Genomic DNA, 68,935 nt, shown 5'->3' on the forward strand with positions numbered 1-68,935 from the left:
GGAATAGGAGAAAGAAGGGAGGGGCTCACCCGGGCCTCCTGATCGACAGTCTGTTCTCTGCACCGCGTGCGCGGGAGCGCGGGACCAAGACGGGGGTCCCGGCGGCCCACGGGGTGGGTGGGGGCTGCGCTCACCTTGGCCTCCTGCACCGCCTCGTCCAGCGGCAGCACGGCGTGCTCTCGGTGCTCGCGGCCGCGGTCGCACACCACGCAGATGGCGCGTCCGTCGTCCTGGCAGTAGAGCTTGAATGGTTCGCCATGCTGCCCGCACCAGGCAGCTGCCGCCCGGGCCTTCGCCGCCTGGGACCCGTGCTCTCCCGGGGCGGCCGCGGGCAGGCTGAAGCGCCGCAGGAGCGTGGCCACTGCCGCCAGCTGCCGGTTGGGCCGCAGCTGACTAGGGCGCGCGGGCTCGCGGCACTGCGGACAGGGCAGTGGGAAGGGGGGCGCGCGGGTCGCGGCCCCAACAGACCCCGCGCCCGGGCGCTCCCAGCAGCGCCCTATGCAGGCGCGGCAGAAGCTGTGGCCGCACTCGACCGACACCGGCTCACGAAAGAGCTCTAGGCAGATAGAGCACGTCGCCTCGCCCTGCAGCTCTGCCGCCAGCGCTAGAGCCTCGGCCCCGGTTCCGGGGCCGGTCCGCGGTCCCACAGCCGCCATGCGCGCTCTCCGCGCACCCAGATCTGGTCGCGCCTGGGCGGCCACTGAACCTCACAGGACGCGGGTCGGAGCCGGACGTCCGAGCTGGCCGCCGAGGGCCCACTGGGGGAGGAAGGGCGGGGCTGCCGCTGGGCAGGCAGAGACTCGAGCCCAGGGCGCGCCCGGCTGGGAGCCGGGAGGGGAGGCGCACGTTGACTGCGGGCCGGGAGGCACTGGGCGGTTCAAGTGCGGGACAGCGCCCTGCGCCCCGATGTGCGCTCCACCAGCCCCCGCCCTGGCCAGCGGCCTCTCCCCCTCGCCCCCGTCCCTCGGCCTCTCTAGGCCGCCCCAGCCTGACCCAGTCAGCCGCGGGAAACGGGCCGCGACAGGTGGGCGCACAAATGCTGCCAGCGCCACTCCCGGTTTCCGACCGAGGCCGACCCAGCATCGTCGGGGCAAGGGCCTGGCGCTCGGGCCGCGGTGTCAGGTTCCGCCAGCGCAGGTTCGCCCCGGCCCTGTGCAGAGTTAAATTTAGAGACTGGAACCTGGTCCTGTCCCCTCACACTCAAGCGTGGCCTTGTATCCATTCCATTACCTTTTCTGCGACTGTCCTCCCGCTTCTTTACTCTTTACTTAATATTTGAACAGAAAATATATTTATAATTTCCCATTTTATTCAGCATTATTCCGCCCCCCCACCACACACACACACACACACACACACACACACACAAACTTCAGCGCTCTCTTGTCCCCCAGCTGTCACCACAGCCCCGCAACAGAGCTGCCTGTGTTATCCGCTTCCACACCCTCTCTCCTCGTTCACTCTGGAGGCCACTTGGACCAAGCTTTCGCCCGCACCCTCCTCAGAAACCGCCCTTGCCAATGTCAGCGGGAACTTCAGCAATTCTCACCCAAAGGCGAAGACCTCGCCTCACCTCATCTGCCCCCGGATGCTCCCTCCTTCCCGACTTCCCTTCTCAGGGCCTTCCAGGACCCTGTGTCCCCGACCTTCCTGCTGTTCCTGAACCCCGTGGCCTCTGCGCTGGCTGCTCCCCTTGCGTGGACCTCTTTTCTCCCACGGCCTGCATGCTCCCTCCCACTTCATTCAGGTCTTGTTTCAAACGTCTCTGCCCACGAAGCCCGCCCCGAACGCGCACACTGTGTAAAGTCGTCTCTTAGCGCGCTCCCTTCTCAGGGCTGGCTCTGTGCCCGCACTCTATCTCCTCTGGAATGTCAGCTTTCAGATGGACTGTACTAGGTTTGTTCACGGCTGAATCCTGTTTTTAGAGCAGTTCTTGGCAAGCTCAGTAAGGTTTTCTTGGATTAAACGTGGTTCAAAATTCAAAAGATGAGCTGCAGTTCACGGTGGAAAGTAGGCCCATCGCCTGCGTCCCAGTTCTTTCTTCATCCCGAGCAATCAACTTTACGATTCTGGATTACGTTAATCAAATATTCCGTATTTTATTGCCTCGACCCCCACTTTTAAAAAACAAAACGTAGCGTCCTGCACAATATTCCTGTCTTCTCTTTTTCAGGTCATAGTTCATTTTTGGCATCGTGCCTGATGATTTTCTCTCCTTTTTCCACCGCTGCTCCCAGGTGCTTAGCCGGGCCTAATCCTCTCTCTTGGAATCCCTTGGTCAAGACCCGCTGGTTTGGAGTCAGCGGAGGACCCTGGAACAACTCTTGGCACTGCGATCCCGGGTTTTTGCGGCAGCTGAGATCCAGCGCGCACCGGTTGCCTTCCACTCCCGGTGTCCTGAGTTAAGCCACGAATAGGGACTATCTGGGAGCGACGGCAAATGCAGGTGGGGATGTAGCTCAGTGGTAGAGCGCATGCTTTGCATGTATGAGGCCCCGGGTTCGATCCCCGGCATCTCCAGTGTCCTTTTGCACATTCAATTATTGTTTTCGATTTTCCTTTCGAATTTTGAAATCCAGCATGTTTGCAGAGCACCAGGAAAAAACCCAGAGGGTGCAGTCTGCAGAGCAGAGAAAGACCGCGGCGGCCCCTGCCCTCCTCTGAGCCCCATTGTCTTTCCCTCCTGTTTAAAAATCCACAAGGTACTTGACCAGGTGCGGTGGCTCACGCCTGTAATCACAGCACTTTGGGAGGCCGAGGCGGGTGGATCACGAGGTCAGGAGTTTGAGGGACCCCAGCCTGACTAACATGGAGAAACCCCGTCTCTACTAAAAATACAAAAATTAGCCGGGAGTGGTGGCACGCGCCTGTAATCCCAGCTACTCAGGAGGCTGAGGCAGGAGAAGTGCTTGAATCCAGGAGGCGGAGGTTGCAGTGAGCCGAGATTGCGCCACGGCACTCCAGCCTGGGCAACAGAGCCGCAGTTCGTGGTGAAAAGTAGGCCCGTTTTTTGACAGTCTTCTCTGTCAAAAAAAAAAAAAAAAAAAAAAAAAAAATCCACACGGTGAGAGCTCCAGTGGCGTCAGGATGCACGTTTCTCCATCTCCGTTCCGTGAGCTTCATCGCGGGTAGAAAATGGCTTGGTCGCTGGTAGGGTAGAAGGGGCAGGAAACGGACGTAAGTGGGAGGGACGGTCAGGCACTGACGGCAGAGTTTGAATTTCCTAGGAGCCGAGGCCCTTTAGTAGTTTTATCACACTCCGAATAAATCCAAGTTCAAACCCGCAGTTGAATACACTCCCAATCGGATCTAGAATGAAAAATTGTTTAGCTATGGTTACCGGCCGCCCGGCTAGCTCAGTCGGTAGAGCATGAGACTCTTAATCTCAGGGTCGTGGGTTCGAGCCCCACGTTGGGCGACAACTGGTCGTTTTACTCCTAAACCTGCAATTACTAGCCATACCTAAAGATATACTATAAGCAGACCAGCTCTTAGGAGAATAATGTGCTCTGAAGTCTTGCACTTCTGTGTAATACTTGTTTGTGTGTAATACTCTTGCGGGCGCTCCACTGTTTATTATCTACCCATTATCTTGCGATACAATTAGGGTTTAAAATTGTCTTATTTCACTTAGTCTTCAAGATTCTTCCCTTATTGTAGCATGTGTCAAAATTTCCTTCCTTTTATTTATTTATTTATTATTTTTTTGAGACAGAGTCTCGCTCTGTCGCCCAGGCTGGAGTGCAGTGACGCGATCTCGGCTCACTGCAAGCTCCACCTCCCGGGTTCACGCCATTCTCCTGCCTCAGGCTCTCCGAGTAGCTGGGACTACAGGCGCCAGCCACCACGCCCGGCTAATTTTTTGTATTTTTAGTAGATTAGGGGTTTCACCGTGGTCTCGATCTCCTGACCTCGTGATCCGCCCGCCTCGGCCTCCCAAAGTGCTGGGATTACAAGCGTGAGCCACCGCGCCTGGCCAATTTCCTTCCTTTTAAAGCTGATTAGCATTCCATTGCACGTATATACCACATTATCCATTCATCTGCCAATGGACACTTGGTTCCTTCCTCCTTTTGGCTACTGTGGATAATGCAGCTATGAACATGAGTGTACAAATATCTGTTTGAGTTCAGGCTATTTTTTTAGAGTATACATCACGAAGTGAAATTACTGGATCATATGGCATTTCCATGTTTTTGAGGAAGTGTCATACCATTTTCCACAGAGGCTACACCACAAATGAGCTTTAAAAAACATCTTTCTGCCGGGTGTAGTGGCTCACGCCTGTAATCCCATCACTTTGGGAGGCCAAGGCGGGCCCATCAGGAGGTCAGGAGATCGAGACCATCCTGGCGAACACGGTGAAGCACCGTCTCTACTAAGAAAATACAATACAGTTACGCATGTAGCAATTGTCATTTTGCACTTTTGTGCTTTTATCTGTGGAGGTAATTGCCAGAAGTGAGATTTGTTGCATCCAGGTTTATATGCAAGTAATTTTGTAAAAATAGATAAATCACCCTACTGTAGAACCTACAGTCTGATATTACCTCCCACTAGCCATGAATGAGATTGCCTATTTCTCCAAGGTCTTGGGGGAAATGGGCTGCCTGGACAACAAATTTAAACGTGTGGCTCCCCCACTTAAAACTGCTGGAGTCCCTCACTGCCTGCCTACAGGATAATACCCACTGGAGGGCCTGCAGTGTACCACCTGGCAGGGAGAAGGACCCTCCCCCGCCCCTTTATATCACACAGGAATGTACTCAGATAAAAGATTTTGAAGAGTCACTTTCGTTTGTGGTTCTTTTTTTTTTTTTTTTTTTTTTTGAGACGGGGTCTCGCTCTTTCGCCCAGCCCGGAGTGCAGTGGCACAGTCTCGGCTCACTGCAAGCTCCGCCTCCCGGGTTCACGCCATTCTCCTGCCTCAGCCCCCCGAGTAGCTGGGACTACAGGCGCCCATCACTGTGCCCGGCTAATTTTTTGTATTTTTAGTGGAGACGGGGTTTCACCGTGTTAACCAGGATGTCGTTTGTGGTTCTTAATCCAATTCTATATGACAGCGTTGTTTTTTCTCTTTTCAGGCCTGTTTCTGAAGAGGCTATCATGTTCTCTTCACTTGCAGAGCCAGGACACCATCAGAAAGGCCTGCTCTGTTGTTTCTTACTCTGCACATCTTCTTCCTTGGACAGGAAGAATCCAACCAGACATAAGAAATAAAATTTATATGTCATATTCCATTTGGCCTTGGTGCCCTATGGGACATGTATAAATTATTAGAGCACAGATGTGTTTGGTGAAGTGGTCTACAAGAATGGTTACATATAATTTATATGTTAATTATTAATCAACCATTTCTGAATGTTTTCACTTAAAAGCCTCATTTGAAGCAGAAAATTATCTTCAGGTTTAATATATTCATGGCTGTTATCTAATCTAACTAGTCTAAAAATATTCCAGTATCTCTTTCTTTACCAATCACTGGTTTCTCTTTACTGAACTTGAGGAAGTCATTCTTCTAGGATCTCTGTGGTAGCATCAGGGGAGATGGCTCAGCTGCCATCAAATGCTCACTTCACTGTTTCATTGCTGTTTATATCATATCACATTGGATTAAAGGTGTAAGTCCCTCAGGTAAAAGGCAGGCCTCAGTCACATGCTGGTGTTCTGGAGAACGTGAGTTTTGGGCAAGAAGGAAGCTGAAGTGTCAACTAGGGCAACCTAACTCTGGAGGACTGCCTGCAATAGGAAGAGTGGCCAAAAAGATGACCCAGCATGGCTTGCTCTTCCATTCTGCGTTGGGACCAACTGGAGTAGAGCCATAGGATATTCTGGGAAACGTCCCTGCTTATCACTGTCATTTGAGATGTTTAATATCTAAGGGGAGGGGGGGCGCTTCTGAATATAGAAAAGAATACATGCTTGCTTTGTGATTAATATTCAATTTATTAGAGCTGCAAATGTTAAGGCCTAGTTTTTCTGAAGTCTTTAAATTCAGCTTACAAATATTGCTGTTTTTCTATAAAGTTATCATTTTTTGAAACAGCAAGAACAATCCCTTTCGTTAGTTCCCTCATTAACTAACTTTCGTTAGTTAATGGTTCCCTCATTAACTAAGACTATCAAACGGAGGCATTCTGAATGGCTAAGCAGTTGGTAATCTTGTCTTGTATACTTCAAATTACAATTATGAATTTTATGCTTATGAACCCTCATTGTCTGGACAAGCAGGCAGGAGACTGAGACATTAGGTCACAGCTGGCAGTGGAGAGCTGGTATCCGAATTTCATCTGCTCTTACAGACTCCCTGCTTTAACTCCTAACTCATAGCACTTTCAGAAATCCTGGGAGTATTGTTTATTTGAAATCTTCTGAATAAAGCTATGTACTAATTTGTCTGTCTTTCACAGTCCTACACTGAGGCTTTACTGTGTGCCTCATTAGCCTGGGGGTCCGGTAAGATAGCAGATCCAATGTCTTCCACTCATTTTTCAATCTGTTTGCAAAACAAAAACAGCAACTGGTGTGGATGCAGTCATGAGAATGTATATCCAAGGAAGTAGAGCTGTGGCTCCTTACCTCCCCACACCCAAGGTCTTCCCTCTTGAACACATCAGGCTCACTCCTACTTCAGAGTATGTGACCTTCCTCTGCTTCCTCTCTCCCAAGAGTCTCTTCTCCAAGATCTTTGGAAGGCTGCCTCTCTCTTTTCCTGGCTCAGCTCAGTGTCACCTGTTCTGCCGCCTCATTCCTGGCCCCTCTCTGTAATGCCGTCTTCTGTTTACCTGCCACTCTACCACGTTGCCCTCTTTAATTTTGTCACAGTCCTTATCACTCTCTGAGGTGGTTTCTGTATCTGCCTGCTGTTTGTTATTTAAATCACCTGTCAGAAAGTGAACTCCAGGAGGGCAGGGACCTGATCTATCCCTTTTTACTGCAATATAAATGAATAAATAAATGAGGTGTCATTTTAACAGTGCACACCACAGGTTGGTTTCGAGGATGCGATGAATCAATGCGAGTCTAGCACATAGGACGATGCCTAGAATGGTGGTGTGTGCCTTTAATCCCAGGAGGGCTGAGGCAGGAGGATTGGATTTCTTAAGCCCAAGAGTTCAAGGTCAGTCCTAGCAACATAGGGAGCCTCTAGACTCATAAAAGAAAATGTAGGCCGGGCGCGGTGGCTCACGCTTGTAATCCCAGCACTTTGGGAGGCCGAGACGGGCGGATCACGAGGTCAGGAGATCGAGACCACGGTGAAACCCCGTCTCTACTAAAAATACAAAAAATTAGCCGGGCGTGGTGGCGGGCGCCTGTAGTCCCAGCTACTCGGGAGGCTGAGGCAGGAGAATGGCGTGAACCCGAGAGGCAGAGCTTGCAGTGAGCCGAGATCGCGCCACTGCACTCCAGCCTGGGTGACAGAGCAAGACTCCGTCTCAAAAATAAAAATAAAAATAAAAAATAAAAGAAAATGTAAAAAAATAAATAAATAAAAGGACAGTGCCTAATCCCTAGTAAGGGTTTAATTAATGAGATTTGTAGCTGTTAGTATGATTCCCTAAACCTCAAAAGGTTATAGAGTATCAGAACAGCCACAGTGGAAGGGAGACGGTCAGTGATGAGACTACAGAGGAGCAGTCCATGAAATCTATGAGAATTAGAAAGAAAAGAGCCAGTGGGTTGGAGATGGATGGAGACAGGGACAAAACAGGAATAGTGGGAGAATGAGAGTTGTTGAAGCTGGGAGATGCGTATTTGGACGTTCATTACACCTTTCTCTCTAAATTTTGAGACAAGGTCATGCTCTGCTGCTCAGGCTGGAGTGCAGTGGTGCTATCTTGGCTCACTGCAACCTCCTCCTCCCAAGCTGAAGCCATCCTCCTACGTCAGCCTCCTGAATAGCTGAAACTACAGGCGCCGGGGTAATTTTTGTAGAAAATGTTCTGTATTTTCTACGTTAAAATAGAAAAAAAAGAGAGAAAATAATTTTGTATTTTTTGTTTTGTCATGTTGCCCAGGCTGGTCTCAAACTCCTGGGCTCAAGCAATCCACTCACCTTGGCCTCCCAAAATGCTGGGATTATAGGTGACAGCCACCATAACTGGCCTACAATTGCTTTTGAGTGAGAGGTTAAAAATCTAAGTAGATAATTTGGTAGGGAAATGATGTTGGAGTTTATTTGAAAAAAAAAGGCCGGGCGCGGTGACTCACGCCTGTAATCCCAGCACTTTGGGCGGCCAGGTGGGTGGATCACCAGGTCAGGAGTCGGAGACCAGCCTGGCCAATATGGTGAAACTCCGTCCCTACTAAACAAAAATTAGCTGGGTGTGGTGGCGCGTGCCTGTAGTCCCAGATGCGCGGGAGGCTGAGGCAGGAGACATATAATATATTCATTATTTATATAATAAACATATAATGTATGTTATTTATGTAACAGATTTATTATTTGTGCAATAAATATATAATATATAAATACATAATAAATATATAATATATTTTATAAATATATATAATATCTATTTAGAGATGTGGAGGGGGCGGTGGTCTCAAAGGGTCCTCCCGGAGGATCCTCCCGAAACTTCGTCTCCAACAAACAAATATATATACAGAGCGGAGTTTCGCTCTTGTCGCCCAGGCTGGAGTGCAATGGCGCCATCTCGTTCAAGCGATTCTCGTGCCCCAGCCTCCCGAGTAGCTGGGATTACAGGCATGTGCCACCACACCCAGCTAATTTTGTATTTTTGGTAAGACGGGTTTCACCATGTTGGTCAGGCTGGTCTCGAACGCCTGACCTCAGGTGATCCACCCACCTCGGCCTCCCAAAGTGCTGGGATTACAGGCGTGAGCCACCGCGCCCGGCCGGTTCCTAAATATTTTTTAAAATGTAATTCAAAATATGACTCCAAAGAGACTGTTTCCGCTACATCTTGTTGCCCCGCCCAGCTAGCTGGCTGATGTTGACTGTGTTGCTTTGAATTTGCTTCACTGTCTCCACAAGGAAGACCAATGAGAACTGTCTTACGTTAGCTGAGGCACAGAGCAAAATATACTTAGAGAAGAGTGACAAAGGACCGAGTGATGGTCCTGGCCTCCCAGAGTCCCAGTGGCCAAGGAGGTCAGCTTAGAGAGATGCAGAAGGCACTCCGTCAGCAAAGTACAGACTCACTTCAAACCAGTCAGTTAAACTCGACAAGAGGAGTGCGAGGGGGTGGGTCGGCGGGATAGGGGTCAGGAGAAGAAGTTGGGCCGGGGAGAATTCTCTGGGAGAACTCTCCTGCATGGGGTCTGTGAGTTCCAGGCTGACTACCGGACTTTCTGATGCGTAAATTCTGGGAAGGTATACAATTACAATTAAGTGTGAAAGAGAGGTAATGAAGAAATAGGCATGACATTGATATTTTCTGTGAACGTTATGCTAACGCTGTCCCAACAAGTTTCCCACCACGGGACTCTGCTTTGATTACGCTTTGTCTGCATTTAAAATGTATGAAACGTTAAAGAGAATTTTGGTTTTTGCCACCTTTCCTTTTTTTTTTTAACGGGCTCGGCGCCCAGGCTGGAGTGCAGTGGCGCGATCATGGCTCGCTGCAGCCTCGACCTAGGGTAGTAACTGGAACTGCAGGTATGCACCACCACGCTCGGCTAATTAAAAAAAATATATGTATTTTTTTTTTTTCCTAGAGATGGGGCGGGGGGCGGGGGCGGAGGGGACAGTCTATGTTGCCTAGGCTGGTCTCGAACTCTTAAGCCCGGTTTCCGAGTAGCTGGGGCTACAGTAGCGCGCTGACACGCCCGACCCTTGCTTTGCCACTTAGGTGTTGCATTTATTCGCCTTTCACGTCGGGCAGAGGTGCTGGGAAAGAGGCGGCTGGTCCCCTGCCCAAGTGTGCGGGTGCGGGGTGAGAAAGCCGGAAGCCGGTTTTCCAGGCGGGGAAGCAGCCTGCGCTGCCGGGGCCGCAGGGCACGTGGGTTTCCCCGGGCTTCTCTCCCGCCAGGAGCGCTGTATTAGGGATCCCGACCACCGCTCCGGCTTCTTCTCTGAAGCCTTTGCAGCCTTTTCCCTGAGATTGCTGAAGAGGCCCCTGGGGAGCGGGCTCCCAGCTCCCCCGCCGCGTCCCACGGCCCGAAGCCGACGAGCTGCAAGTGAGGATGGGTGCAGGGGGAGGCCGACGGTCACGCCTTGGAGAGGCTGATGGTCCTCTTGACCGCCCTCCACCGCCACCGCGAACACAAAGGCCGTGTCGGGGCTGCAGGCCCTCCGGAAGTGGCGCAGTCCTCCGCCCGAACCAGCCTGTACTTCACTTGAATTTCTCTGTGCCCTGTTTCTTTTCCGTTCCCTGTCCTTCTGCTCCGTCTCACGTGTTCCGCCGCCTTATGTGACCTGTCCATGCCTCAGTGGCCTCATCTGTAAACAACCTCCCAGAATGGTTAGGTTCCTCTGCAGGAAGCGCAGGGCCACACCTGCAGACTACTTGATGTGTGGTGCACGTTGTAGTTATCGCCATCACTATTGGCCTTCCGGTGCACACCTTCCACGGCGCGAACTTCCACCAAGGATTTCCAACCCGAGCCTTCTTGCACTTTTTAATCGTTCATCTGTCATTCCGTGGCATTCCCCGGCGGCTGACTGTATTTGATCCGCCGGGACTTTGCAGTCAGACCCTAATAATGACCATACGTAAGTAAGACCACTTACTTCTCACCCTCATATTCCAGACGTAGACATGGAATACATAGGTTGAAATTAATTGGCAATGGATTGGAAAATCCGGCTGGTGTCTAAGTGTAGCAAAATTTGTGAACATTTATACATATAGACTCCACACTAAGAAACCTTTTTGAACTGGAAGGAAAACACAGTTTTGTTACTAACCGGTTTCAAACCGGGGATCTTTCGGGTATTAGGCGAACGTGGTAACCACTACACTACGGAAACAAATGCGCAAAGGCCCTCAATGATTTTTATAAGTGTTGTAGTCAACATCCAGGTGTCGGCTTCACCCATTGAATCATGACCTTTAGATCCATTCTTCCCCAGAACACCAGTCTTCCTGTGGCCCTGCGTAATGCTGTTTGTCAAACTGTAAAGCGTGACCTCTAAGGGTACCCCAGTCACTTCCAGCAATTAAAAGCAAAACAAAGCCGGGTGCGGTGGCTCACGCCTGTAATCCCAGCACTTTGGGAGGCTGAGGCGGACGGATCACCAGGTCAGGAGATCGAGGCCATCCTGGCTAAAATGGTGAAACTTCCGTCTCTACTAAAAGTACAAAAAAATTATCCGGGCGTGGTGGCGGCGCCTGTAGTCCACTCGGGAGGCTGAGGCAGGAGAATGGCGTGAACCCGGGATGCGGAGCTTGCAGTGAGCCGAGATCGCGCCACTGCACTCCAGCCTGGGCGACACAGCGAGACTCCGTCTCGAATAATAATAATAAATAAAAACAAAACAAAGGCCGGGCGCGGTGGCTCACGCTTGTAATCCCAGCACTTTGGGAGGCCGAGGCGGGCGGATCACGAGGTCAGGAGATCGAGACCACGGTGAAACCCCGTCTCTACTAAAAATACAAAAATTAGCCGGGCGTGGTGGGCGGCGCCTGTAGTCCCAGCTACTCGGGAGGCTGAGGCAGGAGAATGGCGTGAACCCGGGAGGCGAAGCTTGCAGTGAGCCGAGATCGCGCCACTGCACTCCAGCCTGGGCGACAGAGCGAGACTCCGTCTCAAAAACAACAACAACAACAACAACAACAAAAAGCTAGCGAGCATCGCGGGAGAAAAGGCAAATGTACCTTCCAAGGCTTAAGACTGGATAGGCTTCCCTAGTGGTTCCTTTTCTTCCAGGGAAGATAGCCAGAGGTTTTAATTTTCACATGATTTGCGCTCTACGGACAGTAATGACAGAGAGGATTTAAAAAATGCAAAATGCATTCAAAGCACACGATATTTGAATATATTTTGTTAAAATGTAAATTACAGTAAACATAAAAATCAAAAAGTGAAATTATTTTTATGTCTTTTCAAAAATTTATTTCTATGAATTATGTATAAGTATTAAAATAAACGGCAAAATATAAATTAATGAATATCAAAATTTTAAGTCAGTTTTTAAAGATAAATCTGAAATTTTTATTACATTTTAAAAGTTCAATGAAAAATTTTAAGTATTTTTATAAAAATAAAACTCGCCAATCCTAGCATCCAAGGTATGTACGTATGTAGAGTTGGAATGACGCTTAAAGCCTGTCACATGGAGATCTGCAGATATGTAAATTTAAAAGTAGTAGCGATTGCTTAATATTGTGAAATGTTTTTCCGCCGCCGACGCCTAATTTCCGAATACCTGGATTGCTTGGAAGCGAGGCGCAGTCCTGCTGATCAGGGATCCTTGCTGCCTCTGTGACCCCGAAGGCCCGCTCCATTCGGCCCAGGGCGGGAGCCCTTCTTGTGTGCGTCCGATTCTCTGGTCAAGGCCACCACGGGCCTACAGGTGGCCCAATCCATGGACGCCTTCTCTTACGAGACCATGTGCTGAACTGGACGCTGCCAATCTCCTTTGCACTGCGCGGCATCCTCGGCCTGGGTGGACCCTTCGCTGCAGGCTTTTCTCCCATCCCGTCTCCGCCTCCGAGCGCCCGAGGCTGACCCTGGAGCGTCACGTCGGTTTGCAGCAGGACCCACACCTTAGCTGCGTCTCTGGTTCCAGCAAGAACTGTTCTCCCAAGCTGCAGATCCACGCGTGTCTTGGGCAGTTTTTCCAGGTATCTCACAGCATCTAACGCCCAACCGTTCGAGACCTAAGTCATTGTTTTTTTTCTTCCCTCCCTTCCCGCATCCTCAGCCTGTGATCTAGGTTGTGGAACCACCCAAATCTATCGCCGCTGCAAACCGTGCATCCCGCTCCTTCACCTGCGTCTCCCTCTGGCTGCCGCCTCACCCGGCGCCGGCCGCCTCCTGTATGGACCAGGCCTGTGTCCTTCCAGCCCCTGTCTCCGACAGTCTTACTCCCCCTCATACTCCCTGTTTGCATCACTCCTGAAGGAACCCCCTGAAATATAAATCAGAGTGAGTCCCTCAGTCTCCCCAGGCCCCATCAGCACAGGGTTTGGGAGGAGGCCAAAGACCCCACCAGGTCCCGTGTGTGTCGTGCTTCTCCGACTGTTGAACGCTTGCGGCGTTTGTGCCCGGAGCAGCTTGGGTCACTTACCTGGAGGGGCATCCCAAACCTGACCTGGCCAGAGCAGCGACGGGTGGAAGGGGTGGAGAGGAGAGAAAGCAGGAATTGTAGCAAAAAGCTCCAGCGGGCCTTCCCTTGGCTTGCTGGAGGACAAAGAAAAGAGGCCTGTCCACTTCATCACCAGTTTAATGAAAAAGCCAGAATCCTTTAAGAATGTTTTCCAGTCCCAGTGAAAGTGGTAAAAAATAACCCTGAAACCACAGTCTGCAAAAGAATCCGAAATAATTTGTGCAAGATGAAATGTCAAACTTAAAACTCTTTGAGCACCAGCTTGTTTAGACTCTGCCTGATGTTCCAAGACCACAGCCCCAGTAACTCATGTGCTGGGATTGTACTAGCGACTCTGCCTATTTAACAAGCTCTGACCAACTTCTGCCCAGACCGCCCTCACAGACTATGTAGCCCTCCTAAGTCCCCGCTTTGATATACGCCTGAGACAGAAGACGATGCTGTCTTTTGCTCAGCGAGGTTAAGCCAGCTTTCTATGATCGACAGACTTCTCTCGTGGTGTGGTGTGAGTGCGGAGGAGACTTCCATAGCTGAAAAATACGAATCGGGGCCGGGCGCGGTGGCTCACGCCTGTCATCGCAGCACTTTGGGAGGCTGATCACGAGGTCAGGAGATCGAGACCGTCCTGGCCAACATGGTGAAACCCCGTTTCTACTAAAATACAAAAAATTAGCCGGGTGTGGTGGCGTTCCTGTAGTCCCAGCTATTCGGGAGGCTGAGGCAGGGGAATCGCTTGAACCCGGGAGGCGGAGGTCGTAGTGAGCCGAGGTGGTGCCACTGCACTTCAGCCTGGAAACAGAGCAAGACTCCATCTTAAAAAGAAAAGAAAAGAAAAAAGGCCTATATTTGCAGGACTAATTTCGAGACCATCCTGGGCTCAAGGGATCCTCACACCTTGGTTTACCCAAAGTACTGGGATTACAAGCATAAACCACCGCGGCGCATGGCCCGTTTTTATCTTTATTTATGTATGGGGGAAACGTGGAGGCTGGTATTCGTGGGGCAACATCTCACAAAAATAGACTCTTAAAATCAAGAGCATAAAAAAGAATATACGGAAGACAAGTTTCTCAGATAACACAAAGCATCTTTCTTGACAGGGAGTCGAAAGCAGGTCGCAGCAAACGCGGAATCCTTCCCTCCAGCACAGCAAGTCTCACAGCAAGAAGGGGGCAGGCCGTCTGGTAAACAGAAAGTTCCTAATATGTGCTGTCCGTGGGCGAGTGGACTACAGCAAAGGGTCATGCATGCACCACAGCCCGCGGTGCTGGCCTGCAGGAATTGGTCCACAGGCACCCACCTCTCATTCTTTCTTCGAGAGTTAGAGAGGGTGCAAAGGTTGTGAGAATTCTGCTCGGGGCCTTCCACACACCGATCGGAGACCACCCGGTTAGTCCATGTTCCAGCACCCACCGTTGGTGAATCCGCTACCCACTAGGTCTTGGTACAGAGAACACCATTTGTGCACTTAGGTAACACGGCTTGCCTTAACCTTTCCAAAAGGAAATCTCGCCCAACGTGGGGCTCGAACCCACGACCCTGAGATTAAGAGTCTCATGCTCTACCGACTGAGCTAGCCGGGCAGTTATAACATAGCTATCACTTTGTCTCTGAAGACGGAGGTTACCCGCAGAGGTGTAGCCACGTTTCCACTGTACAAATACTAAGAAGCGCCTGCGCCTGGCTCTGTTCTGGGCACTAGAGCCGAGGATCTGAAATCTACGGATTCCTGTACATGTGATGGCTGCATAGGCTTCAGAAGGGAAGAGAAAGAGATTAGGTGAGGTGCGAGACCTGAATTCACACTGCGAGTATTCATTAAGGGCCTGGTATGAGTACGGGTCTCCTTCAGTTTTGCCCCAGTCCGTGTTCCTCCGAAGCCCAGGGACACACATATGTCCTTCCTGCCAGGTAAGGCTGGCCTCGGGAGAGAAGTTCTCCTGAACACACCAAAACGTGTTTCCGCCCGGTTTCGAACCGGGGACCTTTCGCGTGTGAGGCGAACGTGATAACCACTACACTACGGAAACCACCTTGCTTAGCCTGGGGCCGACGTCGTCCTGAAGCCACACATGGCTGCGAAGGCCGGGATAGCTCTAGGCCAGCGCTTTTGTAGGACAGGCCCGGGGACCCCTGCCGCGGCCGGCTGAGCGGTGTCCAGGTTCTGGGGACGGACTTGTCCACCGCAGCCGAGTCCGCAGCTCCTGTAATGGCCTAGCATAGTTCACCCACGAGGGTTCGTGGTTTTTGGCGCGTTTGATCTGACATCCTCAGAGGCCTGACCACCCCCACCTAGGAAGCACGACGTCCATCTGGAGTTTTCCCGGGAGCCGCCTTGAGAGCAGGGTAAGTCCTGCAGGCCCAGCCCTGGCGTCACGCCGTGTCTGGCACTCACTGGAGTCTGTACATAAATCATGGCCCCGTCATTTTTCTCTCATCAAACAACATTTATTTATTTATTTAGTATGTATCGACATCAAATCTCTATAAAAATAAATTTTAAAGAGCTATTTAAGCTTATTTCAACCGCACAAAGCATCTATTTCTGCAGAGATGCTGTGAGAATGTAAATGTAATGATTCGTCACCACTTTACTGCTGGGCAGTTAGGGAAGTTCATCTAAACCATGAGACAGAGTCCGGTTGGCAGTTTCCACCTTGGATGCGGAACGCCTACTACAGTTGGGGGAGGGTGGGGCGTCTGCGGCCCTACCCGCGAAGCGCTTTCTCAGGCCCCGCCCCCGGTCCGACCCGGACGACTCTCTGAGTCCTCCACAACAAAGTCGTCTGCCTAGAAGGGCCGGAAGTACTTCACGGCGCGCCGCGGACCCACCCCCTCGCTTCCGGCAACGGCTGTGGGGAGTACCGGCTGCAGTCGGCTGTGCCGGGAGGGTAGGATGGCGCCTGGCCGATGCGGTGATAGCACCGAAAGCAGACGGCCGCCAAGCGCTCCCCCAACCCCCCGAAGTTTCTCCCCAGCGGCGGGGGATGGGGGTAGGCGGTTCCTCTGTTCTGCGTTCCCCGCGGCCCCGCACAACGGAGACGTGGGCCTCCACCGTCCTAGCCCTCCCGCCCTGTTCTCTAGTGCAGACTAGAGCGTCTCCTCGCCATTTCCTGTCGCCCTGGGGCCCAGCGGGCAAAAAGGGGGAGTAGCACGACAGCGGAGGGAAGTCGGGAGCTTAGGTGGTGTGTAGACGCCGGAAGTGTTGGGAAGGAGGCCGGAAGCTAGGGGCGGGGCCAGGAAGTGAGGAGGGGCGGGGGTTTATGAGGAGTCCAAGGGAGCATTGGGGCAGATTTGCACTCAGAGCCACCTGAGGGACTTGGCGGTGGCGCCTGGCAGAGACACGGTTGTCGTCTGGGAGTAGGGAACACTGTGGCGGGGTGGGTTGTCGGGACATCTCTCTGGCTGCTCTTGGGGCGAGGTGTGGAGGGGCAGGGCTGGGGGTGGTGCCGGGTCGCCAGGGCGTCGGTAGGGAAGACCCCCGTCCCTCGCCCCCCCACGGAACCTGTACACTGGCTGGCTGGACACTAAGATGGCTGCCGTTGCCATGACACCCAACCCTGTGCAGACCCTTCAGGAGGAGGCGGTGTGCGCCATCTGCCTCGATTACTTCACGGACCCCGTGTCCATCGGCTGCGGGCACAACTTCTGCCGAGTTTGTGTAACCCAGTTGTGGGGTGGGGAGGATGAGGAGGACAGGGATGAGTTAGATCGGGAGGAGGAGGAGGAGGACGGAGAGGAGGAGGAAGTGGAGGCTGTGGGGCCTGGCGCGGGGTGGGACACCCCCATGCGGGATGAAGACTACGAGGGTGACATGGAGGAGGAGGTCGAGGAGGAAGAAGAGGGTGTGTTCTGGACCAGTGGCATGAGCAGGTCCAGCTGGGACAACATGGACTATGTGTGGGAGGAGGAGGACGAGGAGGAAGACCTGGACTACTACTTGGGGGACATGGAGGAGGACCTGAGGGGGGAGGATGAGGAGGACGAGGAGGAAGTGCTGGAGGAGGATGAGGAAGAGGATCTAGACCCCGTCACCCCACTGCCTCCGCCTCCAGCCCCTCGGAGGTGCTTCACATGCCCTCAGTGCCGAAAGAGCTTTCCTCGGCGGAGCTTCCGCCCCAACCTGCAGCTGGCCAATATGGTCCAGGTGATTCGGCAGATGCACCCAACCCCTGGTCGAGGGAGCCGCGTGACCGATCAGGGCATCTGTCCCAAACACCAAGAAGCCCTGAAGCTCTTCTGCGAGGTAGACGAAGAGGCCATCTGTGTGGTGTGCAGAGAATCCAGGAGCCACAAACAGCACAGCGTGGTGCCATTGGAGGAGGTGGTGCAGGAGTACAAGGTGAGAGAAGTACAGAGAGAAGATGGGCGTTTAGTAGGGGGCGGAGAGGAAGTAAGAGGAGCTGGGAAAAGGAAACATCTCTTCGCCCACCAAAGAACCTCATGGTATTAGTGAGCTGAGTGCTTATCTAAGCACTTACTGCCACCAAGGTGGGTTGGAATGAGAAGGATTCTGTACACAGAGCAGATGCAGTGAAGAGGACCAGGGAAGGATGGCTTCCTCAAAGCAAATAGAGCAAAGCCGGTGATGCCAGATCAGGTCTCTAGGGCTTTACCAGAAGTCTCGTTTTCTTTCGGGTGAGTCTTAAGTCTGTCCTTGACGGAGACACCTAGAGATGGAAAGAACTGGGGGCTTCAAAGGACAAGAAAAGGCTCAGAAGCAGGAACACAGAGATAACTGCTAGTGTCAGTGTCAGACCCAAATGCCCTGCACTTGCCTCCCAGTGGGTTCACCACCCACCACGATATGGCTTCAAGGACTTTGTTTGGCGCTGTGTCACTCTTATGCACTGACTAGAAAGGAGGAGCTTTTCAGTCAGAAGACCTGGCTCTGCAACTTGCATTGTCAAATCTTGATTAAGTCTCTGAGTGTCTTTGAACTTTAATTTATCCAGGATTGACAGTTAATATTCGCTGGACATTTATATGTATACCAGGCGCTGTACTAGGCACTTTTCATGGACTCTCGTTAAAACCCAAACAACACTGAGTTTGATATGTTTTCCATTCCCATTTTATAGATTGGGAAACAAAGTCAGAGAGGCTTTAAGTACCATACAGAGGGCCACAGAGCTTCAGTAATAATCGACGTAGTTATTTACTGTCCCTTCCCCTGGTGTATACTAACAGTGCCACCACCATTTGGATGTCTGTTGTTTGACTTTTCCGATGTAACTTTGTTGGAGTCTGATTCTAGTTTGACAAATATGTTGCCCCTACTTCTCATTTTGACTCTTCTTTGGACATAGGTAAAGGAGATTTGTCTGCAAGGCAGCCAGCACAAATAGCACTGCTTAGTGAAGGCCTGGATGGGTTTGAAGCAGTGGGACCGGGAGGAGGAGAGGGTAGCCTCTGTGTGGTCTGCACAGAGCTTTTTTTGTTTTATAACTCATGTTTTCAGACCTTCTCCTGATTCTTGCTGTAACTTCATTTAGGTATTATTTTCGTTACCCCAATTTTAGAGTAATGTGTCTAGGGCTTCTCAGCTCTGAGTGGCACAGCTGGACAAACCTGCATTACCTCATCACAAGTAACAATTCCTTCTACGAGTGATTTTTTTTTTTTTAAATTTTTTGAGACGGAGTCCCACTCTGTTGCCCAGGCTGAAGTGCAGTAGCATGATCTTGGCTCACTGCAGCCTTCACCTCCCGGGTTCGAGTGATTCTCCTGCTTCAGCCTCCCGAGTATCTGGGATTACAGGCGCTCGCCACCACACCTGGCTGATTTTTGTATTTTTAGTAGAGACGGGGTTTCACCATGTTGGCCAGGCTGTTCTGAAATTCCTGACCTCAGGTGATCCGCCCGTGTTGGCCTCCCAAAGTGCTGAGATTACAGACATGAGCCACCATGCCTGGCTACACAAAGATTGTTAAACCTGCCTGATTGTTGGAATTACTAGGGGAGGTTTTCAAAAATACAGTGGATCCTACCACTAGAGTTTCTGAATCACTGAGTAGGAGAATATCTTTAAAAAGCCCAGTCTAGCATGGGGATCACTGCATTGGTAACATTGCCTAGCTGTTAGTCCCTAAGTTTTTAGCAGAGACTGTGAGCTCCTGTTGTCCTTTCCATCTCCTCAGTTCCTAATTAAGCATACCCATCATATCATGTGTGGTCACTTTGTGAACAGGAACCCAGGCCAAACTATCCATGGGCATTCCACCCCTTCTCTTTCACCTCCCCCAGTAGGACTGCTCCAAGGAGCTTCTGAAACTGGATTTTAATTTGCATTAGCCAAATCTGTTCAATGCCAGCTGCCTGAAAATCCCGTATTAGGTCCTGAAGTAGGTGAGGAATTAAAAAAAGTCATCATCTCTTTTCTTTTCCTTTTTTTTTTTTTTTTTTTTTTGAGACACAGTTTCACTGTTGTTGTCCAGGCTGGAGTGCAATGGCACGATCTTGGCTCACCGCAATCTTCGCCTCTTGGATTCAGGCGATTCTCCTGCCTCAGCCTCCCGAGTAGCTGGGATTACAGGCATGCGCCACCACACCTGGCAAATTTTTTGTATTTTTAGTAGAGACGGGGTTTCTCCATGTTGGTCAGACTGATCTCGAACTCCTGACCTCAGGTGATCCGCCCACCTTGGCCTCCCAAAGTGCTAGGATTGCAGGCGTGAACCACTGCACCTGGCCATACTCTCTTTTCTTGATCTGTTTACTGCGCTCTGCAATTTGGGAGGCCATATACACGTATTTCATCTGACATTAAATGATGAGTAAATGTAAATACATAGTTTTATTGTATAGAACTAATTTGAGTGATTCCCTTTCTGACTTAGTAGGCTATTTTACAAGTGGGTCATTCTTTTTTTTTTTTTTTTTTTTGAGACGGAGTCTCGCTCTGTCGCCCAGGCTGGAGTCCAGTGGCGTGTTCTCGGCTCACTGCAAGCTCCGCCTCCCAGGTTCACGCCATTCTCCTGCCTCAGCCTCCCAGGTAGCTGGGACTACAGGCGCTTGTCACCACGCCCGGCTAATTTTTTTGTATTTTTAGTAGAGACGGGATTTCACCATGTTAGCCAGGATGGTCTCGATCTCCTGACCTTGTGATTCGCCTGCCTCCGCCTCCCAAAGTGCTGGGATTACAGGCGTGAGCACCATGCCATGCCACAAGTGGGTTATTTATTCTCTTCAGATATGTACATGCAGTAACCAACAGTAGCTTGGCAAAATGTTTTGTAAAAATTTTTTTTGTTGAATAGGTAATAACACACAAATGATATGTAAATATAGTTCCTGAACAGTTACATGTTTGTTTTGTTTTTTTTTTGAGACAGGGTCTCGCTCTGGCCAGGCTAGAATGCGGTGGCATGATCATAGCTCACTGCAGCCTTGACCTTCTGGGCTCAGGTGATCCTGAGTAGTAGCTGGGACTGGAGGTGTGTGCCATCATGCCCAGCTAATTTTTTTTTTTTTTTTTTTGTAGAGACAGGGTCTTGCTGTGTTGCTCAGGCTGGTCTTGAACCACTGGCCTCAAGCAATCTTCTCATTTTGGCCCCTCAAAGTGCTGGTATTACTGTGTCTGCCCAACAGTTAAATGTTTTGAAAATTGGCCTGGCGTGGTGGTGGGCGCCTGTAGTCCCAGCTACTCGGGAGGCTGAGGCAGGAGAATGGCGTGAACCTGGGGGAGGTGGAGCTTGCAGTGAGCCGAGATCACACCACTGCGCTCCAGCCTGGACGACAGAGCGAGACTCTGTCTCAAAAAAAAAAAAAAAAATGTTTTGAGAATTTCTCTTACAACTGGCTGGCCGCGGTGGCTCACGCCTGTAATCCCAGCACTTTGGGAGGCTGAGGCAGGTTGATCGCTTGAAGTCAGGAGTTCAAGACCAGCCTGGCCAACATGGTGAAATTCCATCTCTACTAAAAATACAAAATTAGCTGGCACGGTGGCATGCGCCTGTAATCCCAGCTACTCGGGAGGCTAGGGCAAGAGAATCGCTTGAACCTGGGAGGCAGAGGTTGCAGTGAGCCAAGATTGTGCGACTGCATTCTAGCCTGGGCAACACAGCGAGACTCCATCTCAAAAAAAAAAAAAAAAAAGAAAAGAAAATATATCTTAAATAGTACTCTGTTTGAATTTGTGCTTATTAATTTTTGTTTTTGTCAGCAATTTAGGGGCCAGGCACGGTGGCTCACACCTGTAGTCCCAGTACTTTGGGAGGCAGAGGTGGGCAGATCACTTGAGGGCAGGAGTTAAGACCATCCTGGCCAACATGGTGAAACCCCGTCTCTACTAAAAATACAAAAATTAGCCAGATGTGGTGGTGGACACCTTTAATCTCGGCTACTCGGGAGGCTGAGGCAGGAGAATCGCTTGAACCCAGGAGGTGAATGTTGCAGTGAACCGAGATGGCACCGCTGCACTCCATTCTAGGTGACGGAGCAAGACTGTGTCTCAAAAAAAAAAAAAAAAAAGAAAAACACTAAATGGTAAATTTAAGCGTTATAAATTCTGAATTAATGGAGACATTATTGACTAGAAAAGTAGAAAGTTATATCAGAAGGCCACATTTTGTGTAGTTCATGCTATTTTCATGAGTTGACTATAATTCCATTATTACTGTAATTTTGTCCACAACCACTTATCCTGTGCAGCAACTGCCGTTTGCACTCTGGCTTGGTAAACTCTTTAGTTCAGGGGTCATTATCAGGATGTCACGGGCAGCTTAAGGTATAGGGAGCAAATATTCGGTAACATTTACTGATCTTCTGCCACATGCCAGGCACTGCACTAAGTGTGCTATCCATGAGGTCCATTCTCTCCTTATTTGAAGCTGAGGAAACTGAAAGCATGGCTTGCCTGAGGTCACTTCACTTCACTCTGGTCCTGATTGGAGTCTAGGCTCGAGCTCCCCTACTCTATATTATCTCTCAGAGAAAAGGAGACAAGCTAGTAGAAGACATAAAAAAGGAAAGAGCAAATAGGTAGGGCTTATTCCACTCATTCTGGGCTAACAGCCCTTTAAAGAAAAGTATTTGGCTACAAATTGTAGAAACACAGAGCCCATGTGCCTGTTGGCTGTAACAGTTACAACCTTTGGAAGAGGGGTTTTGGTGTTCTTTCCCATTTAGCAAGTAATTGAGCAGGAGAGAAAGCAGATGAGCAGAAAGAAGCAAAGAAGTTGAAATAAGTGAAGTGTGGGCAGGGACTCCGCAGTGTCCTGGAGGAGGCACACCTGTCATTGGTGCCCTGGGAAGTCATGTATTAGATATTTCTTGGGATCACAGAGGAAGTTGGGGGTGGGGAGGATCAGGGCCATTTTCAGGGAGCTGTTTTAAAGGAAGAATACCTTGGGCCAAGTGGAGAAAGGCACTCCCAGACAGAGGGGACAGCATGGAATTATACTCAGGAAATGACAAGTAATTTTATGTGGTCAAACCTCTTAAGAGTCTGTGTGGAAGGGGTTGAGTGTAGAGGTAAGGCTGAAAGTGTGGGGTCAATGTTTTGGAAGTGGTGGTGACCCATGGAAGGGTTTTAGCATAGGAATAAAATCATCAGAAAAGTATTTAGAGAGAAAAGTTCTGGGGAAGATCGCCTGTGAAAGGGAAAGGGACCAAAGGTGAGGGCACCCCTGGAAAGACTGGTGCGGGGCTCAAGCCACTTCCCCTCAGCTGTGAGCATGGGAGCTGTCTAGTCTTGAGAGAATACACACAGGGCTGGCCGGGCGCAGTGGCTCACGCCCGTAATCTCAGCACTTCGGGAGGCTGAGGTGGGCGGATCACGAGGTCAGGAGATCGAGACCATACTGGCTAACATGGTGAGGTGAAACTACGTCTCTGCTAAAAATAAAAAAATTAGCCAGGCGTGGTGGTGGGCACCTGTAGTACCAGCTACTGGGAAGGCTGAAGCAGGAGAATCGCTTGAATCTGGGAGGCGGAGGTTCCAATGAGCCAAGATCGTGCCACTGCACTGCAGCCTGAGCGACAGAGCAAGACTATGTCTCAAAAAAAAAAAAAAAAAAAGAGAATACACACGGCTTCTGCAGACGTGCACAGAGGGATTGGAGGCTTTTGTCATCATCTGAAAGAAGGAAGTGGAGGAAGGAGTATAATACTCACTCGACACCCGTTTTGGGGGGTAGGGATCAGGCTTTGACCCATCTTGCTATAGGGAGGATTGCAGAGGTAGGCTTTGAAGGGCAGGTGCCTCTCCCAGCCCCCACTTTCCTTTTTCTATTTCCTCAGGCCAAACTGCAGGGGCACGTGGAGCCACTGAGGAAGCACCTGGAGGCTGTGCAGAAGATGAAAGCCAAGGAGGAGAGGCGAGTGACAGAACTGAAGGTGGGTGAATGTCCTCGACAGGGGCTGATGGGCATTACAGTCGAGGCAAGGAAGGTAGGGCTTCCCACTGTCACAGGTAGTGACTCGGTCCCCTGAGGAGGGGACAGCTAAGGCCTGGGAGAGGGGTAGATTCTTTCCCTGGGTGCTGAGGAGAGCAGGGCCTTAGAGAATCAGGAGGCATGTTCATTCCTGGTGCTAAAATGGAGTGGAAACTGAGGCCTGGATTGGAGGGCCTAGGTGCCTGGCCCAAGGCTGCAGAACAGGCTTTCTACCCGACACCAGAGCCTGAAGCGGGCAAAGCAAAATCCACGTAGCAGCCGTCAGAGAAGCTGCCGGCCCCAGGATCCATGCAGGCACTGGGCAGAGCAGCCCTGAGCATGAGGCGGAGACTGTCCTGGGACCGTGCTCTGTCCTGAGAGGGGGCCAGTGTGTTTAAGCTGGGGCAGGATTTAGTGTATGTTAGCACTGCAGAGACCCAATATTTCCCAGTCCAATGTTTTCTCAGCACACACACACACACACACCCTTTTTTTTTTTTTTTTTTCATTATTGCTCACCCTTCTCCAAGGAGTCTTTTAAGATATTTTTTCCATTCCCCACCTCCGGCCTGTTTTCATAACCCCAGCAGGCCCTGCTGGAATGGGCTGGCACTGTGAGCTTCATAGACCAAGCCAGGACCTCCCCTTCTGTCCCTCTTCCTTCCTCCCTTCCCAGCCAGTGCCTGGGCCTTGCCACTACCCAGGGCCCATGCTCACCGCCACCTGAACATGAGGGACTCTGCTGCTGGCAACTGCTAGGCACTGAATGGTAGAATCTGTCTGGGAGTAGGAAGTCATCGTGCTTCTGGCCAGCTGCCCAAGTTGATACTTTTGGGCTCTCCTGGGTATAGAGGTAACAGGATCTGCGTGCCCCTGGCGTAGAGTGAAGCTGACCGTGGCGGCTGTTCCCCTCAAGCGTCTGGTCAGTTAGGACCCTCCTCTGGCCTGTTACAGCGTCTGCAGCCGATGGTAACTGTTTGAAAAGTGTGCCCACCACGCAGGAAGGGCCATCCCTGGCAAATAGGGTGGGACTGGGCAGGACTTTTTTCTGTTACGGGATATTAAGTCCCTACATAATATCCTTGATTTTTGCCTCTTAGCCCACAAAGCATAAAAATATTTACTATCTGGACCTTTACAGAAAAAGTTTTTCCAAGTTCTGATCTGGGGCTGTTGGGTGACTTTCTTAAGGTCACTGTGTTTAATGGCGTCGGGACCCTAACTTCATGTTTTGATTCCTGAATTCTTGTATTTATTCATTTCAAAAATTTTTACCAAGTGTCTACTCTGATTGGCACTATGTCAGGGTCCGAGGACACTGTGGCAAACAAAGACATTCCTAGTCCCTGCCGGTGGGAGCTCATGGTACAGTGGGGGAAAGGATATTAACAGTTATGTCATTTAAACACAACGTTTCAATATTATGTGTGCCACAGAGAGATACAGTGATATTTGTGGGGTTGGTCCTGATTTAGATCTGGAGAGGTGGGAAGGGTTGTCTTGGAATATTTAAGGTTGGACCTGAAGGATGAGTCAAGTTAGGTAGAAACAGGTGGAGAGGAGTGTTCCAGGCAGAGGTTAGTGAGTTTGAAACCACTGTGCCGGGAGCAAGGGGGTGGTGTCTGGTAAGGCTGAGAAGTAAGGCCGGTAGGAGATGAGCCTCTTTCCAGGACTGTCTTGGACCCGGGGAATGTAGGGCTCCTTTGCCTTGCATTGAGAAGTGGTAGTTGCAAAACTGGAGGTTATCTTCCTATGTGTTGAGATGGTATCTGCCATCCCCTTTGCACCATTCCAGAGCCAGATGAAGTCAGAGCTGGCAGCGGTGGCCTCAGAGTTTGGGCGACTGACACGATTTCTGGCCGAAGAGCAGGCAGGGCTGGAACGGCGTCTCCGAGAGATGCATGAAGCCCAGCTGGGGCGTGCGGGAGCCGCGGCTAGTCGCCTTGCAGAGCAGGCCGCCCAGCTCAGCCGCCTGCTGGCTGAGGCCCAGGAGCGGAGCCAGCAGGGGGGTCTCCGGCTGCTCCAGGTGAGCAGCGTCCCCTCCCTGTTCCCCCAGCGTTCTGTGTTGGCGTCAGGCAGTGCTTACCAAACACCTGTCCAGAGCTGCCTCTTTTCTCCCTGGGAGGAACCCACCATGATTGAACCTGAAGACCAAAAACATGTTTTAAAGCTGGAAACAGAGTTAATGTCGAATGTGGTATGTGTGGCGATTATACCCAGTGAAAAGCATGAAGGTTCGGTTGTAGAGAGGTTTAAATGACAGTTGAGGATCCTGAAAAAGGCGAGCAAGTCATATTGTGGGAACGACAGTGTCCCTGGGCTCACAGCAGGGTGAGGCGAGTTAGGGGTGGCGAGGCATGGGGTGGTTGAAATGGATGTGTGTTCACTGAGGGCCGTGAGGGTGCTGCTTCTCCCTTCCTGCTCAGGTTCAGTCTCTGACTGGAGATCGGGGAACGCTGTCCCTGTGCAGCTGACGCTCTCTTTGTCTCTTTCTCCCTCTCCCTCTTTTTGTTTCTCTTATTCCCAGGACATCAAGGAGACTTTCAATAGGTGTGTTCCCACTCTTTGCGACCCAGTGGCATCTGGTTCCCTGTCCCTGCTTCTCTTGGGTATCCCTCTCCTCTCCTTCCTTCCCCAGGACCTGAGTTTCCATCTCCTGGACCCTCCTCTCCTTCCCCTCAGCTTTTGCTCTTCCCTCTGGGAATATCATGGTCCCACCCCCTGCCCGGTCCCCTTCCTCCAGGTGTGAAGAGGTACAGCTGCAGCCCCCAGAGGTCTGGTCCCCTGACCCGTGCCAACCCCATAGCCATGACTTCCTGACAGATGCCATTGTGAGGAAAATGAGCCGGATGTTCTGTCAGGCTGCGAGAGGTAGGGAGGTCACCTCCATGACTTTCCTTTGCCTTTCCCTTCACAGACCTGAGACTGGGTCCTGAGGGAAGTTGGGCCCCAGGGAAATTGTGGGGGTTGAGATGGAGCAGGATCCAGGCAGCCACTCTGAGGTTGAGGTTTCAAGCCATGAGCAGGTAGTCCTAGTGCAGGCAGGCCTGGAGGGTGGGGTGGGGTGGAGTGGCAGGAAGAGCCAGGCTGGGGGAAGACCGGTCAGGTGTCCTAGCAACAAGAGTGAGGAGCAAGATGAGCCTGCAGGAATCTGAGGCTGGCCCCTGGGATGGTATGAGGAGCTGGATTCAGGGAGGAAGGGGGCAGGAAAGGCCCAATCTGTGAAGTTGGCTGCTGACAGGGGAACAGCCGTTCCAGCCCTGGCGTATTTGTCCTCCCTCCCTCCCAAGTGGACCTGACGCTGGACCCCGACACGGCTCACCCGGCCCTGATGCTGTCCCCTGACCGCCGGGGAGTCCGCCTGGCAGAGCGGCGGCAGGAGGTTGCTGACCATCCCAAGCGCTTCTCGGCCGACTGCTGCGTACTGGGGGCCCAGGGCTTCCGCTCTGGCCGGCACTACTGGGAGGTAGAGGTGGGCGGGCGGCGGGGCTGGGCGGTGGGCGCTGCCCGTGAATCAACCCATCATAAAGAAAAGGTGGGCCCTGGGGGTTCCTCCGTGGGCAGCGGGGATGCCAGCTCCTCACGCCATCACCATCGCCGCCGCCGGCTCCACCTGCCCCAGCAGCCCCTGCTCCAGCGGGAAGTGTGGTGCGTGGGCACCAACGGCAAACGCTACCAGGCCCAGAGCTCCACGGAACAGACGCTGCTGAGCCCCAGTGAGAAACCACGGCGCTTTGGCGTGTACCTGGACTATGAAGCTGGGCGCCTGGGCTTCTACAATGCAGAGACTCTAGCCCACGTGCACACCTTCTCGGCCGCCTTCCTGGGCGAGCGTGTCTTTCCTTTCTTCCGGGTGCTCTCCAAGGGCACCCGCATCAAGCTCTGCCCTTGATTATCCTGCCACCCGCAGGGGCCCCTCTGTCAGCACTTGGGGGGCGGGTGGTGGAGGGTGGCCCGTAAGTTTGAGGGTTCAAAGGCTCTTCCCACTGTTTGTTATTGTGTTGCTTCCCACTCCCCCTTGACCCCAGGCCCCTGCTTCTCCCTCTAGGAGCCTAAAGAACCCTCCTGGCCTCCAGCTCGGCCTTCTCTCACCTACTATGTCTGTCCAGCAGGTCTGCATGGGTCCCTGAGAACAGCTGCTTGGTCTTCTCTCCCAGTCTGCCTAGCCCAGCCCTGGGACTGGAATTTGAGTAGGGGATGAGGGGGAAATTGTAATTTCATTCCTTAACTTCCTTTTCCCCACCCCTGCTCTTCAACCTTTCTATCAGTTCTGAGGCTGGAGAGTTGGGCAGCATCCCCATTCCAATTCCATTTTCTGCTGCAGATTTTAGCTGAGGGATTTGGAAGCCATCTGGGGAGGCAGGCTGGGCCAAAGGGTAGAGCTGGGTAATAAATGTCTATTCTCCTGGGGAGGAGGGATTCTAAACTTTCCTTCCATCCTCAATTTCTACCTCCATAGACCGGCCAGAATTTAGCTTCACTTGAGAGAGATCTGGAATGGTCGCCATGATTGAAACCACGCACCATTACATCACCCAATAAATTATTTCTTCCCTCTTCCCTTATCCAGCACTCAACTGAGGAGCAAAGCTCATCCCATCCCACACCCCTCCCAGGTCTGCTCACTGCCAGGCTCCTCTCCCCTTTGTTCAGTGGAGCTGGCTTTTCTTCCAGCCCCTTTCCATGCCTTTCATTCCATTTGGCAAGCCCTGAAGGGGAGCCTGGGGACGGGTTTGGGTCCCCAAGAGGAGAGCCTTGGGTATAATCTATTTTTCTAGGAGCCCCTTGCCTTGTCACTTGCAGCTTTCGCCCTCTGCTTTGATGGCTGAGGTGAACTAATGTTCTTTGGGAAAAGGGAAGGTGTGCTGTGGAAATAAAATGTTTATTTGCTTCTCTTGTGAGGTCTGTTCCTTCAGGTGAGGGTGTAACTCAGGATTTCTTCCTTTCCCACCCCTGCAGTGAGAAGCCACACAACTGAACTGGTTAGTTGCAGTTAAAGGCATGCTTTGCACCTGTTACCAGGCAGGCTTCTATTTCAACAGGGATGTAGACCCTGCTCCCCATTTTAATATCTTACCTAATTTACTAACTGTTCAGTCTACTTAGAGATGTTTGCCACACCTAGTTAAAAGTGAAGCCAGAAATGCCTCATCACCATTATAAATTGAGGGGAATAGGAAGTGGAGGGTGCATATGGGCCTTCAATATGCTGTAGTTGCTTAGTCATCACAGAAAACTGCAAAGGCAGTGGGGTCTCAGCCGAATTTTGAACCATTCCATCCCTGTACTGAGATTTCTATTAGAAACTGTAACTGTAGTTTAATAGCTTACTTCTGGCCTTTCACAAGGCATCTATCCTCATGAATAAACTGTGTTTGTGTGTGGGGGGGTTGAGGGCCAGGTTATAGTAGCAGTTGAAATGTTTAGTGGGGCCAACTTTATGGTTCTATTTATGAATGCTTCCAGACCAACCACCCCAAAACTTTTAACCCCTGAGGAATAAATTAGTTGTGAATTATGTTCTTCTGGTGAGAACTGCCTTGCTTTAAGAATTAAAAACCCTTGACTTTCCTCAAAGACCATGTTGATAGACTGCTAACACGAAGCTTAAGTTTTCTGAATTATGTTCAAATTTTTAGAGGAATGAGGATTCATCTTCCACTCTTATGTGTCAGGGGTTGGACCTGTGGAGTCTGCTTTTTCTAAAAATTGACTGCAACCACTTTGAAATAATCAGTTCTTTTCTTCAAGAAGGTTCCCCAGGTTGAAGGTAGGCCCTGATGATCTGCACCTGGTATGTAGGACGCTGATGGGGTTTAAGTTCACTTAGTCCATACCTTGCATCCAGTTCGCTAGTGCAAACAATGTGTAAGCAATGCAGATAGGATGGAGCTTTTTTGCATATAAGAAAAAAAAAAAACTTCTAAAAGTCAGAAAAGCCATTTTTTTTTTTATTTGTAAAGCTCTGCCATAAACTTCTAGCGCGTGCCGATGGTCACCTGCCACACTCGCACCAGGTTGTCTGTGTAGCCAGCAAACAGAGTCTGCAGGGGAGAAATGACAGTGACAGGTCAGGCTGGCATAAACTCTGCAGTCTCACTAGATTCAGCACAAGTGGCTTTCTTTTGAGATGGTCTTGCTCCATTGTCTAGGCTGGAGTGCAGGGGTGCGATCCTGGCTCACTGCAGCCTTGAGCCCCTGCAGTTCAAGAGATCCTCCCACCTCAGCCTCCAGTAGGCATGTGCCATAACGCTGTGCAGACTATAAGAAACCGCTCTCATTTTAACAGCCAGATTGTAAGTGGTGGTTATGTATTCCTTGAGGAAGAAACAGCTGATGATAAGGATCTAGACATTTGAAAACTGGTCAGATTAATTAAGGTATTAATTGAAGGCTGACAGCCACTGCGTTCCACATCAGTCTTCCCCCTGATGCAGAAACACATTCACTGGCATGGCAAACTAGGGCATCCTCATCAACCTGGCTTGTCATTTCACTTTATGCCAAAGACACTGCTCTTGTGCCTGACTGACTAGATACACTAACACAATGAGAGGGAGAAAATTAACTGGAAGCAGAGTCACCTGAGAGGACAGACCCCACTTACCTGGCCATCAGCAGACCAGGCCAGGGAGGTGCACTGGGGTGGTTCTGCCTTGCTGCTGGTACTGATAACTTCTTGCTTCAGTTCATCTACAATGATCTTTCCCTCTAAATCCCAGATCTTGATGCTGGGGCCTGTGGCAGCACACAGCCAGTAGCGGTTAGGGCTGAAGCACAGGGCGTTGATGATGTCCCCACCATCTAGCGTGTAAAGGTGTTTGCCTTCGTTGAGATCCCATAACATGGCCTGGCCATCCTGGACACAGGTAAGGTAAATCAGGACACTGTGACCTCTTCCAGATGTTAATCCTGCCCATTTCAAGATTCTGTCAGAATCAATTCTTACCTTTCCTCCATTACCCCAGGCTTCTTTGAAAGCTAATGACTCAAGTACCAATATTTATCTCTGTATACCTTTCCTTTAACGTAAGACCTTACAAACCCCATCAAAAAACCCCTCCCAACTTACATAAATCAATCATTTCTGAAAACCAGGATCCCAATCTCATCAATTGCTTCAAGAAACCAACTTTAGGCCAGGTGCGATGGCTCATGCCTGTAATCCCAGCACTTTGGGAAGCCGAGGTGGGCGGATCACCTGAGGTCAGGAGTTCAACACCAGCCTGGCCAACATGGTAAAATCCTGTCTCTACTAAAATACAAAAATTACCCAGGAATGATGGTGGGTGCCTGTAATCCTAGCTACTCAGGAGGCTGAGATGGGAGAATTGCTTGAACCTGGGAGATGGTTGCGGTGAGCCGAGATCGTGCACTGCACCCTAGCCTTGGCCGAGTGAGACTCCGTCTCAAAAAAAAAAAAAAGGCCGGGCGCGGTGGCTCACGCTTGTAATCCCAGCACTTTGGGAGGCCGAGGCGGGCGGATCACGAGGTCAGGAGATCGAGACCACGGTGAAACCCCGTCTCTACTAAAAAATACAAAAAATTAGCCAGGCGTGGTGGCGGGCGCCTGTAGTCCCAGCTACTCGGAGAGGCTGAGGCAGGAGAATGGCGTGAACCCGGGAGGCGGAGCTTGCAGTGAGCCAAGATCGCGCCACCGCACTCCAGCCTGGGCGACAGAGTGAGACTCCGTCTCAAAAAAAAAAAAAGAAAAAAACAAACAAAAAAACCAGGCTTACAGAAAGTAATCTTTTTCTTCCAGATGGTAAGCCTTAACTGTCATTTGCTGAAAGTAATCTTTGGAAACATGTTCTCAGATTGCCATTATCTCATTATCCTCCTAAAACCATCTTTGCCATTTTATGTTAGAGACACTGTCTTCCACTGAGTAGTCCCCGAATACCTTGCCTCCGGAAGCACAGAGGGATCCATCTGGAGAGACGGTCACCGTGTTCAGATAGCCTGTGTGGCCAATGTGGTTGGTCTTCAGCTTGCAGTTGGCCAGGTTCCACACCTGCACAGACGTGCGGTTGACAGGTGAACATCCTAGCGCTTGATGAGCTGGGGTCAGGCCCAACAAAAAAGGGCTTGGCAATTCTGGATACGGTAGCCATTTCTCATTCAGTAACATGTCCTGGCCACTTCACGTTAGATTATAACACATATCCAATGCAGCGTGCTGACTTACAAGGGACATCAGACCATGTGACAAGGAAAGAGTCATCTGAGGGAATCTGTAAAGCTTTCCACAGCACTTGGGAGTGTATGACCACCTGGGAGCACACCCTGACTGGTAAAGCCCCTGCCTTGGCTTGAAGCTCACCTTGACCAGCTTGTCCCAGCCGCAGGAGACGATGATAGGGTTGCTGCTGTTGGGCGAGAAGCGGACACAAGACACCCACTCTGAGTGGCTCTCATCCTGCAGAAGATGAAAAGGAAATAAGGGCAAACAGTCCTATCCTATGAAATGCCAGATCCCCCAGCCCCACCCCTCAGTAGGATGATGGCTGGCAGCACCTTTCAAAAACCAAGAACCCAAACCTTTAAGCTCAATAGAATCCCTTTAGATTCCAGACAATAAATTTTTTTTAAATTTAGAGACAGCAGCTGGATGCAGTAGCTCACGCCTCTAATCCCAGCACTTGGGGAGGGCGAGGTGAGCGGATCACCTGAGGTCAGGAGTTTGAGACCAGCCTGGCCAAAATGGTGAAACCCTGTCTCTACCAAAAATACAAAAATTAACTGGGTGTGGTGGCGGGTGCCTGTAATCCCAGCTACTGGGGAGGCTCAGGCAGGAGCACTGCTTGAACCCAAGAAGCAAAGGTTGCAGTGAGCCAAGATTGTGCCATTGCACTCCAGCCTGGGCAACGAACAAGTGAAACTTCATCTCAAAAAAAAAAAAGAAAATAAATAAAATAATAGGGCCCGGTGCAGTGGCTCATGCCTGTAATCCCAGCACTTTAGGAGGCCAAGGTGGATGGATCATGAGGTCAGGAGATCAAGACCATCTTGGCTAAGAAGGTGAAACCCCGTCTCTACTAAAAATACAAAAAATTAGCCGGACGTGGTGGCAGCCAGTAGCTGTAGCCCCAGCTACTCGGGAGGCTGAGGCAGGAGAATGTTGTGAACCCGGGAGGCAGAGCTTGCAGTGAGCCGAGATTGCGCCACTGCACTCCAGCCTGGGTGACAGACTATCTCAAAACAAAACAAAACATAATAGTAGTGATAAGGCCGGGCATGGTGACTCACGCCTGTAATCCCAGCACTTTGGGAGGCTGAGGCGGGCGGATCACCTGAGGTCAGGAGTTTGAGACTAGCCTGGCCAACATGGAGAAACCCCGTCTCTACTAAAACTACAAAACCGGGCACGGTGGCGGATGCCTCTAATCCCAGCTACTTCGGAGGCTGAGGCAGGAGAACTGCTTGAACCCAAGAGGCGGAGGTTGTGGTCAGCCGAGATCACGCCATCGTACTTCAGCCTGGGCAACAAGCAAAACTGTCTCCGGAAAAAAAAAAAAAAAAAAAAAAAGGCAAAGGTTAAGAGGGTGGGAGAGATCCTTGGAGATATGCTCTTTGACCATAGCCTCACTTTACCTGGACAGTGTATTTGCACACACCCAGGGTATTCCATAGCTTGATGGTTTTATCCCGAGATCCAGAGACAATCTGCCGGTTATCAGAGGAGAAGGCCACACTCAGCACATCCTTGGTATGGCCCACAAATCGCCTCGTGGTGGTGCCCCTGAGAGAGAGGACTTTGTCATTCTCAGACTTAGCAGACATTCTCATTCAAGGGTCAGACTGATTTCCTGGGCTTTGTCTCTGTCTCATTGCGTCACTCACACAACCCTGGATTTGGCTCTGTGATCAGAACCAAGTGACTGAGTATACGAAAGAGAAGAGCCAAGTGACTGAGTATGTGACAGAGAATCCCTTCAGAATTGCAGGACATGTCCTCACTCCCACTTGGGGATTGGCTGACAATGTCGTCTGTCATCACCAGGACCCTCTAATTCCACCTGCCAATTACCTGAGCTTTCAAGGTAAAACATGTTCAAACTGCTGCCTACTCAGAACGGTTGCACCTGGCAAAAACGTTCCACCACACTCCTCAGCAATGCTGAGTAACTTCTTCAAAGAGAGGGAGGCCAAACATCTTCTGTAGGTGCACTCTGCTTTCCAGTTCCCAAATGGACTGGATCTCCCCTGGGAAACCCGCCAATTGCATCCACCTCATTTCTGCCCAGATGTTTCCCAAGGCCCCAGAGCTAAGCGAGCAGCTACTTGCGTTGTGAGATCCCAGAGGCGCAGGGTTCCATCCCAGGAGCCTGAGAGGGCAAACTGGCCATCTGAGGAGATAACCACATCACTAACAAAGTGGGAGTGACCCCGCAGAGCACGCTGTGGAATTCCATAGTTGGTCTCATCCCTGGTCAGTTTCCACATGATGATGGTCTTATCTAAAGAAGGTAAAACAGAAGAAAAACCAGTGAGGAACCCGCAGCCCGTCTGTTAACACACTGGATAATTCACTAAGCGTCAAGGTCATGAGTGGGTTAACAACAACTAAGGACGCTTAAGGAGGGCTGGAAACAAGACTACAAGAGCAGTTACAGGCCAGGACTGAGTGGGTCTATTACAGACTAAAAACGCACGTAGGGGTAAACTGTACCCTGATAACTTTTTTGAGATGGAGTCTCGCTCCGTCGCCCAGGCTGGAGTGCAGTGGCATGATCTCGACTCACTCCAACCTCCACCTCCCGTGTTCAAGCAATTCTCCCGCCTCAGCCTCCCAAGTAGCTGGGATTACAGGCACCTGCCAGCACGTCTGGCTAATTTTTTAACTAGAGATGCGTTTTCACCATTGGCCAGGCTAGTCTCTAACTCCTGATCTCAAGTGATCCACCCGCCTCTGCCTTCCAAAGTGCTGGGATTATAGGCGTGAGCCACCGCGCCCAGCCTGTATCCTCAGAACTTAATTTAGGTGCCAGAAATACAGACACCCTTTCCTGAAACTCAGACGAACTCAACAGCCACTTTGTGTCTTCTCTGCAACCGAATGCACAGCAGTTTGTGGCTGTAGAGTAGCTGGGGCCTCCTATGCCTACCTCTGAGGGCCGACAGAAATGTAGTAACGAATGCTGGAAAAGCCACTTCAGGCGCTACACGATTGGATGCTTTTACTGAAACCTGTCCCACTCAACAAATTTTACGATTAACAGCCAGACATGATTCAAAAGTCAGACAATTCTTAACAGTGTCGGAGCAAAGCGGAAGCACAAGAAGCGTCTAAACGCAGTCAGGAACACACGGATAGGGACCGGGAGAACCAGGGTCAGAAAAAGTAGGCGGAGACTTGAGCCACGCGGTCCTCTGGAGTCCACCCGCCTCCCCACGAGCCTTGGGCCGGGCGGCAGCTCAGAAACAGCCTCTGGATTTCAGCACCGACACTCAGATGGCATGTTGGGGTCATCACCGCCCCGCCTGGCCCGTAGGCCCCCGGCCACACTACGAAGGGGAAGGCAAAAGGCATTTTAAATTTCCAGCTCTCCACCCCTCCTAGCACCTACGAGCTGATCTACATCCAGGTCCTCAACTGCAATGTGGTTCGCCCGGGTTGAGGCCTAGGCTCGGGTCCGCACGCCCCAATTCACAATGGGGCAGAGAAGTCTGTCAGTCCCCGCCAACTCGCGCGCCACCGGCCTGCCACACGACACGCGGAACCCCCCACACGACACGCAGAATCCCCCAGCCCTGTAATCTCGGGTCCTGAAATCTACCTTACTCCGTACCTCGAGAGGCGGAGAGAATCATGTCCGGGAACTGCGGAGTAGTAGCGATCTGGGTTACCCAGCCGTTGTGGCCCTTGAGGGTGCCACGAAGGGTCATCTGCTCAGTCATGGCGGCGGCGAGCGCGTGTGTCGCTGCGGCGACGAGGATGGCACTGGATAGCTTAGAGAAACTAGCGCCACAACCGCTCCCGCCGCCGCCTTGCAGTGAAAGAGAGAGAAACCCCCCCGCCGGAACCGGAAATACCCGCTCGACCATGCAAAATGGCGAGCCCCATGATACACTTCTGCTCAAGATGGCGGCGCCATGTAATGCAAAAGGCAGAGGGAAATTGCACGGCATCACAGTCCCGTTTTCCGTACAACAAAATCTGATTGCACTTTACAAATACACTCTGAAACAAGCACATTCAAGTGTTTAAAAAGGCTTCTCAGGGATGATGTAGAGCGAGAAGCGAAAGAGGTGAAGTGTACGGCACATTCCCATGAGGCCCGCCTGGCTGCTTCCCCGCCCCTATGTGGCATAGCTCGAGCTCCGCCTGTTCCACTTGGTGCGGGGAGGGTTGACAGGGCAACCCCAAGGGAGCTTAATTTTCAGTTCACTATCGTGGGTAAAAATGGGCAATTTAAATGTATTAAAATGTTAAAAATAAGCTTTAAAACTGTGCTTCCGGAGGGTGCTCTCCCCTCAAGAGGTTTTTTTTTTTTTTTTGAGACGGAGTCTCGCTCTGTCGCCCAGGCTGGAGTGCAGTGGCGCAATCTCGGCTCACTGCAAGCTCCGCCTCCCGGGTTCACGCCATTCTCCTGCCTCAGCCTCTGCGAGTAGCTGGGACCACAGGCGCCCGCCACCACGCCCGGCTAATTTTTTTTGTATTTTTAGTAGAGACGGGGTTTCACCGTGGTCTCGATCTCCTGACCTCATGATCCGCCCGCCTCGGCCTCCCAAAGTGCTGAGATTACAAGCGTGAGCCACCGCGCCCGGCCTCAAGAGGTTTTTGTTCTGATGCACACCAACTCCGGAATGGCTGGACTAAGGCAGGAGAGGGTTACTCTGGATGAACTAAAAATTGGTCTCTTTTTCCCGGGCGCGGTGGCTCATGCCTGTAATCCTACCACTTTGGGAGGCCGAGGCTGGTGGATCACTTGAGGTCAGGAGTTCAAGACTAGCCTAGCCAACATGATGCAACGTCTTTCCAAAGAATAAATAAATAAATAAATAAATAAATAAAAAATTAGCCCGGCAAGGTGGCGGGTGCCTGTAATCCCAGCTACTCGGGAGGCTGAGGCAGGAGAATCCCTTGAACCTGGGAGGCGGAGGTTGCAGTGAACCGAGATCGCGCCACTGCACTCCAGCCTGGGCGGCAGAGCGAGACTCCGACTCAAATAAATAAATACATACATACAATAAAATAAAGTAAAAATTGCCCTGTGTGTTGCTAGACTGCCAATCTGTTCCCGCTTAGGCCAGAACACGGGAAGCTCTCGCAGAAACGGAAATGCCCAAAGGAGGACCTTAAGGTTCTGACTTCTGGGGACATCTAGTGGAAAGCTCTCTCTGGGCCCAGTCACCGTACACAAAAGCCCAGGGGTCTGGGGGTCCAGCTGTGCCCTGAAGGACGTGCCCAGACAGAAGCGGTGGAACACGGATACCTGATTGTCCTTCTGCCTTCCGCTCGACCGCAGGAATTTAAATAAGTAATGGCTCCCATTCTCACTCATCTCTGACTATAAGAGACAGTATTGGCACTATGTCTATTCAAGTAGTTTTAAACAGGGGCACAGATCAGGATGATAGCATCCACCAACATCTACGCAAAATAAAGGGGGCATTATACCTAAGTATATACTTTTCTATTTGTGACATCTATCAACTTTCGTTTCTCATCTGTGAAATGAGATTGGAAATAATATTAGTATCTACATTACATGGTGGTGTGGAAAGTAAAGAAGCAAATGTACAGCGCCCTGAACAACGTCTGGCAGAGTAAATGTTGTGAAACTTAGCACCTCTTGGGTGCCAGGCCTTATTTTAGGTCTTGGGAACACAGCTGTGAACAAGACAGAGGCGGGACCCTGGTTTGTTTTATTTGCAGTTTACTTCCTACGGTATGCGAAGAGGGGAGAACACTGGAGCAGAAACACGGAGAGAGCCCTGCGGGTATACGGGAGAATAATGTTCCTGTGGAGGGAAGTCAAACGGGGGAAAAACGTTTCAATCGGAGGGAAGAGTTAGTGCCAACGTACTGAGCTGGAGTGTGGAGGGGCTGAGGGCAGAGCAGTGAAATGGAGGGTGCAGTTAACCTAGGACCTTGAAGGCCTGGAGAAGAACCTTGGCAATGTCTGCTAGAAAGCCTGCGTAAAGGCAGAAGACAGGCGAGGGACGGTGGCAGAGCTGCCGCAGGCTGCTGTAGACGCCCAGGTGTGCAGAGAAGGCCAGGATCCCTCCCTGAAACAGCTTGCTCGCCTGGTCCTTTGCAGGTTCCCCTGCCTTCCGCCGCAGTCTCCCTTGGGCTCCCCGCGACGTTGTCCTGGCTGTGGTCCTCCGCAGCCTGTGGACCATCCTAAGGCTCCAGGTTTGTACACCACCTGCCTCCTTGGCACCCCCAGCTGACTGTTCTTTCGCTTTTCCAATACGGGACTCAATCCCTACCCAGGTGATTGTGGTGGTCGTGGAAGACCCCTGCCTTCACCCTCCCGCTAACCAGCTTGCTGCCCCCCACTCGGGTCACGCCAGCGCCTCCCCGAGCCCTCGAGCACAAATAGGTGAACGACCACACCCGCCTCCTGCTGTGGACTGAGATTCGCGTTGCGAGCGGTTCTCGGGTTGGGGACCTAAAACGCCGAGGAGTTCCAATTTGTCCTCGAGAACACGCGTTTCTCCATTCCCGGCCGCCAACAGCACTAGATCACAGTTACATTTTTTTTCCTTTCGCGAAACCTCATTCGGTTCTCTTTTTCTTAAACGTTCCACAGGGAGTCAAGGTTTAACACGAACCTCACTCCAGGTCCCCCACCCAAGCCCAAAGAAAAGACCTTGCCGCGCCGCGGGTCCCTGTCCCGGAAGCGGGAGGTTGTCACGTCCGACCCCCCCCCGCCCCCCCCCCCTTCCCCCCCCGCCCCGGCCCCGCCCCCTTTCCCGCTCGGTCCGGGCCCCGCCCCTTTCCCGCTCCGCCCAGGCCCCGCCCCTTTCCCGCTCCGCCCCGGGGCCGCTCTCTTTCCCGCTCCGCCCCGGGGCCGCTCTCTTTCCTTGCTTCGCCAGACCCAGACCGAGACCTCGGGAATGCTCTGGCCTCCTGCCGGCGTCTCCCGGCCCGGTTCTTTCACTAAAAATAGGCGATTCTGGCACCGCCCCTCCTATGGGGCCTTGGGGGCAACTGGGGTTTTGTCTTAGAGCCCGTGTGGACCCGGATGGCGATGGCGCCCGAGGCAGCTGACTGTCTGGTTGGCTTTCCGACGACCAGACCCTGCAGGATTTGGCCTTTCCCTGTGGAGTTTTCCTGCAACCCCCTCCGTCCCTCCCAGGGGATGCCGGCAGGCCACAGTGGTCACTGAAGGTCAACCCTGAGCCGAAGGAGAAGTGGCCTCGACCCTGGGGACCCCTTCAGGTGTAGCTTGAGGGGGAACGGCCGCCTTTCCCGCTGGGCACCCAGCTGTGGCTGTGCCCCGTCCTCGCCCAGCTCCCGGCATAGGCATGCGCTCTGGGCCGGGGCCCCCTGCCTCTCCAGGAGGAATCGCTGGGTTGACTCTGGGTCAGCAGAGGGAGCCCGGCCCCTTCTAGCGGGGGACGTCCTGCAGCCGCTGGAGGAGGCTGTCACCCTCTTCCCACCAGAAGTCTACCTGTGCCTGCGCCCGCCGGCCTCTTCCTTCTCATCCTGGGGGCCTCTTCTCCAGCCTCACGGAGGTGGGAAGCTTGCTGGAGGCCCCCACCTGCCTTTTGGGGAAGACCCCGAGGCTGGCCCACGCCCCGGTGGCAGGACCCTTCCTGACGGGGTCCACCGTTCCTCTGGGTCTCACCACTTCTCCAAGCCCCTGGGTTGCTTCCTCTCTCCTGTGTCTGGGACCCCAGAGGCATCACTTCCATTCCATACAAGGTAAGAGTCCCAAGGAGAGGCCGGGCACGGTGGCTCACGCCTGTAATCCCAGCACTTTGGGAGGCCGAGGCGGGCAGATCACGAGGTCAGGAGATCGAGACCATCCTGGCTAACACGGTGAAACCCCGTCTCTACTAAAAATACAAAAAATTAGCCGGGCGTGGTGGCGGGCGCCTGTAGTCCCAGCTACTCGGGAGGCTGAGGCAGGAGAATGGCGTGAACCCGGGAGGCGGAGCTTGCAGTGAGCTGAGATCGCGCCACTGCACTCCAGCCTGGGCGACAGAGCGAGACTCCGTCTCAAAAAAAGAGTCCCAAGGAGAAATTGGAGAGGCTCTCCTATGAAAGCCCATCTCACCATTCCTTTTCTGAGAGGAGTCCACAGGACCTGTACAGTTGGAACCAGCCCCTCAGGCTTCCCTGCCAGAGGCCCTTTTCTCCAGGAGCAGAGGCAGCCATCCCTTCCTGCAAGCATTCCAGACACTGGAGGGCTTGCGGGGTGGCAGGTTTTCCCTTGAATGCTGAGGTGAGGCTGAGGGAAAGGTGCGTGGCCAGGACCAGAAGGCCTGCTGACTGCCAGCTAAAACTCTGGGCAGGAGGCTTTCCCACGTATTTTAAGATGATGACCGAAATCTTTACTGTCTCCCTGCAAAATTAATGTGGCTTCCTCTGGCATGTCCCATACTCTTGTGTTTGTGGCCAGACGGGCCCTCCCCTCTTCCTCCAAACTCATTAGTTCTCTCCCACACAGAACACACATTGTTCTGCCTGGAAGGCCCATCACATCCCTTCCCAACCCTCTCCGTTCAATCTAAGCTTACTTGGGGTCTCAGCTTAGGTTGCCTGTTCAGGGAAGCCTCTGGGACCCTTAGGTCTAGGTCACATTTGTTTCATGCTTTCACAGCGGTGGTGTAGTGTATACTGGTTCTTCTTTTTTTTTTTTTGAGACGGAGTCTTGCTCTGTCGCCCAGGCTGGAGTGCAGTGGCGCGATCTCGGCTCACTGCAAGCTCCGCCTCCCGGGTTCACGCCATTCTCCTGCCTCAGCCTCTCCGAGTAGCTGGGACTACAGGCGCCCGCCACCACGCCCGGCTAATTTTTTTTTGTATTTTTAGTAGAGACGGGGTTTCACCGTGGTCTCGATCTCCTGACCTCATGATCCACCCGCCTCGGCCTCCCAAAGTGCTGGGATTACAAGAGTGAGCCACCGCGCCCGGCCTATACTGGTTCTTCTTATCCCTCAGGTGTCTCCTCACAAGGACTGCTCTGTTTCTGCTGAGTGTTGCATTCTCACCACCCAGTGGAGGGTTTGGCCTGTGGAAGATTCTAATTTTGGTGGCCAGCCTCATGGGTTGAAAAGTAAAGGTCAAGTAGTTAAAGGAAGGGTGTTCCAGGCAGAGGGATCAGCGTAGGTGCAGAGGTTAGGGAGGGATAGCTTTGAGGGCTCCTTAGGAGGGAGTGAAACCCCTGAGGGCCAAGGAGCCCTAGTTTGGAAGGCCTTGCTGCTGAGGGATCTGGATTTTGTCCTGAAGCCTAGAGTAGTTTCTTTAAGAATCTGATCTCGGCCGGGCGCAGTGGCTCACGCCTGTAATCCCAGCACTTCGGAAGGCCAAGGCAGCCGGATCATGAGGTCAGGAGATCCAGACCATCCTGGCTAACACGGTGAAACCCATCTCTACTAAAAATACAAAACATTAGCTGGGCGTGGTGGCGGGTGCCTGTAGTCTCAGCTACTTGGGAGGCTGAGGCAGGCGAATCGCTTGAACCGGGGAGGTGGAGGTTGTAGTGAGCAGAGATCATGCCACTGCACTCCAGCCTGGCTGATAAGAGACTGCCTCAAAAAAAAAAAAGAGTCTGATCTCAGCACTGTCCTGCCTAGACTGCTGCTTTTTTTAGGACAAGTTTTTATTGCTACCTGCTAAAAACGCATTTATTGTCAGGGTGCAGGCTAGGTTGGAGGAGTAAAACTAGAGACAAGAACAGTTAAGAAGCCACTGCAGTAATCAAGACAAATGAGTCAAGCTGAAGGCTGAGATGCTGTACAGGAATGTCTCTAGGGGGACCTTAAATTTAGCCGGGGGTGGTGGAGCAAGATTCCTACGAAGTGGCACTAAAGGAGGGACTGAGTACTTACTAAAGACCTTATGACTAAGAGGTCTCTCTCATCCCTACACTACTTCCTTCACTCCAGTGTCTAGAATTGGCCTCTGTATATGGGAGCTCTTTGGTTGAGCATGGCTCACACCTGTAATCTCAGCAGTTTGGGAGGCTGAGGTGGAAGGATCACTTGAACTCAGGTGTTCAAGACCAACACAGTGAGACCCCATCGCTATAAAATTTTATAAAACTTTAGCCAGGCTTGGTGGTGCACACTTGTAGTCCCAGCTACTTAGGAGGCTGATACAGGAGGATCGCTTGAGCCCAGAAGTTGGAGGCTGCAGTGAGCTATGATCACATCACTACACTCCAGCCTGGGTTACAGGATGAGATCCTGTCTCAAAAAGAAAAACAAAAAAAATTAAGCACAAAAAGTTTGGAGACCAGGAAACAGGAGTACAAGCATAGGCGCTGTCCCACTCTTCGTGAGGTGGGCTGTGAAATTAAGTCAGTTCCTGGAACAAATCTTACAAAGAGATCAGAGATCACCTGCGGTTTTTTTTTTTTTTTTTTTTTTTTTTGAGACAGGGTCTCACTCTGTCACCCAGGCTGGAGTGCAGTGGTGCCATCTTGGCTCACAGCAACCTCCGCCTCCTGGGTTCAGACGACTCTCCCACCTCAGTCTCCCGAGTAGCTTGGACTACAGGTGTGCGCCACCATGCCTGGCTAATTTTTGTCTTTTTTGGTAGAGACAGGGTTTCACCATGTTGGCCAGCCTGGTCATTAACTTTTTAAAAAAATGTTTATTTCCTGATAAAGATTCAGCATACATTTTAGGCAGAAGTCTGAGGTCTAGCAGTCCCCCAGAAAGCATTCTGTTGTCTGTTGGGGCTTCCCTAGGAGATGGACTGTGGGCTAGGCCTGGGTGCTTTGGCAGATACAGAGTCAGAGGCTGTGGAAAGGGGATGATCCAGGCAGGACTATAATAAATGCAGGGACGGCCGGGCGCGGTGGTTCATGCCTGTAATTCCAGCACTTTGGGAGGCCAAGGCAGGTGGGTCACTTGAGGTCAGGAGTTCAAGACCAGCCTGACCAGCATGGCAAAACCCTGTCTCTCCTAAAAATACAAAAATTAGCTGGGCGTGGTGGTGCACGCTTGTAATCCCAGCTACTTGGGAGGCTAAGGCAGGAGAATCACTTGAACCCAGGAGGCAGAGGTTGCAGTGAGCCAAGATTGCGTCACCGCAATCCAGCCTGGGCAACAGAGGGAGACTCCATCTCAAAAGAAGAAAAAACAAAAAGAAATGCAGGGAGAAGGCAAGCTTCTAGCCTCCTTGTCAAAGGATTTAAAGTAGCATTAGATGGTAGAGAGAAACAAAAGATGGCCCAAGTTTCATTTTCTCAGCTTTCTACTGGAGAGAGAACTTCATATGAACCAGGGTGGGAAAAAGGTCAGAATGGAACCCTGGGGCTGGCTAGGTCAAGTTTGTATGAGGATGAAGGGCAGTCCTCTCTGCTCACACTAAGGCTGAATGGCCAGGGCTTGCTGAGAAATCACATCCTTTGCTGTAGGGGTAGAAGGGATTCTATGTGCCTATGAAATGTCAGAGAAAAGGGGGATGTGAGCTCCATGGATCCTCTCCAGGCCACCTGGATCCCTCCTTATCTTTGTAGGACTCTGCTGACTGCCAGCTGGAATTGTCAACCACAGGGCTCTAAGTTGGGATCTCGGCCCCTTAAGATGAGGGGAGATGGCTGGGCGTGGTGGCTCCTGCCTGTAATCCCAGCACTTTGGGAGTCCGAGGTGGACAGATCACCTGAGGTCAGGAGTTCAAGACCAGCCTGGCCAACAATTAAAATTACATTTTAATTTTTAAATTTTTTAAATTAATTAATTTATTTTTTTATTTTTTTTTGAGACGGAGTCTTGCTTGTCACCCAGGCTGGAGCACAGTGACACGATCTTGGCTCACTGCAACCTCTGCATCCTTGGTTCAATGAAGCCATTCTCCTGCCTCAGCCTGCCCAGTAGCTGGATTACAGATGCGCACCACCACGCCCAGCTAATTTTTGTATTTTTAGTGGAGACGGGGTTTCACCATGTTGGCCAGGCTGGTTTCGAACTCCTGACCTCGTGATCCGCCCGCCTTGGCCTCCCAAAGTGCTGGGATTACAGGCAGGAGCCACCGCGCCCGGCCTTAATTTTTTTAATATAAAAAAATCAGCTGGGCGTGGTAGCACACACTTGTAATCCCAGCTACCCTGGAGGCTGAGACAGGAGAACTGTTTGAACCTGGGAGGTGGAGGTTGCAGTGAGCCGAGGTCGTATCACTGCACTCCAGAGCCTGGGCAACAAGGGCAAAACTCATAAAAAAATAAAAGAAAAAAGATGAGACCAGAAAGCTAGGAAGGCCTAAGCACAAACCTCAGCAGGGGGAATCGCTATACAGGATAAGCCTCCTTGTTCTTAAAGGCTATTTTTATTTCAGTTGGCTGTTTGGAGCTGTGTAAAAAAAATGGAAAAAACAACAACAAACAAACAAACAAACCCTCCAAAGGGCTATTTCTAATTCAAATCCCCGAGGTGTCCATCTTTCCCCTTCCTTTGGGGGAGGGCGGAGGTAGACAAGTAATAAGTTAGAGGAGCATTTCCTCCGTCTTTGCAGGTCTCCTGATAACAGGAACCTTGCTGCATCTCCTGCACTTCTCTTGAGCAGAAATGAGCTCACTGCCCCACACCCAGGATTCTCATACCACACTTGAGGACTCTCTGGTTCGGACAGACTACGATTAAATTTATCACAACCTTTAGTTCTCGTGGTCTGGGAGGCCATCTCCTCTCCTTAGACCCTGTTACTCCTAGCTCTCCCCTCTCATTAACTGTCAGCACAGACTGCTCTCCCTTCCAGGACTCCAAGAGTTCCTCATCACCCTCATCTGCTGTAAAAAGGAAAGAACCCACTTACCTGCTTTAATACTAGGTTTTGCCCCCCATCCCATTTTCAAAAAGTCAGGCACAAAGTAAAACCCTGTATTTATTATCCCTCCTATTTTGAGGCTCCAGCTCTAGCCCCAGCCCGTTTTTGATAGGAGAAGGTGATACAGTTTATTTTCTAACTTGCTTCCCTTAGTTTTCTCCTGTCTCATCACCGTGTGATCCACGTGTATCAGAAGTGATAGGTGGCTCAAGAGCATTTTGGTCAGATTTTAAAAATAAAATATTTTCTCCTTTTGTGTCTAAAAATACTACCTTACAGCCTACTGCTCCCAGCTGGAAAAAGAAAGTTGTTTCATTTCTGTTTTTATCCTCCCCCCTTGGACTTGCTACTCCCAAGGGCCCTAGGAAGAACTAGACTTTGGTTGTACAGAACTGTGCTGTTAAATAGGATTTGATAGCCACTAGCTACATGTGGCTAATTAAAATTAGTTAAATTAAATACTATCTTAAAAATTGAGTTCCTGAGTTGCACTAGCCACATTTCAAGAGCTCAGGTCGTATGTAGATAGTGGTATCTACTGTGTTAGACAGCAGATACAGAATACTAACATTGTTACATGAAGTTCTATTAGCTTGAATGTGGAGGACTAGTGTCCTTAGCTCCCTTTCTTATAACCCCATTTTACCAGCCAGCAAATATTTGCAATAACTTCACTGTTACAGGATAATTTTCAGAGGAGTTAGGAATTGGGGGTAGGAAGCAGCATAGAATCTACAAGTCTTATAGGAGTTTCAGGAGGCATGGCATAGAGGCCAGGAGGTGACAGTCAATGGCAGGAGCCTTAGGTTTTAAGAAAGTACTTTAGGGGCTGATATTATATTATCAGTCCAGGGCCACCTCCACTGTGGACTCAATGGTTCTGCATAATACCTGAAAACAAAAAATGACATCCCTACTGCCCTGCTGGAACTGAGCAGTAGCTGAAGTGATTGTTATTACTCAAAATCTCTAGAGCTTGATTTTGTAAACTGCTTTATCTGTCATGGTTCTTGTTCTCCCAAATCCAAGTGACATAAGCAGCAGTAATGTTTAGAAAAGGCTTGTTGACTTTGCTACCCCACCCCAAGAGTGTCATATCCATTAATCCACTGATGCTCAGGGTACTTTTTTTTGTTTTTTGAGACGGAGTTTCGTTCTTGTTGCCCAGGCTGGAGTGCAATGGTGCGATCTCGGCTCACTGCAACCTCCTCCTCCCAGGTTCAAGTGATTCTCCTGTCTCAGCCTCCCGAGTAGCTGGGATGACAGGCATGCATCACCATGCCTGGCTAATTTTGTATTTTTAGCAGAGACAGGGTTTCTCCATGTTGGTCAGGCTGGTCTCGAACTCCTGACCTCAGGTGATCGCCTCGGCCTCCCAAAGTGCTGGGATTACAGGTGTGAGCCACCGCGCCTGGCCCTCAGGTTACTTTTAGTAAAGTGCTAGCTAGGCAAGCCTATTATTCCTCTCAAGAGTAGGTGTTCCACTTTTGAACACCTATGCCAGGCACCGGCTATAGTGCCTACAAGAGGGTGATATGTGGATGTGACCACGTTCCCTGACTCCACACCAGTGGTTCTCAACTGGGGATGATTTTGCAATGTCCCCTTATGGGACATTTGGTAATGTCTAGAGACATTTGTGGTTGTCAGAACTAGTGGAGGGGTACTACCTGCATGTAGTGGGTAGAGTCCAGAGATGCTACTAAGTATCCTACAATGCATAGGACAGCTGCCCACAACAAAGAATTATCTCACTCAAAATGTCAATAGGGTCGAGGTTGAGAAATCCTGGTCTAGGCTGGGTGTGGTGGCTCATGCCTGTAATCCCAGCATTTTGGGAGGCCAAGGCAGGAGGGTCACTTGAGCCCACCAGGAGTTCAAGACCAGCCTGGGCAATGTAGGGAGATCTCCACAAAAAATAAAAATAAATTAGTTGCACTATAGTCCTTGTTACACAGAAGGCTGGCGTGGGAGCATCGCTTGAGCCTAGGAAGTGAGTGAGCTCTGGTCGCACTACTGCACTCCAGTCTGGGCCACAGAGTGAGAGCCTGGCTCCAGCAAAACAAAAACAAAAACATAGAAAGAAAGAGGCCGGGCGTGGGGCTCACGCCTGTAATCCCAGCACTTTGGGAGGCCGAGGCGGGCAGATCACGGGGTCAGGAGATTGAGACCATCCTGGCTAACATGGTGAAACCCCGTCTCTACTAAAAATACAAAAAATTAGCTGGGCATGGTGGCGGGCACCTGTTGTCCCAGCTACTTGGGAGGCTGAGGCAGGAGAATGGCGTGAACTCAGGAGGCGGAGTTGGCAGCGAGCTGAGATCACACCACTGCATTCCAGCCTGGGCGACAGAGAGAGACTCCATCTAAAAAAAAAAAAAAAAAAAAAGCCAGGGGGAAGGCCCAACCCTGGCCTTGTCTTCTTTCTCCTCTTTGTGGAGAAGCTTACAGATCCGGGTGCAGCAGAAGTGTGACTGCGGCCCACACTGCCTCCCTGCGTCTTACCTTCTCCTTGCCCTGCACTGTCACACCAGCCAACGATAAGATCCACAGGAACCACACAGCCTCCCCTCCAGGCAAAAAGCCGGGGTCAGGGGTCAACCTGCCAGCTGCCCAGGCCAAGGGTTTGACAGCCTCAGCCAGGGCCCTCTAGGCTCCTCCTCTCCACAGTCTGTAACGGGGAGGAGGAGCGGGGTCTACGTTAGGGAGAAGTGCGTGGTGCACTGAATTGCTCTTGGCAGTGGCTCACTGAGACTAACTCAGGGGAAGGCACTGTTGGTCCCGGCCTGGGAAAACACAGAAGAGGGCTAGAGGGAGTGAGCTGCGGTGCATTGCGGGCAGGGTCCTGCAGGCTCCCAGGGTCTCCGCCCCGGGAGACGGAACCCCTGCCCTGCCTGGCCGTAAATTAGATGAGGCTGAGAGGAGCAGGGGCTGGAGCTGGTCTTCTCGGAGCCTCTGCAGCACTAGGCCTTAAGCACACAGCCCCTTCACTCTTCCTGGCCCATGCACCAGGGAGAGGACACGAGGTGGAGTGGCCTGGCCCCTCTGTCCATCCAATCTCTGGCTGCAGTAGGAGAGAGGCCCCCTGCATGCATCATCTTCAACTCCAAACGGCTCCTAGGTTTGTGGGAATTTCAGGCCAGGCAGGTGGTGGGAGAAGGAGGAGACTGAGCTCAAGTTCTTCCCCTAATCAGAGTGAAGATCAGAACACCCTGTTCCTGAGTTCCCTGCGTCAGAACCTTCCCCGAGCTCCCTGCGTCAGTACCTTCACCGAGCTCCCTGCGTCAGTACCTTCCCCGAGCTCCCTGTGTCAGAACCTTCCCCGAGCTCCCTGCGTCAGTACCTTCCCTGAGGACAGGAGATGGGGGACTAGGATGGGGGAAGGTCAGGAGAGCTGGGGTTGACTCCCCAGGCCCAGGTTACAGCCGCCTGCTCTCAGCCCCATCTCGTGGTAGGCCCCTCCCTGGTGTGGGCCAGTTCAGTCTGCCCAGGTGAAATGACCAATGTGCCAGAAAGTTTAATTTCAAGGTTTAAACAATAATAAGTAATACATGCTGAAAACAAAACATACATATGCCTCAGACCCAGCGACTCCACCCTAAACCGTATGCCCAGAGGCAGGAAATGCATGCTTGTGTTCACCAAAAGATGGATACAGGTGATCGAGGTGCTGTTCCTAATAGTTCCAAACTGGAAACAGCCCTCCCATCAACTGGAGAACACATAAGCACATTTGGCCTATTTACATGACGGAATATTTACATCAAAGTGAGAACGAACTTACTACATGCTATGTCATGGATGCATCTCATAGACATTAAGTGAATTAAGCCTGGCCTAAGAGCATCAGACTGTACAATTCCATTCTCTGATGCTCACAACAGACAAAACTACTCCATGGCCAGAGAAAGCAAGACCGTGGTTACGTGGGGGTGGAGAATGAGTAGAGTGGACTCAGGATTTCTGGGGATGCTCCATCCATCTCCTGTTCTGAGTGTACGCTTTGAAAATTCATTTCAGCTGCAAATGTATGATTTGTGTCTTTCTGTGGAGATATCACATTTCGAGCAGAGCAGATAAAGAACTACCAATATTCCCAGAGTCTGTAATAGTCAAACCTACCACAAACCTACAACCAGGCCTGATGCAGACCCACTGGTCACATTCAGTGTCCAGCTGGGACTTCTGGAATCTGAGACAGTGCCCAATTGAATGACAGAAGCCCCCAAAAGAACAAAACCACCTCTGCCAAATGATGAATGAGTGAGACCTACCACGACTGGTGAAGGGGTGGCCTGACCCTCCACACCTGTGGGCGTTTCTCGTCGGGTGGAACAAGAGACTTGAGAAAACAAAGACACAGAGACAAAGTATGAGAAAGAAAAGTGGGCCCAGGGGACCGGCGCTCAGCATACGGAGGACCTGCGCCAGCACCAGTCTCCGAGTTCCCTCAGTATTTATCGATCATTATTGGGCGTTTCTCGGAGAGGGGGATATGGCAGGACAATAGGGTAATAGTGGAGAGAAGGTCAGCAGGAAAACGTGAACAAAGGTCTCTGCATCATAGACAAGGTAAAGAATTAAGTGCTGTGCTTTTGATGTGCATACACATAAACATCTAATGCCTTAAAGAGCAGTATTGCTGCCAGCATGTCCCACCTCCAGCCCTAAGGCGGTTTTCCCCTATCTCAGTAGATGGAACATACAATCGGGTTTTACACCGAGACATTCCATTGCCCAGGGACGGGCAGGAGACAGATGCCTTCCTCTTGTCTCAACTGCAAAGAGGCGTTCCTTCCTCTTATACTAATCCTCCTCAGCACAGACCCTTTACGGGTGTCGGGCTGGGGGACGGTCAGGTCTTTCCCCTCCCACGAGGCTGTATTTCAGACTATCACATGGGGAGAAACCTCGGACTACCTGGCTTTCCTAGGCAGAGGTCCCTGTGGCCTTCTGCAGTGTTTGTGTCTCTGGGTACTTGAGATTAGGGAGTGGTGATGACTTAACGAGCATGCTGCCTTCAAGCATCTGTTTAACAAAGCACATCCTGCACAGCCCTTAATCCATTTAACCCTGAGTTGACACAGCACGTTTCAGGGAGCACAGGGTTGGGGGTAAGGTTACAGATTCACAGCATCTCAAGGCAGAAGAATTTTTCTTGGTACAGAACAAAATGGAGTCTCTTATGTCTACTTCTTTCTAAATAGACACAGTTAACAGTCTGATCTCTTTCTTTTCCCCACAGACTGGCCCACCTGGCTTCTAACCTCATAGGCTGTTTTGGTATTTTTTTCTTGGTTATTCTAGCACAGAGGCCAAAATAACTATGAGAGGGATTTAGTTCATAGTTAAACTTGGAGGCAAGGGAAATGAACCCCCTCCACCCCATCCAGAGATTCGGGCTGCATTCACATGACAAGGTTAGTACTATGGCAGGGGCTTGGACCTTGCTAAAGAATAGGAATAATTAAGCACTGATTTCTGTCGCTTAGCAGGTTTTCTGTAAGTTACCGACTGCCCCAGTGTCACATAACTGAAGACTGCAAGATTTATAACTTCCTCCCGCTTGTAATTCCAGCTCTTTGGGAGGCTGAGGCGGGTGGATCACAAGGTCAGGAGTTCAAGATCAGCCTGTCCAAGATGGTGAAACCCTGTCTGTACTAAAAAGACACAAAAATTAGTGGGGCGCCGTGGCAGGCGCCTGTAATCCCAGCTACTCTGGAGGCTGAGGCAGGAGAATCCTTTGAACCCGGGAGGCAGAGGATGCAGTGAGCCGAGATCACGCCACTGCACTCCAGCCTGGGTGACAGAGTGAGACCCTGTCTCAAACAAAAACAAAAACAAAATGTAAGCACAAAACCACAACCAGTACCACAGAAAACTTCAACCAACGGTCATAGAAGCAGCTGAAAATGTTATCTAAGACTACCTCTAAGCAAACTTCTAGAAACACATACATGCATACCTGCCAAAAATGTTTAGCCTGAATCTAATCAAGCCCTCAATCCTAATGGGGAGACAGAGGAAGAACATGTTAAATGACACTTCCAGGAAACAAAGACCCAGAATGAGGGACATTTTCAAGACAACAGCCCCCGGTTCTCTTCCAAAGGTCAATCGAAAAACAGGCAAAGGACACAAGCAATTCACCAAAGAAATGCCACATCCAATATACCTTCAGTAAATATGTTCACTTACAAGGAATTGAAGACATGCTCGTTACAAACGTAAGAAGAAACCACTTTTCAAAGTGGCAAAAAAAAAAAAGTCTTTCTAGATAGCACTCAATGCAGACAGTGACAGAAGTACTGAGATGCACTGCCCACAGGTGCACAAATTAAGAACTCCCTTCTGAAAAACCAGGTCCCAAATACAATCCATAAAAATGACTCAGTGCTAACATGTATGAATCCGCCTTTTTTTTTGGGGGGGGGATGAAGTCTCACTCTATCCAGGCTGGAGTGCAGTGCTGCGATCTCGGCTCACTGCAAGCTCTGCCTCCCGGGTTCACGCCATTCTCTTGCCTCAGCCTCCAGAGTAGCTGGGACACACCCGGCTAATTTGTTTGTATTTTTAGTAGAGACGGGATTTCACCGTGTTAGCCAGGATGGTCTCGATCTCCTGACCTCGTGATCCACCCGCCTCGGCCTCCCAAAGTGCTGGGATTATAGGTGTGAGCCACAGTGCCCGGCCATGAATCCATCTTATGAAAATAAAAAATGTGATCCAGGAATTATTTCAAGGTTGTTCAGTGTTAAGTTCTTTATAATATAAACAAAGTACAAAAATGCTTAAATGTTTAACCACAGAATTGTTACTTCAATTATAATATATTTAAATCATAAAAATGAAATTTCAAAAATCTTAATGACAAAATTCATAAAGTAGGGCTATGACTAAGAAAGTTTGTACACAAACATGTTTTTTTAATGACTAGAAGTACCTCAAAAAGTTAACAAAGGTTTTATATAGGTGGTAGAATTCTCCTATGATATATACATTTTATTCTAAATGCAGGAACATATACTACCTTTATCATCAAAAGAAAATGATCAGTTTTATTGGTGTTCCTTTTTCACACAAACAAAATCTATTTTTAACACATGCATGTTAAAATGTATGGCAGGCTTCTCTTTTTAAGGCCCATATCTATTAATTTCTCAGCCAAAGGGAGAAAATGAGATCATAAAAGGAGGAACCCTAACAAACATCCTCCCACTGTCCAACCTTTTAAACAATCACCAGCCCAGGGTTTTTCATTATTCCCACAAACAAAAATATATATGTTTTGCCCATATATATACATACATATATACACACATAAACAATTTTTTATATATATATATATATATATCTATGTATACACACACACACACACACACACACACATATATGTGTATCTCCAGGACAGTGCCTGCTCCTAATGGTTTGTAGTGGCAATTTTAGGCAAGATAGAAGTTAGAATTTTTTTTTTTTTTTTTTTTTTTGAGACGGAGTCTCACTCTGTCCTCCAGGCTGGAGTGCAGTGGCTTGATCTCGGCTCACTGCAAGCTTTGCCTCCCGGGGTTCATGCCATTCTCCTGCCTCAGCCTCCCACGTAGCTGGGACTACAGGTGCCCACCACCACGCCCGGCTAATTTTTTGTATTTTTAGTAGAGACGGGATTTCACCATGTTAGCCAGAATGGTCTCGATCTCCTGACCTCGTGATCCACCCGCCTCGGCCTCCCGAAGTGCTGGGATTACAGGCGTGAGCCACCGTGCCCGGCCAGAAGTTACGATTTTTGAACCAGGGATCCTTGTGAGGGAGTTGAGCCTCTTCCTCTGAGCTGGCAGGCTGTTCCTTTTTCTCAACCTTGAGGAAAGGAGATGTCTTTGCTGGCATACTATTGTGCCCTTTAACAAGGAGTTGAAGCATTTATTAAAGAGAATCTAAAGAAAGACAGTGGTTCTGAAAAAGCCATCACGCTTGAGGCCTTGCAATAGGTGGTTAACTTAGGGAGGCTATTCGGCCAGTAGAAGGTACTTGTAAAAGCTTGTGGATCTTTATGACTTGCTTGCACATGGTGTCTAATGAGGGACTGAGTAATAAAGAGCCATGAGTCCCTTGAGCATGAGGTTATCAAACAAAGTATACAGGTGATTTGAGAACTAGGCTTTTGGGGATCTATTGTGTAAGGGGGCAGACTTGTATAAGCAGTGACTATAGTGTCAGAGTGATCATGCACTATATGAGGTCTAGGGTGACGAATCCAGCAGTGGGATAAGTTAGCAGAGGGTGCACTACATTGGGAAATCCTTGCTAGAGTTATCTTGGCCAGGAGCGGTGGCTCACGACTGTAATCCCAACACTTTGGGAAGCCAAGGCGGACAGATCACCTGAGGTTGGGAGTTCAAGACCAGCCTGACCAACATGGAGAAACCCCATCTCTACTAAAAATACAAAATTAGCTAGGCATGGTGGCGCATGCCTGTAATCCCAGCTACTGGGGAGGCTGAGGCAGGAGAATCGCTTGAACCCAGGAGGCGGAGGTTGCCGTGAGCCGAGATGGTAAAACTCCGTCTCAAAAAAAAAAAAAAAGAATAAAAAAAAGGAGTTATCTTGTCAAGCAAGCAAGGGTCCCCAAAAGACAAACAGGACAAATAATGGTATACATTTTTAATTTACTTACCTTTTTTGCAAAAACAAAACAACCAATCAAACTAAAAAAGACTTTAGATCTTCCACAGGCTTGCAAATCCACTGTTTTTCTGGCTTCTGAGACAGAAGGGGGCCCCCAGTGGTGCGGCCTTGATTCAGTGTGATGTACCCACAGCTTTATCCCAGCAAGCTTGACTGACGAGTGGGCATTTAGCAACACCTCCAACAACAGCCCGTCCACTTGATGGCCAGCTGGTGCTCTGGGCCTTGTTCTCTCCAGGCCTTCTGGAGCACCCAATCTCCAGGTCAGAAAGAGTGCAGAGCTATGTCTGTGGGGTAGGAAGTCCTGCTGGAGGCCAGCTTGTGAGTACAAATTAACATACCGCCTAAAGCCTTTACACATTTAGCAATTGTTAAATCCCCCAGAGCCTCAGCAGGCTTCCGTGTTGGATCAGAAACATAGAATGCAGTATTATATAAACATGACACTGAAAATATTGTTTTGTAATGTGTAACTATATATGTTGCTGCTCAGATGTCTTTATCACTACTGTTACGTTTTTTTGTGTGTTTTTTGAGACGGAGTCTTGCTCAGTCACCCAGGCTGGAGTGCAGTGGGACGATCTCGGCTCACTGCAGCCTCCACCTCCCAGGTTCAAGCGATTCTCTTGCCTCAGCCAAGTAGCTGGGACTACAGGCGCCCACCACCAAGCCCGGCTAATTTTTGTATTTTTAGTAGAGACAGGGTTTCACCGTGTTAGCCAGGATGGTCTCGATCTCCTGATCTTGTGATCCGCCCGCCTCGGCCTCCCAGTGCTGGGATTACAGGCGTGAGCCACCGCGCCTGGCCAATAATTTTTGTTAACAAATTTCACATTACACTCTTTGTTTTACTGAAACTGCATCTTCTCTTTCTGAACCGAGCACCGTGGCCTGGCAAGGTCCATCCCTCCCTGCTCCCTCCCAATCCAGAGAGTCATACAAAAGTCCCTGGGGACCTATGCTTAGCAGTGCATTCATGGTGACTCCTCTGGTCCTAGGCCTATTGTGGTCACTGCTGATAGGTTCATCATACAATTGTGCATGTCCCTTAGAGCTGGAGGCTTTGCTGGTTTGGCAGTGCTGGGCCCAGGGACCAGCCATCATGGGGGCACTTACACAGCCATTCCCCTCTGGGGCACATCAAGGCAGGAGTTACTGATCTTTGCTACCCAGAATCTTAACTCACCCCCTCACCCGGTCTTGGAAGTCTCTTTTCACTCTTTCTTTGCCTCAGTTTCTGTCTCTTCCTCCCTACCAGCAGCATCTGCCTCTCTTCCTTCCCCCTTGCATCATTCACTCACTAGAGATGCTCTCTAAGGCCCTGGCTCTTACCCTTGAGCACCCAGCAGGGTCCCCGGGAAGGCTGGTTAAACATCGACCACTGGGTCTGCCCCCAGATGCTCTGATTCAGTGGGTGTGGGGTGGAGCCTGAGAATGTGCATTTCAAACAAGCTGCCAGCTGCTGCTGCTGGCTGCTCCAGGGCCCACACAGAACCACTGCTCCAAGAGGAGGGAACAAAAGCCCTACCCCCATGAAAGTGGCAGGATAAGGGGAGGAAGAAGGGGGAGGAGAATTACAGGAAGATTGAGCTACAAATGAATATTTCCACCAGCTTCCCTGCCATCCACCACCTCCTGTTGAATGATGAAATTCTACTGACCAAAACATGATTCAGATGCGGATTTGGAGGAACTCATCTGTGTGCAGAGGAAGACCCAGGGGAATTACCTTCTTTGCTTTATCCCTGGTGACCTATATGCGTTTTCTTAGCCTGGAGTTCAGGACTTCTGGTTTGGGACTCCCAGACCCTGGCCCACATCAGGCAGTTTACAGAAAGTTGCTCCACCCCCATCCTCAAGCTCAGACTATAAATTTCTTTTCTGTTGCCCAGGCCTGTCATTGAGAAGACTAGAATCATCTGCAGAATGTATGTGCAAGTAAAATGTTGAAGCAGCAGGAGAGAGGCCTGGGAGGGGGCAGCTAGATGCAGTGAACTGTGTCAGACAAGTGGCCCGTGGGAGCTGGCGGCCCTCTGGCTAGCTCTTCTGCTGGGAATAGAAATCCCGCATCCCTGCCTGCAGGGCTTCCTTCTTCCTCTTTTCTCAGTGCCCAGAGACAGGGCTGTGGTCAAAGTTGGGAAGCCGACAGTCAGCCCTTCTGCCTCATCTCCCAGCAGCCAGTACTACTGAGTGGTCAGGCTGGAGCTGTCCTGACTTCACATCTTACTGGTGCCATGTACTAGCTGAGTGTGGTTTCAGATGAGCTGCTTCTCCTCTCTGAGCCAAAGTGTTCTCGCTTGTAAAAGGTGGATAATAATGGCATCTACTTCCCAATGTTGCTTGGAGGATTCAAAGGGGAACTGCTTGTCAGTTGCTTAGCTAGTATCTGGCACATGGACATGTGCAAATAAAGGTGGGTCTCCATCGCTCATGACTGTTATTCTCTTCTGGATATTGGCATTCATATCTTAGTTTTCCTCATGGACCATGAGTTGCTTGAGAGGAGGAGCCAGGCTTGATTCCCTTTTGAATCAATTCAATCACCAAACACCTGTTGAAGCCCTACTATGTGCCACTTACTGAGCGAGGGGCCCATCATCCATTGCTGCACAGTGTGTAAGTGTTACTTGATGGTTAATGGATTGTGGAGAAGGCTTAGGAAAGATACATTTTATTGAATACCTACTGTGTGCTAAGACAGTGCTTCTTAAACTTCCAAGGGCCTAATACCAGCTGCAGATCTTAGAATCAGATTGATTCTTCAGCTGTGGGCTGGGGCTTGCAATTGCGATTCTCCAGTTCTAAGAAGGTCCCAGATGATGCTAATGCTGCTGACCCACAGGCCACACTTTTGAGTAGCAAGATAGAGACCGTCGTGCATTATGTTACTTATTGCTTGCAAAACCTTATGGGATGAGCTTAGAAATGAGAGCTGATAGAGATTAAATAGCGTGCTTAAGATCACACAGCTGGTTAGTGTTGGAGTCAGGTTAGCATATGCCTCAATTTTGTCTACTGAGCTCACTCACCCATAAGAGCAGTGGCTCCCAATGTTGCCAGGTATGAAGATCACCCAGGGAGCATGAAACATCCCGACATCAGGAGAGCTGGGTGGCAGATAATTCTAATGTGCAGCCGAGTTTTAGAACCATGGCCTGAGCACCCAACCTCTTCCAAGGAACAAGAAAGGAGATTAATTTTGACATCTAATTTCGGGTACCAATTATAGACTTTCAGAATTTGGAGGTCTAGGTCTCTTTATGATGTTACAGATGAGGAAACTGAGGCCTATAGTGGTTAGAAAGTTCACCCGAAATCACTTAACTCATTGATGGCAAAGTTAAGACTAGAACTCGGGCCTCTGGGCTCTCACTTTTGACATGGTTCCTGTGCTGGAGGAGGAATCCAGGAACAGAATATCCAATGGAAAGGCATCACCATGCTCCTCCACCAGCTGGGACCTTGGAGACTCAAAAGAGACCCAGGATGAACCAGGGAAACATTCACTGACCTCAGAAGAGCCGGAAAGTTTCCTTTGCAATATTCTGCCAATCTTGACATGGCAGTGTGCAACAGAACATACTTTGAAGTTCTAAGGCCTTAAAAATTCCAAGATGAAATATATAATCTCCCATTATGGTAGGAACATAATTGGTGGCTTGATTTAGTGCAATAAGGATTTATTGTTTTAATCATAACATAATGTACATTGGTTGTGTTGGGGTGATCAGACCCAACACCAGGTCGTGGGGGTGACGAAGTCCGGTGGAGTCAAAGGATTGAGAAAAAGACAGTGAGAGACAGTGGGACCAGGGTGCCGTCGCGGGCACGGAGACTTCGACGGCCCCGAGCTCTGGAACTCCAGACTGTTTATTGGTGATCAAACAAAGAAACAGGTGGTGAAAACGTGGGGGTTGAAAGGGCAAGTGCATGATCTACAGCTGAGTGGCAGTTAAGGGTTTATATGGAACATGTTCTGCTACTGGAGATAATGGGAATACAATCGATCTAGGAGCTTAGGAGGGCAAGAAGCAAGGAGCCAGCAAGTCCAGACACATTCCAAAGGCCGCGAGGGGTTTTATGCTCTGAGCCCTGGATTCTTACATGCAAGCCCTGCCTCAGCTTCTCCCAATACTCATCAGCTTTTTCCCAACAGGTTAGTTGCTTCATTACAAAGATATAATGGGCTGCAAATGTGTACAAAAAGATTTTTTTTGGGGGGGGTCAAGGGAATGGCATGACTCAGAGTTAAAGAGCCCCACATCTTAGCTATGCCTGTGCAGCTTTACCATATAACCATTGATAACTTAGCCCTGTGATGTGCTGGTATGCTGGAGTATAACCATTTATTGAGCACTGAACTCGGTGAGCAGAATGGCATTACCCACTTAAGGAATGTAATCACATTTAATCTGTATACGATCCCCATGAAGTCAGCATTACTTACAGAGCCTGCACAGCAGTAATTGGAGGAGCTGTGGGTGAATTCAAATCACCACACTCAGCACAGGAGCTGGCTCCATACCCTTATATTACAGGTGAGGACAAGACAGGAAAAGCAACCCATCCTGGGACACAGAAACAGCAGGTGGCAGGACAGAGCTGAGACTGTGGTCTCCTTACTGTGGGACCAGTGTTGTTTCCTACTGCGTCCGTGGAAAATGAGGCCAGAAAGAATGGCCAGGACTCCACAAGCTGTTCCCCTTCCTGCTCAGGCTCAAGCCATCATGCAATGAGGAAGTTACTTTCCATACAGACCAGACTTTTGTCTGATTTTTTTGAGGAACCTATTTGATTAAAGAGAGCCCTTCACCAATCCATGTCCCATCAAGTTGGACTTAAATGAACACATGCTACGTAGATACACTTTCACGGTGTATGTTTCACTGATTCTTCCATCTGAGGTCATATTATATATCCATTCATTGAGCAAGTAATGGTGAAGTACCTCCTGTGTGCCAGGCACCGTGCCAGGTGCTGGGGATAAAGAGATAAGGAAAAAGTAGGACACGGAGCCAGTCTCTGCCTTCCCAGTCCTGAGGTCGACAGAGATAGATAAGGTGAGTTCCTGAAAACTGCCATCAGTGCCGTGAAAGTGATATGCACAGGGACATGAGAGTTCAGAGGAGGGCCCCGATCCCTGCTAGGGGTGGTGGAAATCCCAGAAGCCTTTCCAGATGAGGTGATTTCAAATGCGGGACCTGAAGTTCGGTAGAGGTGATTAGGTCAGTTGTTAAAAGCTAGGTAGATATGTGTGTTGGCTCAGATGCTGAACAGTGCTTCTGGTAGAGGGAACAGCATGTGGTCAGGCTGTCAGAGGTGATCAGAATATGATCTGGATGTGCAAGTTGGAGGGGAATTAGTATGAGTTCTGTGTGGCCGGATGGTAAAGGTTAAAGGGAAGAGTAGGAAGAGTGGAAGAAATGAGGCTGAAAAGGGAAGAGGGGCCAGGTCATGCAGGGAATTAACACCATGCTAAGAGGTTTGAATTTTGACTCTGTGAGTAAGTGGGATCCATTTAAGTAGAAGTGAGACTTAGTCTCATTTCCATTGTAGAGAGCTCACACTGACTGCAACAGGGAGAGTTGATTAGAGGGGCCACAGTGGGAGGCAGGGGGCGCATTCAGGAGGCTACTGCAATAATCCAGGTAGTCATGACAGTGGCGTCAATCAGTGCAGTAAGAGTGTGGGGAGAGAAATGAACAAATTCAAGATTTTTTTTTAAATTTCAAGACAAATTTCTAAATCCCCAGGGCTTGGTGATTTATTGAATGTGGGAGGAGCAAAAGAAAGGGTGGAACAAAGGACTATGGCCGGATTACCGCCCTGGCCAAAGTGGCTGGTTCTGAGAAGGAGCACAGGGGAATGAGGAAGAAAGGTCTGAGAGGGGAAGGATCATGCTGACATGTTAATATGAGCCGCCCATGGGGTGGAAATGTCCAGGAGGAAGTTGGATGCCGGACGCACACGTGTGAAGCTTTAAGGAGAGAAAACCTTCCTAGAATTCTCTTTACTTATCAGAAAAGACCCCAAAGCTGACAACACTTTGTAATCTCATGATCTCATGAGAAATGGCCAAAAGAATTAGAGCTTGACCCCGATTGTAGACTGGTTGTTTCAGCTTGTAATATGGCTCAGGGCACTCGGCTAAACTTCAGCGCCCCTGTGAGCATTGGGACAGCTGAGAAGACCTTTGCTGTTTAAAACCACAGCAAATGAGGCAGTCCTCTTATCCTGTTTGATGGGAGTCCAGCCACTCCCCTCCTTGGGATATTTCTACTGAGTGCTTTCTGTGTTCCAGGCATCGAGGATACAGGATTGGGAAGAAGGTTGCTGCCCTTGAGTATCTCCAGAGCCAGTGGGGGCAGACACATGAACGTATGATTAAGATACCACGTTGCAGGCAGAAGAAACACAGGGGGGTCAGTGTTCAGTGGGTCCGAGTGTTCTTCGACTTTGGCATGGTAAATGTCGCTATGGAGTTGGTGCAGATACTTGTGGGATGGTTTTCGTTTTTCATTTTGATAAATGATGTGCAGAGCTCACAACTGCAGAGAGACTGAGACTTCAACTTAAGCTTCGAAATCTTCACATTTTTCAATTTTATCACAATTTTGATTCCCTCTAGTTATGAGGAAGGGTGCTCCCTGGGTCAGCTCATTTGATGCTGTGTTAATGGTGATGAGCAAAGTAAAAGGAGGAAGAACTGAGTGTGCTTAGAACACAGAGACAGACTGCCCTGTTCTACCTGGTACCGGGAGAATAGAGAAGGATCCCCAGGGGAAGAAATGGCACTTGTGTGGGTCTTTAAAAATGAATTACACACTTTAGGAGGCCAAGGCAGGAGAATCACTTGAGTCCAGGAGTTTGAGACTACTCTGGATAACGTAGCGAGACTGTATCTCTACAAAAAAATTTAAAAAATAGCCTGGTATGGTGGCATGTGCCTGTGGTCCTAGCTTCTCTGAAGGCTGAGGTGAGAGGATTGCTTGAGCCCAGCAAGTCAGGGCTACAGTGAGCCATGATCATGCCACTGCACTCACCCTGGGTATCAGAGCAAGGCTCTGTTTCAGAAAAGAAAAAATGGCTGGGAGACGGTGGCTCACGCCTGTAATCGCAGCACTTTGGGAGGCTGAGGCGGGTGGATCACCTGAGGTCAGGAGCTCAAGACCAGCCTGGCCAACATGGTGAAACATCATCTCTACTAAAAATACAAAAATCAGCTGGACGTGGTGTCGGGTGCTTGTAATCCCAGCTACTTGGGAGACTGAGGCAGGAGATTCACTTGAACCCAGAAGGTGGAGGTTGCAGCGAGCTGAGATTGCACCACTGCACTCCAGCGTGGGTGACAGACTCAGACTCCATCTGAAAAAAAAAAAAAAAAAAAGGACTTCATTTGTGTCAGCATCCATGGCTTTTGCAAATGCCAAGGAGTGAAGAGAAGTTGAGAGTAGGTGGTATGTAGGAGAGTGGGGAGAATTCACAGAGTGGACAGCTTTGCATGTCATTCTCCAGAGGGGAATGGGGGAGGCTATTGGGAAGAGGTCACACGTGCAGTACCCACAGGGTCCAGGCAGATAACATCAGTGAGAGAACTAGGTGGGGTGACCAACTGTCCTGGTTACCTAGGACTGAGGGGTTTCCCAGGAAAAGTCCCCCAGCAGACCAAGATGAGTTGATCACCCTAGAAGGAGGCCAGGCCTTGCCTGCCTAGAAAGGGCCTGCTCTCTTCAGGGGGCAGCTCCTTGGGAAGACTGGGATTGCTGATCTTCCAAATGTCCAAGAGAAACTGAATATCCGGAATTTAATGCAAATTCTTCTGGTTTTTAAATGTTGACAACAAATTCAAATGTTTTAGGAACATGATGTCAGCCAAACCAAACATTTCTGTGAGCACGTGAGGCCTGTAGGCTGCCCCTTTTGAGGGTCTCTGGCTACAGTGATGTAAGCGAAGCCTCCCACGTGCCGTGAAAGCCGTGTTCGGACGATCGTGAAAGCCGTGTTCGGACGATCGTGAAAGCCGTGTTCGGACGATCGTGAAAGCCGTGTTCGGACGATCGTGAAAGCCGTGTTCGGACGATTTTCATTGTGCAGAGTGACTTCAGTGCTCACTCGTTTGGTTTTTACTTTGATGTTCCTAACCAGATTTGGATGCTGTGCGCAGAATGTAATGGACAAAGCGGCAATGAATAGTGGTGTAATAGGGACATGCATTCTATTTTTTTTGAAAGATAAAATAATTGCTGAATGGCTTGTTCTGCCCCACGTCTGGCAATCTATTTGGTCAGAAAAATAAGAATGTATTTTTCAAATATCAGCCTTAAGGTTCATTTATCTTGGGCACCTGGACAGCCCCCTGGCGAAATAAGGCTGGGAAAGAACAGTCACTTTGTGGGAAACTTGGAGGTTCAGGGGACTGCTGTTTGAAGGTGGTGGAGGGTGATAGAGTTAACTCAACGCTGTGATCATGTGACTGGGTTGTAATGCGACTATGGGGAAAACACCCAACCTCTCTGGTCCATGGCTTCCCCATCTGTGCTGCAGAGAGGCTGGCCTGCACGATAGTTCCCAGGAAGCATCTCCCCCATCAACTCTTTAAGCTTTAACTTCAATTAGACTTTTGCTGGGATTTCTCTGGCCCTGCCAGGGTGACAGAGTCAGGGAAGATTTTGAAGAACAAATCAGTCCAGACAACTGTGACATCTTTTTTTTTTTCTAGATGACATTATTAGATATGGGGCTTTAATAAGTTGATCTGATATCTGGGCTCCACCAGGCCAGCTCTCTGAATGGCATTTTTCACTGTCACTTGATCTTTCTTTAATTGAATGTGGATCAGAATATAGATATGGGAGCTGGGTGCAGGAAGAAACCTTCAAAGGCAGGGGTTTTGCAGTCAGGGAACTATACGCTTCAAGAGATGGGAGGATAGGGCATGTCGGGGAGGACCTGCATTCATGCCAAGCTGCAGTGTCACCTTTATTAATGATGACAGGGAGAGGGAATCAGCAGGCAGCTAGTGTGGACTGCGGAGGATGGTAATCGGGAGGTGTTACTACTTTTCCAAAGGACAGGGAAGTGGGACAAATGGGAATTTAAGAGGCGAGAGGTGAACAGAGAGAGAGACAGGCAAAAAAAAAAAAAAAAAAAAAAAAAAAAATTGAGTATGATGTCATCTGGAAAATTGCAAACAAATGAATCAATGAAGTATCATTCCCAAAGTAGGGAGGCTTCCAGAGAAGGAGCCAGCCTGGCGGGGAGCTGGGGCCTGAAAGGAAGCACAAGCCGGGTTGGCTGTGCAGTGCCCTAGCCAGAGATAAGCCACAGCCAGCACGTGAGCCCCAGGAATGGACTTCCACTTTCTTCTGCCCCTTTCTGCCCAGAGCCCCCCCCCCCTTTTTTTTTTTTTCCCATGAAAGACATCAGACGGAATGCTCTATCCAAAAGGGCTTTACAAGACCTCATTAATGTGAACCATTGGAGTCAGCTTTTTAAACAGTTATCTCCGATTTCAGCTACATAGGATTTTTCTCATCATGGGGATCAGCTTCGTAAAAGCCAGAGCATGATGATTCTGCCAGTTTTTGCTGTTAACAGATGAACTAGTACTCCCTTTATAAAAATGAAGTGCCGTGACTTCGGGTAGCTTTCTTTCCAGGCGTTCATGGCCATCGTCATCATGATCAGTCTCAGTGTTCCAAGCTGTCCTCCTGAGGCCAGCCTGGTGGTTCACTGCTGCTTCTACTGGGCCTAGCCCAGGTTTTCCCAGCTTCCCTCACAGGGACCAGCACAGGTGTTCACAGCTTTCTTCATTGGGCCCAGGCCATGGGTTCATAGCCATCTTCATCAGAGAAAGCCCAGTTGTTCACAGCATCTTTCTCGGGGTGAGTTTAGGTGTTGAGAGCCATTCATCTTGGGCCCCGCCAGCTGTTCGTAGGCATCCTCATGGGGGCAGGCCCAAGCGCTCACAGTGGCTCTCACTGAAACCAGGGCAGGTGTTTTTGGCTGTCTTCATTGGGCCCAGCCTAGACATTCACAGCTGTGCTCATGGCGACCAGCCACAGTGTTTTTCTTCATGGCAGTCATCCCTGGTGCCACAGCTGTCATTATTGGTTTAGCCCAAGTGTTCTCATCTGTTCTCTTTGGACCCAGGCCAGGTGTTCACAGCTGTCCTCACTGGCCCAGCCCAGGTTTTCATAGCTGGCCTCACTTGGCCCAGCTTGGGTTCACAGCTGTTTTCTTTGGGCCGAGCCCAAACACTCCAAGTTGTTCTTACAGGGCCCAACCAAGTCGTTCACAGCTGTCCTCATTGGTTGCTGGCCCAGGTGGTTAGTACTTGTCCTCACTGGGCCCAGGCTAGGTGTTCACAGCCATCCCCATCCAGGTCAGCCCAGGTGTTCACAGACTCCCTCGTTTGTATGAACTTAGCTCCTTATAGCAACAGTTTTTTATAGCTATCAATATCAAGGCAAGCCCAGGAATTCACGCTTCCTCTCAGTGACACAAAGCCCAGGGTAAGAGCCGTTTTCGTTGGCCCCAGGCCACCTGTTCATAGCCGTCTTCATTATGTCCAGCCCAGGGCTTCCCAGCTGTTTTCATCCAGGCCTGCACCGGTGTTCACAGTGGTCCTCATCTAAACCAGCCAAGGAGTTCTCTGTCGTCCACATGACAGCCAGCCCAGATGTCCACAACTGTCCTCATCCAGGCCAGCTAGTTTGTTCACACGTGTGCTAATTGGTTCCAGCCACCCTTATAGAGGCCATCCCAGGTAATGACAGCCATCCACACTGGACCCAGCCCGGGCGTCCACACCTGTCCCCATTGGGCCTACCGCTGGTGTTCATGGCTTTCCTCACAGGACTTGTCCCAGTTGGTTCCAGCAGTTTCCATGGTCCCAGGCCAGGGCTTCCCAGATGGCCCCCACGGGGACAGCCCATCTGTTCACCGTTGTCTTAATTAGGCCGGTGCACATGTTCACGGCTGTCCTCATTTGGCTCAGCCAAAATGAACAGAAAGGTCCTTCTGAGTGCACACCAGGTGTTTCTAGCTGTCCATATCGGGGTTGGCCCAGGTGTTGATAGCCATACATTCTGGGCCCATCCCAGTTATTCCAGGCTGTCCCCTTGGCCCCAGCACAGGTGTTCACAGCCATCCTCCTTGGCCCCAGGCCAGATGTTCACATTCAGTCTCACTGGGCCCAGCCCAGGTATGCAGTGCTTTAATTACTGGGAATAGCTGGTGCTTTCACACCTTTCTTCACTCGTGCCTACCAAATTTGTCAAAGCTGTCAACCACCCACCATATTTACTGCCAAACCTGTAGGTTTTAAAAAATTCATTTCTTAATTTGCATAGAATAAAACACTTTTAGCTTATACTGTGGGTTTTGATAATGCATAATTTGAAAACAGTTTGGCAGCTTCTTAGAGAGTTATATACACTCTCTCCATACAACCTAGCGATTGCACCCTTACGCATTGGAACCCAAGAGAGATGAAACATGTTTTGGGATTCTGGCTTAACAAGACCTTTTCAAGGGGCCCTGGATTATTCAACTGGGAAAGGAGCTGTAAGAGTCATCTGGTCCAGGTGATTCAAAGGGTACCTGTGGAGTCTTTCGGGGCCATGAAGTGGGGCCGGGGAAACCCGGAGCTCTGGGGATCCTACCGTAAACCACCTGTTAACTTGTGAAAGATGCCTTCTGACCAGTGATCACAAGATAAAAAACTTGGAAAAGGCTCAGGAGAGTCTACATTAACCAAGTAGATGTCAACTACCCACGAGGTTTGCATGGCCCTAATTAGGCCCTCCAAGGGAGGGCAGCACAAGAGTGTGGACCCGGCGGTGGGCGTGAAGCTCTCCCCTGCTCCCTGCCCCTCACTACGTTTCTTCCTCGCTCACTCCCCATGCAGGCAGCTCCAGGACTTGGTTCGTTGTCTTCTCCCCTAAGGAGAATGCAGCTTCTTGAGGGCAGGGCATTCTCTGTTACTGCAGGCTGTGTCCCCACCACCTGTCCTGCGGCAGCATTGGCATAGCTCACAGCAGGTGCTGAATAAATGCTCGTGAACTTGGGAAACTTGTCACCACGCAGGATGAGAAAGGGCCATCCTCTCCCAGAGACATGCATTTTCCTGTGTCACGGGGCCATGTGGTGATACACAGAAGGCTGGCTTCTGCAGGAGAGGGGAATCAACCTAAATGCCCATAATAACTGACCGGATCAAGAAAATGTAGTTCATATGCTCCATGGACTACTATTCAGCCATAAAAAAAGAAGGAGATCACATCATATTCAGAAACATGGACAGACCTGGAGACCACTATCCTAAGTGAACTAACTCAGGAACAGAAAAGCAAATACTGCACATTGTCACCTGTAAGTTGGTGCCAAATGATGAGAACACATGGACACAAGGGAACAACAGACACTGGGGCCTACTTTAGGGTGGAGGGTGGGAGGAGGGAGAGGAGCAGAAGAGGTAACTATTGGGTGCTAGGCTCAGTACCTGGGTGATGAAATAATCTGTGTAACAAACCCCCATGACATGAGTTTACCTATATGATAAACCTGTACACGCACCGCTGAACCTAAGATAAAAGTTAAAAAAAAGGTTTTGTGCTAAGAAAAAGCTTATTTTTTCATTCCCCTCCAGCTGTTAACTCACTGGGAGGTCCTCTTTCAGGGAAGCACAGAGGAAAATTACGGGCTTCCTAGCGACAAGGCAGTTTGTCAGAAAGTCATGAGTGAGCATGGCAGGGCTGTGCGGGAAGTGTGTGTTGGACAATATGACACACTGGCTTCTCACTCTGCTGCCTCTCTGATCAATAACACGTTTCCAGAAAGCCTTGTTTTCATGTACACAATGGAGTATAATTACTGCAAAGGTCCACTGAGACTTTTTTTTTTTTTTTTGAGACGGAGTCTCGCTCAGTGGCCCAGGCTGGAGTGCAGTGGCGCGATCTCAGCTCACTGCAAGCTCTGCCTCCCGGGTTCACGCCATTCTCCTGCCTCAGCCTCCCAAGTAGCTGGGACTACAGGCGCCTGCCAACACGCCCGGCTAATCTTTTGTATTTTTAGTAGAGACGGGATTTCACCGCATTAGCCAGGATGATCTCGATCTCCTGACCTCATGATCTGCCTGCTTCGGCCTCCCAAAGTGCTGGGATTACAGGCGTGAGCCACCGCGCCCGGCCCGAGACCTGTTTTTAAAAGTGCGTTTGTAAGAAGCTGAGGAAGGTCCACATTACAAAGCAGATGATGAAACTGTCTAAAAAGCATTCAGGCCGTATCTGCTGGACACACAGGCCGAACAGGCTGACTCAAGCTCCCTGTTCTCCACGTTGCACGGGATCCAGAACTGGCCTTCTCCAGGGCTTCAGGAGAGGCACCCAGTGAGGCACGGGCAGGCCAGAGACCTGGTCGCACACTAACCAACCTCTGGCCAGCGGTACCCGCGGGCTGGGGCCATCTCATGTGAGCAAAGTCCCCGGGAGCTTGGGGGGGCACAGGCATGAATCAACCCACCACTCCGAATGTGTCATTACATGGTCAGAGGAGCGATCCTCTGTAGCAAAGGGGGCACTGGGGTCCCGGGCTCGCTCGCTCTCCAGCCCTAAGAAGGCTGTGGGTTCCCTGGGGAGAACTAGAAGTCTGTGGCTGAGCCAGGACACACAAGACAGATGTGGGCTTTGACAGGCCAGTCTCGTATTTGGCCACCAGCCCCACACAGCACACAGGTGCGTGCTGTCACCCGTGCAGATGGGAAGCCCAGGCTGTTTGGGTCTAGGGCTCCATGACTTTCTGTGCCACCTTCACACTGTACACTGGCCGCTTGGGCTTCATGGCCTCAGCTCCTCCAGCTGATGGGGGAGAGGCTGGTGACAGGGCAGATGGGCCCTGAAGGGGTCACAGAGCTGAGCCAGGCAGTCAGCCTGTCCGGTGTCAGCCAAGGTCTGGCCTTAGTGGCCCCTGGGAGGTGTGGGGAGGGGGCTATTCAGGCCCACCCCTTCCCTCTTCATTCTCCTGGGGACAATCGCAGGAGCTTGTTTGCAGTCCAGAGTCCCCCAGGCAGCCCCTTCCTACCTACTGAGTTCCTTCCCTGGGCCTAGGCCTGAGTGTGCAGCCTGGGTAGCTGCTAGCACCAGAGATGCCTGTCTGCACCCAAGGTGGTCCCCTGTGGTCAACTCCAGTTCCGGAAATCCTGGCGGGGGTGGGTGGCAGGCAGCAGAGGGCCCAGTGGTTTAGGGTCCCTCTCGTGGGCTGGCTGCCCACACCACCTACCCCTCAGCAGGCCGGCTCTGGACACAGCAGTTGGCCAAGTCCCAGCCATCCCGTCTTGGCAACAGCTCTTCCTGCCTGCCAGCGTGACTTCACTTTTTTGGATCTGCTGAGTGATGGGCAGATCACTGATTCAGCCTGGGCTCAGCCAGGATGCAGGAGAAAGAGGAGGGGCTGGCGCCGTGGCACCCCAGGCCCAGCTTCCTGGGCCCTCCCACCCCAAGGCCCCGTGGGCTTCCCTTCCTGCATCTGTCTGGCTGGGTGCAGGCCAGACGTCAAGAGGCAGCTGGGGGATGGGGAGAGAACAGGGACTTTCCCCATGGAGGCGCAGAACCCACATCCAGCCTCACCCCAGGGCCCTCCAGCACAGGTCCATGGCTTCCCCTTGTTAGAGGTGAATGTGATCCTGGGCATCATTTCTTTGGGGAAAAATTGGGTTCTCTGGGGCTCCAGTTCCTTTCTGCTGCTGGCTCTCCTAGGCTGCCAGTCTCACATCTCCACGTTCTCAGAGGCACCCCCTCCACAGTCCCCCCATGAGGCTGAAAGCAGCCAAATTCTCCCATAGAAGTAGTTTACTGCTTCTTTGAATAAACATAAAAATTGATCCTCCCAGTCTTAAAGTTACATTTGTTTTATTGGAGTTGGTTTCTCCACACACGCCAAGTGGAGTGTGGAGTGGCCCACACCCACGTCAACCAGTGGCCCTGAATTGTTGTTGAGCAACACCGCCAAGGTGCTGACAGCCACTCTGTGTCCCCCTAGTTCCCACTGAGGGTCCCCTGGAGGGCCTCGCCGGTGTCCCCTAGTTCCCACTGAGGGTCCCCTGGAGGGCCTCGCCGGTGTCCCCTAGTTCCCACTGAGGGTCCCCTGGAGGGCCTCATCGGTGTCCCCTAGTTCCCACTGAGGGTCCCCTGGAGGGCCTCGTCGGTGTCCCCCAGCAATTTATTTTCTGTCATTATAGAAATCCTCACAAGTTAAACAAAAGGGTATGTATTGGGGACTCCCTCTCATACTGATGAGTATCCAGATGATGAGGAATGTGGCACTGTGTCGCTGGCCTTCCTGTAGACAGGCAGCTGGAGTTGAACTTCCTGTTGTGAATGAGGACCTAGGCTGTGGTGGGAGAAGTAAGTGGTTGCTCCAGATAAGGAGAGACGGGCACATTCTGCCGTTTCTGGGAGCAGCTGCATTCTCTCTCTGTGGGGTGGAGTTGTGTGTGTGGGGCTGGTGTGTGTTGGCCGAGGTTGGTCTATCCCACGATCGCATTTAGCTGGAGGGAGCCTCACAGCCCCTGGCCAGGGCAGCTGCTTCACACTAGTTGTAGCAGAGGTGGGAGGGGAGCCAGTTCCAGTGCGGGATGAGCTAAGCAAAGAGCGGGGCTGCCCCAGAGTCCAGATGTTCCTCGCAAATCTC

General features: G+C 50.6%; 3 protein-coding genes and 6 non-coding genes across 13 annotated transcripts in view; 3 read left to right on the forward strand and 6 right to left on the reverse strand.

Moving 5' to 3' along the window:
* Positions 1 to 1,339, reverse strand: part of TRIM7 (tripartite motif containing 7) — an 11,936-nt gene extending 10,597 nt beyond the window's left edge. The window contains exon 1 of one of the 2 annotated variants that reach the window (XM_032158925.2): positions 135 to 1,339. In XM_032158925.2, the coding sequence (XP_032014816.1) occupies positions 135 to 656 (522 nt within the window). In that variant the 5' untranslated portion in view covers positions 657 to 1,339. The remainder of the gene's footprint in view (positions 1 to 134) is intronic. The other variant, XM_032158926.2, reaches the window with a different exon arrangement.
* Positions 1,340 to 2,448: 1,109 nt separating this feature from the next.
* On the forward strand, positions 2,449 to 2,520 carry TRNAA-UGC (transfer RNA alanine (anticodon UGC)). The gene has a single exon. It is a non-coding gene; the product is annotated as a tRNA-Ala (tRNA).
* Positions 2,521 to 3,345: 825 nt separating this feature from the next.
* On the forward strand, positions 3,346 to 3,418 carry TRNAK-CUU (transfer RNA lysine (anticodon CUU)). Its single transcript has one exon. It is a non-coding gene; the product is annotated as a tRNA-Lys (tRNA).
* An 11,329-nt stretch (positions 3,419 to 14,747) lies between these two features.
* Positions 14,748 to 14,820, reverse strand: TRNAK-CUU (transfer RNA lysine (anticodon CUU)). The gene has a single exon. It is a non-coding gene; the product is annotated as a tRNA-Lys (tRNA).
* A 374-nt stretch (positions 14,821 to 15,194) lies between these two features.
* On the reverse strand, positions 15,195 to 15,267 carry TRNAV-CAC (transfer RNA valine (anticodon CAC)). Its single transcript has one exon. It is a non-coding gene; the product is annotated as a tRNA-Val (tRNA).
* An 807-nt stretch (positions 15,268 to 16,074) lies between these two features.
* Positions 16,075 to 28,506, forward strand: TRIM41 (tripartite motif containing 41). 4 transcript variants are annotated; one of them, XM_032158918.2, is made up of 8 exons: positions 16,075 to 17,579; positions 23,480 to 23,575; positions 25,409 to 25,639; positions 26,141 to 26,163; positions 26,357 to 26,484; positions 26,904 to 27,085; positions 27,662 to 27,725; positions 28,073 to 28,506. In XM_032158918.2, the coding sequence occupies exons 1-8, from the start codon at positions 16,770 to 16,772 to the stop codon at positions 28,096 to 28,098; spliced, it is 1,560 nt and encodes a 519-aa protein (XP_032014809.1). In that variant the 5' UTR covers positions 16,075 to 16,769; the 3' UTR covers positions 28,099 to 28,506. The 4 variants fall into 4 exon arrangements, with proteins under 4 accessions (XP_032014809.1, XP_058296236.1, XP_032014811.1 ...); XM_058440253.1 differs by having other exon boundaries at positions 27,672 to 27,725; XM_032158920.2 differs by having other exon boundaries at positions 26,904 to 27,079.
* A 1,037-nt stretch (positions 28,507 to 29,543) lies between these two features.
* Positions 29,544 to 35,626, reverse strand: RACK1 (receptor for activated C kinase 1). Its single transcript, XM_032158951.2, has 7 exons — positions 35,406 to 35,626; positions 33,902 to 34,073; positions 33,208 to 33,355; positions 31,937 to 32,032; positions 31,517 to 31,627; positions 30,221 to 30,472; positions 29,544 to 29,657 (listed from the first exon to the last, which is right to left on the reverse strand). The coding sequence occupies exons 1-7, from the start codon at positions 35,512 to 35,514 to the stop codon at positions 29,592 to 29,594; spliced, it is 954 nt and encodes a 317-aa protein (XP_032014842.2). The 5' UTR covers positions 35,515 to 35,626; the 3' UTR covers positions 29,544 to 29,591.
* LOC116472049 (small nucleolar RNA SNORD96 family) lies at positions 33,542 to 33,620 on the reverse strand. The gene has a single exon (XR_004248962.1). It is a non-coding gene; the product is annotated as a small nucleolar RNA SNORD96 family (small nucleolar RNA).
* On the reverse strand, positions 35,028 to 35,095 carry LOC116472073 (small nucleolar RNA SNORD95). The gene has a single exon (XR_004248982.1). It is a non-coding gene; the product is annotated as a small nucleolar RNA SNORD95 (small nucleolar RNA).
* Positions 35,627 to 68,935: the final 33,309 nt, after the last annotated feature.

Source organism: Hylobates moloch, unplaced genomic scaffold (assembly GCF_009828535.3).
Source record: "Hylobates moloch isolate HMO894 unplaced genomic scaffold, HMol_V3 SCAFFOLD_6, whole genome shotgun sequence".
NCBI lineage: Eukaryota > Metazoa > Chordata > Mammalia > Primates > Hylobatidae > Hylobates > Hylobates moloch.

Coding starts and splice junctions, on each gene's coding strand:
- TRIM41 (XM_058440252.1), top strand. CDS start 16,770: ATGGCTGCCGTTGCCATGACACCCAACCCTGTGCAGACCCTTCAGGAG. Junction 23,576..25,408: donor GGCGAGTGACAGAACTGAAG/GTGGGTGAATGT, acceptor GCACCATTCCAG/AGCCAGATGAAGTCAGAGCT. Junction 26,164..26,356: donor ATCAAGGAGACTTTCAATAG/GTGTGTTCCCAC, acceptor CCCTTCCTCCAG/GTGTGAAGAGGTACAGCTGC.
- RACK1 (XM_032158951.2), bottom strand. CDS start 35,514: ATGACTGAGCAGATGACCCTTCGTGGCACCCTCAAGGGCCACAACGGC. Junction 34,074..35,405: donor GATTCTCTCCGCCTCTCGAG/GTACGGAGTAAG, acceptor TACCTTCTTTAG/ATAAGACCATCATCATGTGG. Junction 29,658..30,220: donor CCTGGTCTGCTGATGGCCAG/GTAAGTGGGGTC, acceptor TCTCCCCTGCAG/ACTCTGTTTGCTGGCTACAC.